The sequence below is a fragment of the Impatiens glandulifera genome, chromosome 1 (genome assembly GCF_907164915.1).
Source record: "Impatiens glandulifera chromosome 1, dImpGla2.1, whole genome shotgun sequence".
NCBI lineage: Eukaryota > Viridiplantae > Streptophyta > Magnoliopsida > Ericales > Balsaminaceae > Impatiens > Impatiens glandulifera.
This window is the reverse complement of record NC_061862.1, coordinates 123,027,358-123,099,446: the sequence shown is the minus strand read 5'-3', so window position 1 is coordinate 123,099,446 and position 72,089 is coordinate 123,027,358. Positions and strand designations below refer to the sequence as shown.

Below are 72,089 nucleotides of genomic sequence, written 5' to 3'. Positions count from 1 at the left end.
AAGAACCGCCCGGCTTATCAGATAGAGTAAACCGACCGGCTACTTGGTGCATGCACCAAATAACCGCATCGGGATGAACAACTGATAGCTGACCGGTTCGGAAGCAGGCTATCTTAGATTATTTGAATTTCAAACAGAAGTGGAATAATTATCAGTGTTTAAAGATGTCTGTTCTGAAACATTGCCTTTTCAAAGTAAAATGGTCGCACCTAAAAAGACGTGAAGATTTGATGATATCTTTCACAGTCCAGGTCTATGACCAACACCCTATACTGCAAACATACCTATTTCATGCAATACCTTTTATCCTGCAGTTAATAGATATCATTACATGTAATACCTAGACAGTAGGATATTCCCCAAACTAGTATTTTAAGTGAAGCAAACACTCACCAAAACATTCACAAGACAAAAGATCATCCTCTCACTAAGGCAAAAATGTCTCAGTTCCCCAACATCCTTCAGGTTGATTTTCAATCCTGTTCAAGCACAGAGCACTATGAGGTGTATAAGATGATCAAATCCCTGGAAGATACCGGTCTTCGGTACTTCCTGGAAGACAAGCACACCATATATCATGAATCAATACTAGAATTTTTCTATCACGCAAGGGTATTCAGGGGGACCCCCCACTTTGAAACTCACATCCAATCTAAGGTGGGAGGTATCATCTTCGACTTCACCGAGAAGGACTTTGCGCGGTGCTTTAGCCTGCCAAAGCAAGGGTTGACAGATCTCGACGTACCGGCTAACATAAAGGCCGAGGTCTCTCTCACTCTTGCCCGGTCTGACGAACCGGTTGAGGATCACGGTACAAAATCACACTTGAGAGCTGAATATCAGCTTCTCAATGATGTGATCGGTAGGAGCATCTTCGGGAGAGATGTGACAAATACCTACTATACCTCGACCTTCAACATGATGGCGGCTATAATCACCGGCACACCGGTGAACTGGTCCAGGGTGCTGTTTGACGTCCTCATCTGGATGGTCGGCATCCGATCAGTCGGCCTCATTCCCCAATTAAGCTGCCTTCTTGTGGAGCTTGGTGTTCCGACCTGTCCCGGAGAAGGTCTGAACCAAGCCCAAGTGCTGACCAAAGAGATAACCGACTCTTCTATGAGCGGTTTGAGAGGGCCTGGAGAAGGAGGAACCGCCGTAACAACACTACCGGTGTCGTCAACTCCCACGCACACTAAATCACTCCTTCCTACACCCGGTCATTTTGCTGCACGTACCGGGTGTATCTTTATCCAACATCATTATGATCACTTCGGTTTTTACCATGTTTCTCTTCGGTGTTATCTTTGTTATCTTCGGCTTTATACGCACCTTCTTCGGTTTTTATCCATGTTATTCTCGGTCTCTTTTAATTAACCTCTTTTGTGTTGGTGCATTAATGAAAAGTAATATTTAATTAATGTAGTAACCCCCAACCACCTGAATAATTACTATCCAACCAACTTGGTTACTTCTCAACTAATACCTACCTCGGGCTCCGCAATCAGACTCATCCCAATAAACCTTGGAAACATAAAGATTCCCTTTTCTAATAAAACAAAACTGATAATCAATGCTCACATCTTCCCTCCAAGACCGACCCTATATAAAGAGTCATCCTGTACTGAACTCATCACACAAAATACTCTTGAAATTTCTTGAACTCTATCTCTCTCTGTAAAATTGAAATCATGCCGAGCCGAACCTTGGGAAACTTCTTGAGTGTTGATTTCAACTCATATATAGAAGAGTGGGACGGAAATCATGGAAAGGAGTTCATGTTTCACTCACTCACTGCAACCGGTCTTCGACCCTTTCTCGAAGAAGCCGGTCCCATTCTCTTAGAGGATGTCAAGACCTTCTTTCGAAGCGCTTGCATCAGGGGAAATTACATCGTCTCTACCGTAAGAGACCACACCTTCTAGATTGATGAAGCCGAATTTGCTTCCCTATTCGACCTGCCCACGGAAGGATTTTCTGATTTTCCAACTATAGAGGGACTTGCGGAATTTGAACACGCACTATACCTCTCTGCCACCATTGATCCGGTGGAACTCTATGGGTTAAAAACCCGACTCGCCAGTCACGGTCAACTACTTCTTGAGATTGTGACTCGGTCTATCCTATGTCAGTCACCGAATCAACGGTACTCTAAAAATACTTACAACATAATGACTCACATTGTTGGCAAGACGGCCATCAACTGGTCAACGGTCATATTCCAAAACCTGAAGAACATGGTGCTGACCAAGAAAGGTCTCGGTTATGTACCACACATAAGTAAGCTGATTCTCAAGTACCGGCCAGAGTTTGGACCGGGTACACCGGCATCCCCTTTGAACATCCTTGACGTGGATGCGGTGGAAGAGAAGTTCTCCAAAATGGTTTTCACATAAGTTGTATCTTTTCATCTTATATATGTGTTCGCACCGAACTATCTTTCGGTTTCTGGCTTTCTTTCTGTAATGTTTCTTAAATACAATTCCATTTCAGTTAAAATGACCGGGTCTTCTAAATACCTTGAATTTCTATCTAAGTAACCGATCAACATTATAACCGCGTCCTTATCCGGTCACAAAGAAAATCGCTTAAAATCAAAAGATTGCAAAACTCTGCTTACTCAAAATAACCGGTTAACTTTAGAAAACCGGTGCATCAATCGGTCTCAAAAGAAGATTGCGTCATCAATGGCGAAAGCAAATTTTTGGAGGGAAATTTCCCGCCCAAAACTCCCGCCTCCTGGTTTACCGCCCACGGATTGGCGTCTTTTCATTCCCGCCCATGGTTTGCCGCCCTTTCGGCTTGGAGGGAAAATTCCCGCCAAATATTGATGGGACGGTTGGGTTTCCAAACCGCATCTATAAAAGGGTCTCTCGGCTATTTTATTTCATTCTCACGCGAAATTGATTTCTCTCTCTAAAGTATTCAAACTCTCTCAAAGCGGTTATCTCCTCTCATATTCTTCAAACTTTCTAAGATGGGGCGCGACTCGGTCTTGTTCAAACACTTGACTCAAGTGGATTTCGAGGAAATCCGACACAGAGGTACGTCTGCGGCAAAAGAGGTTATTGACCGGGTAGCCGAAGCCGGTCTGGAGTATTTTCTCGGCGGTCCTCATGTTTTATATAAAGATGCGGTTAAGGAATTTTTCAACACCGCAACCATCTCTGACGATAAGATCACCGCAACTGTATACGGTACTGAATTGGAGCTAACTGAAGAATCGGTGGCAGAAAGCCTGCGCCTTCCAACAGCCGGCCAAGATGCAACGGCGGACATAGAGATCAAAACATTTGAGGCAGCCTGCCAGATACTCTCGGCGACTAAGGAGCCGATAAAAGTATCAGGTAGCAAATCGACGTTGAAACCGGAGTATATACCGATTTGTGATATCTTCGCAAAGGCGGTTCAAGCGAGAGGAGGAAACTACAGTAGCCTAACCAAAGACAAAATTAGGATGTTAGTCGGCCTGATAGAAGGCACAAAGGTGAACTGGGCGAAGGAGGTGTTCCACAACTTGAGGGATATGGTGAAACCGGATTCCACCCGGTCATAGGGATACGCTGTCCCTCTAGGTAAAATCTTCCTTCACCGTAACCTCAAAATCGGACCTGGCGTCACCATTCCCTCTAGAAGCCTCATCAGAGCCAAACAATTCCTTGAAAGGAAGAAACCGGCCCCCGGTTCCACAGGTGGCCGAAAGAAGACATCCAGCAAGAAATCGGCCGCGGCGAAAGAAAAGGCCGAGAGCAAAGGGAAAGAGAAAATAATTTTCTCGGAACCGCCACAGCCAACAGAGGAGGAAGAGTCGGCTTCCACTTCTGAAAGAACCGAATCAGAAAAGACCGATGACGAAAGACATGAAGAGCATTCGGGCCAAAGTCCCGACAACAACAGTACGGGTGCAAATCCTGAGACCACCGAGGGTGGTGAAGAGGGTGGTGAAGAAGGTGGCGAAGAAGGTGGCGAAGAAGGCGGTAAAGAAGGCGGTGATAAAAGCGGTGAAGAAAAGGAGGAGGAGGATGAATCGGCAAAGGCTGACAGAATAGCGCTCAAAACCCTAAGAGTCATTGAACAGCGTGCCGGTAAGATTGACGAGATATACTGGGAATGGCACGAGCGCCGGTTCGGCAAACGGTATAGGCACATCCTACCGGGCTACACCGACGAAGAATGCTTCCAAAGAATGAAGGAAGTGGAGGACGTGGTCATGGATCTCACAAAATCTGATACCATTGAAGAGGCCCTAAACCGAACCTACCTCTTAAGACCGCGAGCACAGCTACGGAAGCTAACCATACGGATCCGGAAGATTACGGCAAGGTTCGAAGAGGTAACATCAGAGGACACCTTAACACCGTTGGTGTTGGAAAGGCTTGAAAAAGCAAGAAGAGAACTCATTCAAGAAATTGACTGGCTGGAGGCGATGTACGGACAAAGGGAAATACCGCAATATACAGCTCCACGGATCGATAGGAGTCCAGCTCACAGTCCAACACCTTCAAGGGCGACTTCGGCAACAGATGAATCCGATGAAAAGACGGACCCTCCTCTCACCGGGCAATCTCCTCATAAACAACCGGAAGTCTCCGAACCAGGTGTCACAAAAGAATGGGTTGAGAGCCGCTTTCAAGAGTTTGAAGACTCCGCGGTTCACCCACTGAAGGAGAAATTCAAGAGAACCGTTAGCTCGGCACTCCGGTTCGCCAACACTACAAGGCAACTTCTAATAAGAATAGAGGAACGGTTCTCAGAAATCGATGATGATCAACAGGAAGAAGCGGTTCTGTGCAGCAAACACCTTAAGCGAACCGTAATTTTGGAGGATACGACCTCCGAGATAAAAGAGAACTTTGCCCGGCTTGAAAGAGAGACCGATGAACGACTGACAGAAGTTGCTAAGGATCTGGTCGGTACAACACTTGATAGGGTCTCCGATCTTGAGAAGAAGAATGAGGGTCTCGAGGTCGAGCTCAAGGCGCTCACCGCACAAGTTGCCGAACTACTCAATGCTAAGATAAATGCGGATGCCGCGGCTGTAGAGGCTGATGCCCGAGCGGCTAAGAAGGTCCAGGATGCGCTGGACGACGAAGCAAGAAAAGAGAAGGAGACACCGCAACATACCGAAGAGGAGGAAGCCGAGCGAATTCGAAGGGCAAAGGCTAAGTTTCCAGGATTTGCAAAGAAGGCAGCCGCTCAAGCTGCGAAGGATGATGCGCGGTTAGAAAGGGAAAGTCAGAGGCTAGAAAGCTTTGCGGCCGATAACAAAAAGAAAAAGGCGGCCTCTTCCTCTTCGATACCGGCGAAGCGGAAAAGAAAATCGTCTAAGAAGGACCTAGTAACCGAGCTGCTGAACGAGGTCACTGAAACGGTCATTCAGAATCAACCAGACCCGGCTACCCACAACGAAGATGAAGTTGAAGAGCACCTGCAGCCCCGGTCTACAAGACCGCGAGTCTCCGAATCGGCCAGTCGACCGCAACCAGCGAAGAAAAAGCGGAACATATATGACTTCTCGGACTCGGAATAGGGGCTCCCTTTTCTCTTACCTATGCTTGTCTTAGTATTTCTATATGTTATTATCTAATTTTGGTTATCCATCGTATATATATATATATATATATATATATATATAAATATATAAAGTTATTTTTGAAACCGTCCATCTTTTGCATCTCTACTTGGTTTTGATAATTTTAAATAAAATAATCAAAAAGGGAGAAATTGATAAGATAAAAAGATAAGGCTTTTCCAAAAATTCCAAAATACTTCTCAAAATTTTTTCCAAATTTTTCGAAATATTCTCCCAAGTTAGTTTCAAAAATCCGGACAAACAAAACAACCGGCCTACGTTTGCATCTCTACTTGGTTTTGATAATTTTAAATAAAATAATCAAAAAGGGAGAAATTGTTAGATAAAATTAGATCGGTTCACATAAACCTAACTTAAATAAATCTTCCATGCAGGAACAAGGAACCGGACCGGACAAATAAAAGAACCTGCTAAAGAAAACTAGTCGGTCAAGTCATTAAACCGACCAGTAACACTTGGAATATAACCGCACAAAGAAAGGATCGGCCAAAGCTTAAAACCGGAAACATCAGACAGCCGACCAGCCACAAGGCAAAGGAATAACCGGAAGAAGTCCGGTTACATCACTCGTACCGGAAGCCATCCGGTTAAGTCGAATGACCGACCAGTACAAGAAGACAATTCGGGTATCTGTTGAGAATGATACCAAAGGAACAGACTGAACACTTCCATATCCATACAAGTCTGAGGAAAGTCTGCAGGCTGTAGAAGACAGTCCTACAGGATCTTTCCACTTCGGGATAGGTCAGAAAGGAGATCTTCCAAGTACAGACAACTGTCTAACAGACAGTGTCTACATTGAGTAAAAGACAAACCTAGCAGGTTTGTCTTACACACCGGAAGAACAGACTGCCAGGTCTTAGGTTGACCGTCAGGTCTGAAAAAGATGACCGCATGCTCTGAATCACTGAATCACTGAACCTCTGCACCCCTGCTCAGCCAATCAGATTCAAGGTAGTGAAATATGACCGTTGGCATATTTCACCTATAAAAGGGGCAGTTGAAGAAGAGTAAATGTGACACACAACGGGACAAGTGAGAAATTCTAAGAGCATTTAATCTACAAGTGAAAACAGTGCGTTCTATCTCTAGAGAAAGCCTGAGTGCTAGTGTGTGTATTTTACAATTCCGGTATAAATTGTAAGAGTGTTATCGAGCAGGAAATAAGTCTCGATCGGATTGTATTTGTATTCCTTAGTGAATATCCTTCTCGCGGTTTCGAGAGGAAGGGGTGACGTAGGAGTTTTATCTCCGAACATCCATAAAATCGCTTTTGTCATTTACTTTCTGTCGGTTCCATTATCTAACCGACCCGTACCGCAATAACCGACCTAACTTCACTAAAAGCCAAATCACCGAAACCGACCCATCATTTTCTGTAACCTTCATCATCCGAAACCGGTTCTACCTATTATACAAGTGTGCTGCTTCAACCTGAAATCAAACCTCTTCCGCACTTGAACCTAGTTCAAGGGTTTGTGACAGCTTGTGTAGTATTGAAACCCCGGTGTTAATCTCTAACCGGATTAACCACCACCCTTCGAGTGAGAACCGCTAACCGGTCCAACCCCGGTCCTCCAGCGGCTACCTAGATCCTAACAATTAGGAAAGCAGCTAACGGTTTCAATAATCTAAGTATCAAATGATTGATTGATTGTATAGCTTGTTCACTCAAAGTTCTGGTTGTTCGTCCGTTGTCCTTGAGATTCTTTAAATAAGGAACGGGTACCAACGGTCGAATCTTCATAATGACATGTGGCGAGCTTCCATTGGAACGCCTCCATAGTACACAGCAGACTCTGAATACAAGGATCATGGTCGTACACAATAGGTAGTGCGCCGAATATTCTTCAGAAATGTACCTGCAAAACAAGTAGTGTGAGGGATATTTGCTTATGTGGCATTGGTTGATTGGTTGCAGCTGACTGTCGTACAGATCTTCACTAGAAAGTGGAGTAGGAGTAGCGTATAGCTAGAGCACGTGGGTAGGCGGGTGTTAGCTTCAAGCAACTGCTTAAGCAAGACATTAGACGTATTTCAATTAGACGACCTCGTTTAATGAAATCAGACGTCCCCGTCTAATAACAAGATTCATTAGACCACCTGGTCTAATGGGATTAGACTTCACGTCTAATTACAATCACTTCAGACTAATCTGAAGGAGTTAGACTGCACATCCAACTTTTACCAGTTAGACTGAACGTCTAACTTTCACATTCCATTAGACTCAACGTCTAATTAAAGTTTCACTTCAGACTAGTCTGAAGGAGTTAGACTACACGTCTAACCTTCACCAGTTAGACTACACGTCTAACTCTTTCCATTAGACTGCACGTCTAACTCCACGAGTTAGACTGTACGTCTAATTACGAATCCCTTCAGACTAATCTGAAGGAGTTAGACTGCACGTCTAACTTCACGAGTTAGACTGCACTTCTAATTACGCTAGTTAGACTACACGTCTAACTTCGCTAGTTAGACTGCACGTCTAGCTTTCACTTTTCATTAGACCGTACGTCTAACTCCACGAGTTAGACTGCACGTCTAATTACACTAGTTAGATTGCACGTTTAACACCGCTTAGTTAGACTACACGTCTAACTTCGCTAGTTAGACTGCACGTCTAACTCCGTGCATCTAAAGCCAAATCGGTCTAATGATCCTAATTAGGACCAAGTCTAATTAAATCTGATTTCGATACAACTGCATCAAATACAATTAGACGCATAGATTATTCATTCATCAGTTCATCATCAAAATTCCAATAGTTAGACTATTTCAACACTTAGTCAAAATAATTTGACTCGACACATTCTTATATAAAATGTTAAAAAATATATATTATGAAATTGAAATAAATTTAATAAAACAAAATTTTAATTAAATTTTTATAGAATAAAATATAATAAAAATATTACAAATTCAATTTGTAATAGATAAAATAAAAAAAATTATCCAATCAAATAAATAATGACCTTTACTATATATATTAACATTTAAATATAATTATAACAAGATATTTGTTATTAAATATAAATAAATAAAATAATAACTGATTACCACAAAACTAATTAATTTTTATCGAAAGAATTTCATATCAAACAAATAATATATAATTAATAAAAATCATAAAATATAATTTTAAAAAATCATATAACTATTATGTAAATAATAATATTATTAGTATTTTTAAAAGATTGGAATATACTAATTTAATATTAATTATTTAAATAAAATAATTATTTATTATAAAATATAATTTGAATATAAAAAATTAATTTAAAAAATAAAAAATACTCATAAATTATAAAAATACAATACATCATATCAAACAAATACTAAATCATAACTAAAATCCAAATAAAATTTTTTTTTTCTAACCTCCCTTCTTCTTTTTTTTCTTTCTTTCTCAAACAATACTTAATAACCCTTTGCATACTCAACAGTAACACCTTCCTCTAAATTATATATATAAATTATGAATGAGCTAGTTTGGGCTTACCCAACTCAACATCAACCTCAACTCCTATTCGTCCCGATTTTAAGATATTTTTTATTTTTACAAGCCTAATTTATTGTATTTATTGAATATTTATGAGTAATTTTTACGAGATAAAAATGTAATTTAAGATTGCAATAAGTGGTGTCAGTAAAAGTTTAGAAACTCTTACATTATTATTGATTAAAATTAATTATGTATTATTAAATATTTTTTCTTTTATTATTAAATTTATAATAATAATTATTTTTAATAAAACTATAATATCTATTAACTAAAATATTAAAAGCTCGAATACTATATAAAATACAATCATAAAGTTATAATGTACATAGAGTCATGTTGTTGCATTAAAAACAGAGTAGTATTTTAATAACATAATATAATCCATCTAGGTCACACAAAATAAACACATAAAGTATTTAATTACACCGCTTTTAAAATCTCAAGGAGAGTTTTAACTAACTCCGCCAAACTATGGTTCATTGATTCTGAAAGTTAGAGTATGTAGTTAGTCTCATTTAAAAAATATTATATTATTTTCCTTATCTTTAATCTATTCCATAATCTTCTTCCATTTAAAAAATAAAATTCCTTAATCTCAACTTCTCCTATTCTTCATTCTATGGATTCTTCTACATATGTTCTAAATACAGAACACATAAAAATGCTAGATAGTCATGGATCATTGTCCACATGTGCTTCATCACAATATAACTAGTTGAATAAGCTTCATCCCATGTATACTTAGTGGGTAGAAAATTATTGTAAAAGCTTATGTAAATAGTTAAAATATTTTAGTCGTCGTAATTGAACATTATTAACCCATTAAGGTATGTAGTTTAAGTGTTAAAAATTGGAGATTAAAAGACATATATTCAATTCTCACTTAACATGTTTTAAGTTTAAGTTGAAAATTGTCATGATTATAATAACGTGGTATTGTGTAAACTTTCTAAATTCATAAAAGAAAATTGAAAATTTATCTAAAACTTTAAAACACAAACCAAGTTAAATTGACTTTTTTTTTCTGATAATTAATTAAAACTAAATAAATATTCTAAAATAATTCAAATAGACATTCAATTTTTTAGTTCAATAATTTATAAACCTAACATAATCATTCATCTTTTATTTATTTTAATATTTAAGATAATGAAAAAAATATCATAAAACCAAAGAAAATCACTTATAAAAAATAGCATAAAAAACGGTTGATCAATATTTTAAATTCCAAAATGAACAATTTTAAATTCCAAAATTTATTAAAAAAACAAAAACAAAACAAATGTATGATTAGTTTATAAATTAAGTTATTGACATAAGAATATGCAACAAATTATATTAAGGAACTTATTATTCACTATCTTACATTGATTTAATACCATATCTCTTTATTCATAAACAATAGAGATCTAACATACAATTACAATACAAATATAAGAAATTGGTAAAAATAAGATTTGCTTGAACATGATTAATTAATCCACTTTCTTGAACATGACCAAGAAAGGCTTCTCACTCAGGACCAAACGCCTCATATGGTTCTCGTCCACATATATCCCGACATCCATACATATTACCTTACAAATATCGCAGACCGAGGGACAGAACACCAACTTGTAGTAGTTGTCAAATTTCTCTATCTTGAACCAGTTTCTCAAGGTGTCTTTCCCGGGGTTCCCCTTTTGTCCGCCAGTAGCCACAAAGTAAAGGCCGGTCGCCTCGTCCTGACTTGCCAGCTGCCATAACGTCGATTGGATGCATATAGTCATTGCTTCAAATTGGATATTATGGTCGGTTGACTCACGAATGACATCCTTCTTTGGGTTCACGGGCGAGAATGTGACTGGCAGGCCATTTTCGACTTCTAACCTCTCTTGGACGACGTCAAGTGGGCAGAATGATACTTCAGAGTTGTTCACACGACCGGTGAAGTCCAAAGATAGGCCTCCGCCCATGCCACGAACAACAGGTAAGATGTAATAATGGGTTTCTGCCCGAAGCTTCTTCCCATCTATGTCCAAGACAGGGTTGGGATCTGCCGAAGCAAATGCCAAGAGGACTAAGAAGGTGAGAGTCAAGGAAAAGGATGAGGTCTTCATTGTTTTATGTTTTCTTAATTTGTTTACGTCCCAATTAATTTATAGGATTATATAGGACCTATCCATGTATGAAATCCCGCAGGTGAAGTTGAAAATTAATAGTTAAGAAAAGAGAAAGAGGCGTGCATTGTATGCCAATGACTTATAATTCATATATCTTGAAGATATTAAACATTGACTTTTATAATGAAAGATAAGAACAATGACAATTATTTTTAATAAAGAATTAAACCAACTTCTCAATTTTTTCTAATTTGATCGAAACTTGACCATTCACCAACAGCTATAGGAGAAAGATATACTTGCCTCAAATATATTTATACCCAACAATAAAACATGTTAAAACAAGTTTATTATTTTAACTACATATATGATATTTACAATATTGTCAGAAATTGGACTATTTAATACAAATTTTATTATTAACACCTAGAAAATATATAAAAGGTTTTGCATGTAATTCTTTGAACCAGATGGTTCTAATAAATTCAGTAAAAATAAAATTCTCATGTAAGAATGGTAATTAAGATCACCAGTTTGTCCGATTTTTCAAGTTGTAATATCATAAACAAAGTGATTTTCTTGACATTAATGGAAGTGATAAGTTAGGGTAAACAATATTATTGGTAGAGAGAATCTTAGACATGCTGGAAAAATAACCCATGTTAAATTAGAGCTAAAGAACATCAATAATCTTAAAAATTTATTGAGAAATATAGTACAAACTTACTTTTTTATGTTTTTTAATAATGGAAAAAAAAGGGTGATAATGAGCTCTTATTATTATTACTATTACTTTTTTAGAACAGACATTTTAATCTTTATATATTGTCAATGTGAGTTTTAGATATCAATATAATTAAATAATCTAAAATAAAATGGCAAATTGTTTAAAAAGCAAACTAGCTGTGCGTGCAATCCACTTGTTATTATAATCTATCAAATTAATTCAGTGATCCACATTAATAAGAAATGTTGAATCGTTTCACATGATCCAAATCAGAAAGCTAGCATTGTCAACAAAAAAAACTTAAAAAATGACAACCTCATTCCCATATTATAAAAATCAATCAAACAAAAGTCATATCCCTTATTAAAAAATCCAAACATTTCAAGCTTATCTATTTGACTAATAAAAATTTAAACGTGTCTTTATACGTAAACCATGAAGTAGTGTTTTATTAAATTAAAAATAAATAACTTAAATATTAAAGAAAAATTAAATTAACAAATTAAAAATATTTAAAATTTATATATTCAATATCTCAGTACTTGTTGGGATTGAAGTTATTTGAATAATTTTGTTGGAATACGGTTTTGAAATATTGAGTTATCAGTGAAAAGACTTAAATGATATTAATATTTAATATTTTAATATTTTTGTTGATAAATTTATCGATGAAGAAACATGTGAGACGAACCAAAGTTATTTATGATCAAATAACCCTCACCATACATTGATTTGAATATTTAAAACTAATATCTAAAAAAAAAAATGTCATATTTATTTATTAACTTATTTATTAATGTCAAATTTATTTATGTACTAAAATTAGATTGGCATTAAAACATAAGCCACTCTAGAATGTCATGTCTAATCCCAAGTTTCCTCACTTGTGTTTAAGTGTAATCAGTTTTACTCCACCTAATTGTGGATAATTCAGCTACAAATCAACTCCACAATAATCTTTGTCAAATGATGGATCATAGAGTCATTTGACAATAAAGATCACACCAAAACATCCAGCTTTGAGTTCTTTTCAGGACAGTTAGACTATCATAGATGTTTTCGCAAGTCTATTTCTATAGAATTTATTTTCTAAAACTTTGGATAGATTAGCTCAAGCATCACCCCCAAACAGTTGTTGTTCTGTAACACGTCTGAGAGGCACTACGTTCAATTAAGAATTGACGATTGATCTCGTCCATAACACGTCTGAGAGGCACTACGTTCATTTTTTATCTCCAAAATTGAGTTTGTAGATACTCTAAACTGAATTTTGAAATTAAATTACTTGCAAATCTATAACCCTACCAACTGTTCTGTACTGAAACGTCTAAAAGAAACTATGGATTCAAATGCAAAATGAAATGAAACTATTAGTCATCCAATTTTCTTTCCATTTTGTGAAATTAAAGCACATCCTTGTCCTTGCAAATTCAATAACCGATATATAAAAAATGGTATATTTCAAAGAAGAGAAAAAAATTAAGGTATTTAGAATAAACAAGATCCTCAGAAATTAGTGATTCATATCTAGTTTAAACCAAATATCCGACGAATTCGAATAAATCGAATTCGAATTTCATTTTCAATTTTCGAATCGAATTTCAAACAAATTCAAATTTAAATACGATTTTCAGATTGATTTTCGAGTTGGGGTTCACCTTAAAAACTAAACCGAAAACCGAATTAATTTTTTAATATTTATTTTACCATATATTGTATTATTTATTATATTTAATATATAATAATTTATGATATATAATATATATAATATATAATAATTCATCCCACATTCTTTAAACATAATTCACGTCCACACCTTATTTATATTCTCTAATCCTAATTCTCAACCGCCACACACCTAGTTTTTATTCTCTAAACCAAACCTAATTTCTCAGCCACCGCACACCTACTCCTTATTCTCTAAACTTAATTAATTAACCGCATATCTTAACTTTATTCTCTAAACATAATTCCTCACCCCCACCTCATATATATTTTCTAAACCAATCACCTCAATCTTTCATCTCATGTCTAAGCTTCGATCTATCTAATATTGATATCTGTTGGGTCAAATTATTTTGACTAAGTGTTGAAATAATTTAACCACTGAGATTTTGATGATGAAATGACTTATGAGTTTTGATGCAGGTGTATCGAAATCATACTTCATAAGACTTGGCTCTAATGAGGGCCATTATACCGATTTTGGCATTAGATGCATAGAATTAGACGTACAGTCTAACTCATCGAAGTCAGACGTGTAGTCTAATGAATGCATAGAATTAGACGTACAGTCTAACTCATCGGAGCTAGACGTGTAGTCTAATGAATGCATAGAATTAGACGTACAGTCTAACTCATCGGAGTTAGACGTGTAGTCTAATGAATGTATAGAATTTGACGTACAATCTAACTCATCGGAGTTAGACGTGTAGTCTAATGAATGCACAGAATTAGACGTACAGTCTAACTCATCGGAGTTAGACGTGTAGTCTAATGAATATATAGAATTAGACGTAAGTCTAATATACACGGAATTAGACGTAAGTCTAATGTATTCGGAATTAGACATATAGTCTAACTCAGCAGAGTTAGACGTGTAGTCTAATAGACTTGTAATTAGACGGATGGTCTAATAGATATTCGGAATTAGACGTGTAGTCTAATGAATGAATGGAATTAGACGTACAGTCTAACTCATCGGAGTTAGACAGACGTGTAGTCTAATATATTTACAATTAGACGGATAGTCTAATATGTGCGGAATTAGACGTGCAGTCTAACTCAGTAGAGTTAGACGTGCAGTCTAATAGAAAGTGAAAGTAAGACGTGAGTCTAACTCCTTCAGATAAGTCTGAGGTAGAACCGGAATTAGACGTATAGTCTAATGGTTATTGGATAATTAGACGTGTAGTCTAATTAAGTGAAAGTTAGACGTGAGTCTAACTCCTTCAGATTAGTCTGAGGTAGAACCAGAATTAGACGTCTAGTCTAACTCAGTACAGTTAGACGTACAGTCTAATGGTTATTGGATAATTAGAAGTGTAGTCTAATTAGTGAAATTTAGACGTGAGTATAACTCCTTCAGACAAGTCTGAGGTAGAACCGGAATTAGACGTGTAGTCTAACTCAGTGGAGTTAGACGTACAATCTAATGGTTATTGGATAATTAGACGTGTAGTCTAATTAGTGAAAGTTAGACGTGAGTCTAACTCCTTCAGACAAGTCTGAGGTAGAACCGGAATTAGACGTGCAGTCTAACTCAGTGGAGTTAGACGTGCAGTTTAATGGTTATTACAATTAGACGTGTAGTCTAATTCTATTAAACCAGACGGTCTAATAGACTCGGTTATTAGAAGGAGATGTTTGATTTCATTAGACTGATTTTCACAATTCGTCTAACTGAAATACGTCTAATGCTCAGCTTAAGCCGTTTGCTTGAAGCTAGCATTTCACCTACCCACGTGCTATAGTTGTACCCTACTCCTGCTCCACTTTCTAGTGAAGATTAGTACAACAGTTATATGCAACCAACCAAGGAATGCCACGTAAGAGAATTTTCCTCACATTACTTTTTTGCAGGTACATCCCTGATGGAATATTCGGCGCACTACTAGTGATGTACGGCCACGATCCTTGTGCTTAGAACCTGTTGTGTACAATGGAGGCTTTCCAATGGAAGAGTGCCACGTATCATTCTAAAAGATTCGACCGTTAGCTCCTACTTAGATTTTATCAAATCTAAAGGACAACGGACAATCTGCCTTAACAAGAAAAACTACTAACCTTACGAACTTGCCGATCTTGAGAGAATTCAAGCCTTTGAATATTCATATTATGAAGCTGCTTTCTGATTGTACTGTGTGTGAATCAAGAGAGAGCTGGAATCAAAACACCTTTAGATGAGTGATATTTTTCATCTTGTAATTGAACAAAAAGTGTTCTGTTCAATAGTGAGCTAAGTGTGTGTAAACTGTATTTGATTTGAATCATATTATAGTGAATCCTTCCGGTGGTTGGAAGAAGGGGTGATGTAGGAGAGTTTCTCCGAACATCCATAAACAAACTGCTGTATTCTTTCATTTCTGTCATCTTTTCATATTTCATCTTGTGCTTCAAACCCAAGTAAATAATTCCGCCTTGAATCTGTTTCAAGTGTTTACAAGTGTTTGCGTAGAATAGAAAGCAAATTAAATCCCTAACATGATTTCTTTCAAACAGTTTTTCATAAGCCTTCATCCTTAGTCAGACCCCCGTCTCTATCGATAAAGCCAATCCTATCAATTGGTATCAGAGCCCTGTTTCTATTCTCAAGTTTTTCCTGAAATATATCGACCATAACCAAAGATGCTAGTGCTACAGCCATTCCAACTTTCTCTCGAGAAAACTACATTGTTTGGAAGAAAAGAGTTCGTGCTCATCTCTCTTCTCTTCATGATGACATGTGGAGCGTTGTCACAGAAGGTCCTATCAAGATTGAAAAGGAGAAGGCTGACTGGACCGCTGATGAAAAGAGGCAGAACAATCTCAACAACATGGCTCTTGATGTTCTGTACAGATCTCTCGATGACAGCATGTTCAACTACATTATCGAATGCGATACTACCAAAGAAGTCTGGGACACACTCACTCAACTGTGCGAGGGCAACGAGCAAACCAAGGAAAACAAGATTATGGTTTCCAATCAACAGTTCGACACCTTCAAGATGTGTCCTGATGAAACAATGAACGATTTCAACACTAGATTCAGCAAGATCGTCTCCTCTGTCTATCCTAGGCAAAACCTATAGCAACCGGGAGCTTCCTATCAAGGTCATGCGTGCTCTTCCAAGAGAATGGGACATAAAGACAATGGCGATGAGAGAATCCAAAGATCTTAACAAGATCTCTCTCTTTGATCTCTTTGCTGACCTCAAGGCCTATGAGTTCGAGCTGAACTGTAGGATGGAGGAAGATCAACCCACATCCGTTATCATTTCCAAGGCGCTGGTGACTGCTGAAGAGCCACCAACCGCTCTGGATGTGAAGATGCACTAGTAGAAAAAGGGGTATTAGTAAGGGCTAAAACCGTTACTGAAAGCATCGAACGCCGTTACTGAAACTTATTTGTAACGGCAAATAAAACCGTTACCAATCGTTACTAAAAATTACGTTACAGAAACTTCACAGGTATCAGTAACGGCGTTCGAAAACCGTTACTGATAGTCATGAAATAACAGTAACGGTTCTAGCCGTCCAAAAACCGTCACAGAAACAACACGAGCATCTGTAACGGTTTTCGAAAACCGTTATAGATGGTAATGGAATAACAGTAACGGTTTTAGCCGGATAAAAACCGTTACTGAAAGATTGTAGCGTCTGTAACGGTTTTCGAACGCCGTTACAGATGCTCGTCTTGTTTCTGTGACGGTTTTTTATTTGTTAAACCGTTACAGTTAGATTTATAGTAACGGTTTTTGAAATTATTTAACCGTTATTAAACCCTAATAGTTTTTTTTTTCAAATTTTTACCTATTTAAAATCTCAATCATCAATAACCAATAACCAAAAACCAAAGAGCACACAATCATCAATAACTAAAAACCCAAACTACAATCATTAATTCAAAACAATAATCATCCACAAACTACAATCCATCCAAAAACTATAATCCATCCAAAAACTACAATCATATCACAAATTCACAAAAACCATTAATTAACGTATTTCAAATTACATTTCAACTAACTAGAATTGAAATGGGAAAGCGACGATCAAGTAGGAAGGGCATCATCTCGAGTGGGAGGGGCAGGTGGAAGTTGATCACGGGGAATCCTGGATAATAAGAAGTTCATCGTCGATCTCATCTCAAGCATCTCATCCCGCATTCTATCACGCTCCCTTCGAGCTTCTTCACGTTCATCTTCTCGCTACATCAATAACTCTTCGCGCACCATTTCACGCTGCCTTTGTGCTTCCTCACGCTCCATTTGACGCTCGATTAAGGCTTCTTCGCGCTCTCTCCGTGACTGAAGCTTCTCAGCTTCACGCTCCTCTCGCATCCTCTGTATCTCCTCAAGTAAAAGTGCGTTTTGTGTGTCACTGCGCTGTGTGCTAGTACCACCACGAGCATCAGGTCTAAAAGATCTAGGTGTTACACCGGAGCCCAAACCCACAACTCGCCCATGTCCCTGAGACCCGAATGCGCACTCAGCCAACTGCAATTCATTTCTATTCGGGTCTTCTTCTATAGCAGTTCGCAAGGCAGTCTACAAATACAAATTACATTTGATTACATACATACATAAAATAAATAAAAGAAATATAACTAATAAACACGACACTTTTTCTTGAATAATAGGGGGAACCTCCGGATTTGGATCTTGCAGAGTCGGTTTCTTTGTATGAGTGTGCAAAAATAATTCTGCAAAATTAGGCGACGTACCGGTAGTCTTCTCCTGTACAAATTTAATAATTAATAAAAACGTAATAACATTATAAACTTTGTTATTCAATGATAAAACGAACCATTTGCTTCTCCACTTGCGAAAATGAGATGTTGCCTGCATGATTCTTGTACACAACATGCGACCTATTTTGCGCATTCACAGCACTTGTTTTCTGCAAATAAGAAAACATTTGTGTTTAATGAATGATTAATGTAAGAGCTATTTATAAACACATTAATTTACCTTGAATTCCGGCGTGAGAAAGCGACGATCAAGTAGATAATTCCAATCACTAATTTCGATCTCGGGAGGGGGATTTGCCCTAATTGCTTGCTCGTCACCTTCACGGGCTTTAATGTACATGGTGTTCCAATGACATCTCCATCTATCCCATAATTTGTTGGTTTGAAATAAACTGTCTTCGATAGTTGTTGATGTCATCCCCCACAGCCACGAAAGGATCCTAAATAGTGAACATTAAAATACGATTATAGATTGTGTTGAATACATAATGGACTTAATAATATAAAAAGTTACCGTGATAGCCATCCATATGTGATCTAGCTGTGTGGAGCTCAGGTCCGACCAACGCAAAGTCCTATGAGGTAGTGCATTGGAGTCTCAAATGACACTCCCAATATGCCTCGACCAAGCTGTCATATTCTCGCACATTGGTTTACCATCAACAGGGTTAAATTGAAGAGTCATCTTTTGCCCCGCTTGAAATCTACCAACAGCTTTATTCTTGTTCTTGCCCCGTCTCCTTCTCGAAATAGATCCTAAAATTAAACAAAAAATTATATAGGATCACAACAACTAACTTAAGCAAAAACACAAGTACCTCCATCTTGCTCCTCAGACGGGGGCTGTGTCTCATCATCATCATCATCACCGGGGATAGTGTTGGGTACACTATCAACATTCATAACATCATCAAGGTCCAAATCAATTTCCCCGATAGAGTTACACAATTGCACGGGATCTTCTGAATGCTCCTCGGTCCTTCGTACAAGCTCGTGTAGCGCGCTGCTTAAACTCTTACCTTGCATTCTTTTAGGTGCCATGATAGCTGCAAATATTGAATGTAATGTTTATAAGACAAATTTATAAGTAACCCTTCATAGAAATTAATTCAACCTTAATTAGAATAACGGGGATTTATTGGTGTCACAATTTTCCATTCAAGCCTTGATGCCATATCTGTAGAGTAAAAGACTTGTTGTGCTTGGCTTGCCATAATGAATGGTTCATTTAATTGAGTCTGTAGAATCATGTTGATATTTATACTAACATAACCATACTTATCAACTTTAATGCCCCGATCTTTGTGATAAACATCAAACCATTTGCATTTGAAAAGAATCACTCGTCTTCCACAAAAGAATATCACTTCTATGATTTCATTGATCACTCCATAGTAGTTAATAGTCTCGGTCCCATTATTACCAACAACCAAAACCCCGCTATTTTGGGTAGTCAAGCTCTCGTCATGTTTTTCAGTGTTAAACTTGTACCCATTTATTTTGCACGAGTTATATTTCTTTGCATACAATGTAGGCCCACGTCCTAAAATCTTAAGATTCGTTGTCCTATCGGATTGATCGGTTAGTTGCTCCACCTATATATTCATTAGAAATTATTGTTAAACTAATTGTCATATACTAAAAAAGAAAATTGTTGAGACGATTACTTACTCTTTCTTGGAAATATCTAACGTATTGTTTATCCCGAGCCTCATTGGAAATATTAGGAGGGCATGATTGAACGAAATCGCTGCGCAAATGACAGATTAAATTATTACTTAAATCATAGCTCATAATGACATTAATGGACTTACTTATAATATTCTTCAGCTTCGCGACAATTTTTTAAACTTTACAAATGAGCACGCTCACGATCACCCGGTTCATATGTGTAGGATGTGCCATTAGATAAGTCTTCCATAGTGATGAAAATGGAGAATGTTATACTTGTATTTATGGATTCATCATTTGACTCTTGATCGTCCAAATATCAGGCACACATGCTCACACTCTCATTCAAAAGGTAACTCTCGCTGATTGAACCTTCTGGAAAGTTCCTGTTCCTAAGGTATTTCTTAAGTGTGCTCATATATTGTTCAACTGGATACATTCATCGATACTGAACGGGCCCTCCAAGATAAGCTTCAAAAGCTAAATGAACTGGCAAATGCACCATTATATCGAAGAAAGAAGGTGGAAAGATCTTCTCCAATTTGCAATGTGTCAAGACAATGTCGTCATGTAATGTTTCCAATTGCCCGCGTTGTAAACTTTTTTGGCAAAGCAACCGAAAGAACCTTGCTAAATTCACCACGGCATCGTACACATCATCGGGAAGTAGGCCACGTGTAGCTAGTGGAAGGAGATATTGTAATAGAATGTGACAATCGTGACTCTTCAATCCTGATATTTTTTTCTCCTCCATGTTTACACACGCCCCAATATTTGAACAAAAACCGTCGGACATTTTAATATCTTTCAAAAACTGACATAAACGTTTCTTATGTTCTGAGGACAATGCATAGGGGGCCGGCGGACACCGAAGAACACCATCAACTTCAACCGGATGTAAGGAATGTTTTATGTTCATTATGACCAAATCTTTCCTTGCTTTAATTCCATCCTTGGTCTTTTCTTTGAAATTCATTAAAGTTCCCAACAAACTATCACATATATCCTTCTCAATATGCATTACATCCAAATTATGTCTCAACATCAAAGATTTCCAGTAAGGCAATTGAAATAATATACTGAATTTGTTCCAATTATCACCTCGGGATTCATGTATAACTTTCGTTTTCTTAGGCAGGTACTTTGTCAAACAAATTTCCTTTAGATCTCGCGCTTGCAATTGAATTTCGGAACCCGATAATAGTACAGGAGGATCTCTATGCTCCGTATGCCCGTCAAACGTATCGGTCTCTTTGCGCCATCGATGATTAGACGGGAGGAATCGTCGATGATTCATGTAACACTTCGTCTGGCAATTTGTTAACCTCAAAGACGCGGTGTTCTGATTACAAGACGGACATGCCAATTTCCCCTTTGTACTCCATCCAGACAAATTTGCATAAGCCGGGAAATCATTAATAGTCCACATAAGAGCTGCCCGTAAATTAAAATATTGTTTTCTACTTGCATCGTATGTCTTCACACCGGTATTCCACAATTCCGTCAACTCTTCAATAAGTGGCTCAAGTAATACGTCAATACAATCACCGGGACTTTTTGGTCCTGGAATGAGCATTGAAAGAAGAAAATTGTTTGTATCCATACATGTGGTAGGAGAGACGTTGTAAGGGATGAGAATAACTGGCCAAATGCTGTACGATGTTTTTCTACTAGCAAAAGGTTGAAAACCATCACTAGCCAAACCAAGTCGCACATTTCGAGGTTCTGTAGAGAAATTTGGGTACAATTTATCAAAGGTCTTCCATGTCATTGAATTAGCAGGATACCTCAGCACATCATCTTCGGGATTGTTATCTTTATGCCAAGTCATGCGTGGAGCAGTTTTGGAACACATGTATAATCTTTGGAACCTCGGTTTTAATGGAAAATAGCGCAACGACTTATTGGGTATATACTTATCATTCACCTTTGTTCGAATTGCACCATTAGATTTATTGACATTCCACCTAGAAAGCCCACAAACTTTACATTGCTGCAAATCCTTATTGTCTTTACGAAAAAGCATGCAATCATTCTTACATGCGTCAATTGTTTCGTACGATAGACCCATGTCTTTAATGAATTTCTTGCACTCATAGTACGAATTCGGTAGTTGATTATGAATTGGCAGTATTTCCTCCTTCAATAAACTCAACAATAAATCAAATGACGTGTTTGTCCACTGACCTACATTCTTTAGGTGAAGAAGTTTAAGAAGAGTTGAGGCTTTGGAAATGCGAGAACCTTCATACAAAGGTAGTTTCGAATCGTCCAACAATTTGTAAAACGTAGCATCATCAACGAAAGACTCATTTTCACTCGGATGTTCATTATCATTGTTGACATTAGGGTACAAATCAGCAATAATATCTTCCATTAGATGATCCTCAGCAATAATATCTTCCATTAGATGATCCTCAGTTATTTCAACAGGTTCGTCTTCCATGATATTAGTCTCGTTATTTGGTGGTTCATTGATCGGTTCGTCTTCAATTTCATCATCTGATTCATCTTCCTCCACATTCTCGGTAACATCATTTACAAGTTGACGTCCAATTGATCTCTTTTCACCGTGAAAATACCAAAAACCATAATTTTGTCTTATTCCGTATACAATTAGATGAGATCTAACCACACTCTTATTCTCATATACTCGATTTGCACACCTTACACAAGGACATGCAATCGATGATCTACACGTAGACCTTTCAGCAAATTCTATGAATTTGTCAACCCCCTCACTATATTTAGGATCGGTACGAAGTATAGTCATCCATGTTTTGTCTGGGATTTCCATCTAACCTAACATACAAATTAATAATCCAACAACCTAACATCAATAATCAAACATACAAATCATTTATTAATCTACTAATCCAAACATGCAATAACCTAATAAACCAACAATCCAACAATCCATCAATCCATCAATAATCTAACTTAATTAATCTACCAATCCAACAACCTAATATCAATAATCAAACATACAAATCATTTATTAATCTAATAATCCAAACATGCAATAATCTAATAAACCAACAATCCATCAATAATCTAACTTAATCTACCAATCCAATAATCTAACAATCAAATAATCTAACTTAGCATTCAATATTATCTAACCTAACATACCAATTATCCACTAACCTAACATCAATAATCTACTAACAATCTAACATTGAAGAACTAACCTGGATTTTGAAGTGCAAACTACAATCCGCGACAGCAAAGACAATGGAAAATTCAAACCCCGATAGAATTAAAATGGATGCAACCTGATTCAACAGTTCAAATGCAAAAAGTGATAATGAAAACCTGATTCAACAGTTCAACATATATAAGAAGTAACATGATTGAAGACAATAATAAGTCCTTCCTACTAGTCAAACCATCTAAGTCATTCGATAAACACAGTGTTTCATTTCATTTCATTTCAATCATGGAACAATATAATCCCACTTAGAGATGTCCTATATGTAGTCTAAAACAATCATAATATATGCCTTTATAATGGGATAATAATCTCTCATCTAATCTTAATAAATTTGACTCAAAATACTGTAGTAAAATACCCAAATTAATCAAAATTACACACAAATCATAATGAAAATGATAACGTGGCTGTCTTTTCTGGTTTTGACACTTATTCCCTAAAGTTAATTTCATTCAACTTTTCAAAGAGATAATTGCGTTTAAAGGCACTAAACACCTAATTTATAATCCCAGCCAAACAAGTTCTTATTTACGGAATTTGATATCCAGAAATTTCAAAGAAATGTTCTAAAATTTCAACTTCTTTTCATATTAATAGACCAAAACAAAAGGGGTGTTTTGAAACAAAACCAACAACAGCAAATCAATAGATGCATTTCCATATGAAATCTAAATGCATTTCCAATAGTTTATACTGTCATAACCAATAATGATTTCAACTTTATCTTACCAATTGGATTTCAACTTTCAACCCTTCCTTTGAATGATTTACCATTCTTGGGTTCATTCATATAATTATGAATCAGAATACAGTCAAATGCATAAGCAATATGAATAATAATAATAACAGAAGGATAGTAATTTTTACCCTAAAAAAATTGGTCTTCAGCACATGTGAATACAGCTACGGTTGGAGGAGCAGCACCGCCGAGAAAAGAGAGAAAACCAGATTGATCGCCTGTAAACAAACAACATATATTAGGACAAAAGAATACTCTGTTTTGATTAATGAGGATATGAATAACTTACCTGATTGATCAGAAGGCAGCGACAACGGTGATCGGTGGAAGAAGAACAGACGTCGACAGAACAGAGAAGAGGGCAGAAGAAGAGAAGAGGGAAGAAGAACTTACCTGATTGCGGGCGGATGATCGGCGGAAGAAGAAGATCAACGGAAGAAGAAGAGCGTTTGATTATCGGCGGCGACTTCAGACGGAAAAGAAACGGGTGCGGAAGAAAACGGAAGAAGAGAAGAAAAGAAAGAAAGAAGAAAAAAAGAAGAAAGAAAGAAGGCGCGGGTTTTAATGGGTATCTGTAACGGTTTTCCATTAGCCGTTACAGACACTAGTAAAGAGAGATGAAAAGGCGGCTCACTTTCTGTAACGGTTATAGAGGAGACCGTTACAGATAACATATCAGTAACGGTTTATCTCAAAAACCGTTACTAATAGCCTTCATTAAATTCTTAAACTGAGCCCTTATCTGTAACGGTTTTCTATTAACCGTTACAGATGCCAGTAGAGAAAGGTGAAAAGACGGCCATTTTCTGTAACGGTTATATAGGTAACCGTTACAGATAAGATATTAGTAACGGTTTTTGAGATAAACCGTTACTACTAACCTTCATTAAATTCTTAAACTGAGCCCTTATCTGTAACGGTTTATATAACCGTTACTGATGTATTTATATTTGTAACGGTTTTAAAAAACCGTTACTGATAAGAATTATTAGTAAGGGCGTTCGAGCGCCGTTACTATGAGTCGTTACAGACAACCTATTTTCTACTAGTGATGGCAGCTCAGCAGTTGAGCAGCGATGCCATGTCTCTCTTTGTGAAAAAGTTTGGCGACTTCATTAAGAAGAACAACTCTAACTCAAACTCTTCAAATTCTAATGACAACAAAAAATCTAAAGCTAATGTTACTTTTTTTAACTGTGGTATTAAAGGTCATTATGCATCGGAATGTCGGAAGCCAAAGCGTGAAGATGCCAAGGATGATGGAAAAGAGCTGAAGGCGCTTATGGCAGGCGACGGAAAGAACAGAGGAAGCAGCCGTGGTTCCTACTTTTCATCCAGTGAAAGTGATGAAGAAGAGGTAGCTTGCTTCATGGCAAGAGAAGATGAAGAAAGAACTCAGGATACTGAGGTATTTGATTTCTCTTCCGAAAGGTTTTCAAGAGAACAACTGGTAGCTGCACTAGATGACATGGTCATCGAGTACAGAAAGCTAGCAGAATCTCTAAATGAAACTAAATCTTCATCAGATGTAAACAAACCAAGTCTGTCTAAAGCTGAAGAGTCAAATGTTCTTGAAAAGAAGATTGAAGAGATTTCATCTGAGAATGAGATGCTCAAAGAACAGATTCAAACTCCTTCATCTGAAAAAAAAAGGTTAAACTATGTTGTTTGTGCATGGACAAGGTCCGGAGATGCTGTCAAATATCATATCAGCATGTTGACACCTGATGGATCTAAATCTGGATTAGGGTTTGATAGCAATGACCCTAACTTGTCATGCAAGAAGTACAACTCATCTGACAAGCTTAAGCCAATAAGTTTTGTCAAAGGGAGTATGACTAACATTGAATCTGATCCTATTCATGAAGAAGTTGTTTTCAAAAATGAAATAGTTTATGTTCTGCCTACTGTTAGCTGGCTTAAGAATAAGCTAGAAGCAGTTAACAAGTCTGGCAATCTAAACCTGACCCTAAGTCAAGGAGTTTTAAAAGAAAATCTTCTTCAAAAGTTAAGAGATAAGTGGCTAGCAGGAAGTCATCTGCTAAGTCAAAATCCTATGCATTAATCACAACACAAAATGGGAAATCCATCAAAATAACTCAAATATGAATTCCTAAGGGACTAATTAATCGAGGACTTAATTGAGTATGGGTACCAAAATGTGTAAATAGTTTCTTTTATAGGTGATGCAGGAGGATTGCAGGAAGGAAGTTAGAAGAGTACGCTTCTGAGTACACAGTTTTGAAGATCAACAATGACATTTGCCATTCTAGTAGAATAAATGTTTTTGTTGTTAAAAATGTTTTTGGTCTTTGGACCAAAAAAATTATTTATTACAATTTTGCGCCCATATACAAAATGAGAGGGAAAATTACTTTGGAAGTACCAAAGATACTCTCTAGACGAATATTCTTAATCGGTCTAATTAGACAAGTGTGTCTAAAAGAAACAGTGTGTTCTTAGATGTATTTTTGCTCATAATCTATACATCTAAGTCTATATGTTGAGGTGTTATACCTACGCGATTAGACGGACACGTCTAATAGACGTTAGACATTTTTACGTCATGAGCAAGTGGATGTTCACATCTAATCAAACACACGTCTAACACGTGGTGTTTATGCGGAATTAGACGCACACGTCTAATAGACATTAGACAGATTTTTATAACACGGAATTAGACGTATGCGTCTAATAGACTCATCCGTCTAATAGACATTTTGTTATATGGATTTGTGGAGTAAGAAAAACGTCTAAATACGTGCTGATTAGATTGATCAAGGACATATGTCCCACGTTGAGAGCTATTTATTTTTCCCGCTCAAAATATCAAACAATCATCTCTTACCAACATGAAGACACGTGTTTTTCAAGTTTAGAGAAAATGACTGATATACACTCATTTTTAATGATGACTCCTTGAAAAGGACGTCTAACATTTATTAATGGGTCATACCCTTAAGAAAAGACGGTTATTCTGTATCTCTATTTTGTGTCCATATAAGGACATTAGTGCATGAGTTTGAAAGTTTTCAATCCCTCGAAATTCTTAAGAACCCTAGTTCTCTTTGTATTTCTCTCTCTAAATCTCTCTGAAAACCTTGTGTCGGTTCATATTCTTTCGAAAATGGTGAACAAGAAAATCACGTTGGGTCACTGTACCTTGCAGGTGGATTTTCCATCGGTGTACACTTTCGATCAACCGGAGGTGGTGGAGATGTTGAGAACCCTAGAATATTCTGGGTTAAGGAAGTATCTCAGCGGTCCGTTCATATTCTATGAGAAAGAAGTTCGCGAGTTTTTCAAATCTGCAACTATGGTGGGTGAATTCATCGTAGCAACCGTCAACGACATAGAGTTTTCCTTCGATGAAGCAGTTTATGCGGAGTTCTTTGAACTTCCAACGGAAGGGCACACGTTCAACTTGATCCTTTCACCAGAAATCATGGAGGAGATGAAGAGAACCTTTTCTGTCGATGATTCGATAATCCATGTAAATGGACTCAAGAAGGCTCTTAAACCTCATTTCAGTTTGCTGAACGACGTGGTGGCAAAGGCGCTACAAGGGAAATCTGGCTCTTTCCATCTCTATAGTCAAGACCGTTTTGACTATATGTGTGCTATTTCAAAGGGAATCCAGGTAAACTGGGCTCACACCCTTTTCCAGAACCTATGTTATTCGATTTGTCAGGCGTACAAGGAAAGCATAACGTTTGCGGCTGAACTGAGTCATTTGTTGAAGCATTTGGAGGTTCCTATTGGTGAACCTATGTAGATCAACTCTCCGAGATTTTTCACTGCCCTTACAGTGGCTAACACACTAATAAGGATGAAGAACAACCTAGAATCTGCATCTGGTGCATCTAGTCTTCAAACTGGTGGAAAGCCTTCTACCCGATCCAAGCAACCGTCTACTTCTATCATGTCAACAAGGGCAAAGAGATCGAAAACAATGAATGAATCGGAGGTTAGTTCCTCCAGTCTGAAAAGTTCAACCAAGAAGGACTCTGAATCAGTTGATTCAAGGTTAAAGCAAGGTCCAGGCGTACTTGCTGCAATTCTGATGTCCTCTCTATCTTATCCAGCAACCATTTTGAGAAAGCCTTCGAGATCCCGTGTCTCAAAGGAGAAGAAGACGAAGGCGCCCCGCGCGTCTAAATCATTAAAGGTAATTTCTTCTAAATCTTTGGCCGCTGTGCCTAAGTTTGATGTTCCTATTGTGGAACAAGCTGAATCTGTATTTTCTCCGTTGAGAGAATCTGCTGAAGGGCCCGCTGTTGAGTTAGCTGGTCCAAATGATGAAAATGTTGACAGGATTGAGTCTCCTGGTATTCAAACCGATCAAGTAGCCGCCGGTGCTACAGAGCTATCCCAACCAAAACAAGGTGATGTTCCTACCCTTGTTGCTGGTAAATCTACTGAACAAGAAGTTTCTGTTCCCGCTCCTAAAGATTCATTGGTAGCCGGGAAAGTTATTCGTGTAGAGCTCCCTGCTGAGCTATGTAAGAAACCTCCATCTGCGTTTGAATTGATGTGTTCCGCAAGACAGACAGGTGGAATCGTGATCAGTAAACCTAGACCTGCTCCAAAACCCGTAGAGGTTGTTGGAAAGGGTAAGAAAATCGCAACTCAAGTTCCTGAAAAAGTATCGGAGGCAACAACCATTGTTAACCTCATTTTAGAACAAGTTAAAGTCATTACAATTGAGAAATTGGAGATTTTTGAATCATGGTGTCTGGAGAGATTATCGTCCAAATACAATGATACTCTTACGAACTCTGCAATAACGAAAGAATGGAAGAAACCGGTAGCAAATGAAAAGAAAGTTCTTAAATGGGCCAGAACTTCAGAGGTAGTTGAGGCTCTAAAGAGAGAAGATCTCATTGAAGCTTGCTTGTATGGAAAATCCTTTTTCCCAATTCTTGAAGCCAGAAAGATTAATTTCAATCCTGTTGAGAAGGGATCTGAAGTGGAAATGAAGGTTTTGAAGAAGCTGAACGACATCATGGATGGCTACATCTCGGTAGTTTCTCGATACATTCACGGCGTCGATTGTTCTGGCGCAAAACCTCTCGATGATGATGAAATTATGGATGTTATTGATGCTAACAACGATGCAGATGAACTAGATGTTGCTCTCTTGATCGAATTCAGGAATCTTTCTGCTGAAGAGAGACGCATTCTGGATCAACCTATTCAAGTGAATCCAAATGAAGAAGAAGTTCATTTAGAAGATGTGACTTAGGAGGCCGATCAAGCTCCTCTAGAAGAAGATGTTCTGATAACCTCTGTTGTGAGAACAGAGGAAGTTCAAAAGAAAGTGGTCGAGGTAACTCAGCTAGAAAATGTTAGATCTGAGGGGGAAACCTCTAAGGATAAGAATGTTGAAGAAGAAAGTTCCTCATCTAGGGAGGAACAGGATCAACACGCAACATATAAGAAGCCTCTTCTATTTCCCGACACCATTGTGGGAAATGTTCATGAAAATATCAACATTCCTCTTCACTACTATGGAAATCTGTATGAGAGATTTCAGAGAGCTGAAGAAGAAATATTAGAAGAAGAGAAGGATGAAGCTGTTAAGAAAGCCGAGAAGAATCAACCGGAGCAATCCTTGCAGATTCACACAAACTTTGAGCCGATTCAAAGTATGGCAGCAGAGTCTCAAGAAAATTAGTCAAATGAAGAATCCTCTACTAGTGGTAATAAGATGTTAAAATCTATGTCTTGTGTGCTCTCATCTCTTCAGAAGAGCATGATAAAGTCCTTGAATAATCAGGAAAAAGAAAGAAAGGACTTCGCTAAAATTCTCAAAGTTCTCAATGAGTTGGACAACACTTTGAAGAAGAACACGTATGAGACTCATATCTCAAATATAAACTACTCAAAGTTTGAAAAGCAACTTATCAACCGTCAAACTGAATTGTTGGACATTGAAAGGAAATTCAATGATGAACGTCACAAGGAAACCTTGGAAGAATTTAGTCTGGTAAAGAATCAGATTGTGGAAATTCAGGGTTGTTTGAGCAGAAATGATAATGAACGACAGGAATTTGCGGACTCCATTGCAAGGAAATTTCAAGCAAAGGAGGACACAAAGGCGAATGCTGAAAAAGATCAATCTCGACCCGCCCAAGGCGAGTCAAGTAGAAGAAATGATGGTGTGTCAACCGACACTAGATCCAGACGAGCCACTAGCAACGATGATAATCCTAGACCAACCAAGAGAGGTGGAGGTTGAAATGGTAATGATCGTGGAGGCAGAAATAGTGGTGGAGGCCGTAGTAGGCTATCCAATGTTGATCAAGGTGGTCGTGCCAGCGGTGGTGAACGTGGTGGTAGATCAAGTGGAGGCAGTCGTAGTGGTCGCGGTTAACCTCCTTATCTCAACATGCTTCCCGGTCAAGAAATGAGTCCAACTGATCCTCGAGTTAAAAGGGAAGAACAATAATCTCTTTTCTTCAACTCTACTTAAGTCCTTCAAACAATGTTTCTTTGATGGTTTTTCGAATATTGGTTTTGGAAGTTTCATGTAAGTGAACAAGGGTTTGTTTTATTTATATGATGAATGCATATTTTGGTATATGTATGCAAGTTTCCAATTTCTTCATCAAAAAGGGGGAAATTGTTGGGTCAAATTATTTTGACTAAGTGTTGAAATATTTTAACCACTGAGATTTTGATGATGAAATGACTTATGAGTTTTGATGCAGGTGTATCGAAATCATACTTCATAAGACTTGGCTCTAATGAGGGTCATTAGAATGATTTTGGCATTAGATGCATAGAATTAGACGTATAGTCTAACTCATCGAAGTCAGACGTGTAGTCTAATGAATTCATAGAATTAGACGTACATTCTAACTCATCGGAGTTAGACGTGTAGTATAATGAATGTATAGAATTAGACGTACAGTCTAACTCATCGGAGTTAGACGTGTAGTCTAATGAATGCATAGAATTAGACGAACAGTCTAACTCATCGGAGTTAGACGTGTAGTCTAATGAATGCATACAATTAGACGTACAGTCTAACTCATTGGAGTTAGACGTGTAGTCTAATGAATGTATATAATTAGACGTAAGTCTAATATACACAGAATTAGACGTAAGTCCAATGTATTCGGAATTAGACGTACAGTCTAACTCAGCGGAGTTAGACGTGTAGTCTAATAGACTTGTAATTAGACGGATGGTCTAATAGATATTCGGAATTAGACGTGTAGTCTAATGAATGAATGGAATTAGACGTACAGTCTAACTCATCGGAGTTATACGTGTAGTATAATATATATGTGCGGAATTAGACGTGCAGTCTAACTCAGTGGAGTTAGACGTGCAGTCTAATAGAAAGTGAAAGTTAGACGTGAGTCTAACTCCTTCAGAAAAGTCTAAGGTAGAACCGAAATTAGACGTACAGTCTAATGGTTATTGGATAATTAGACGTGTAGTCTAATTAAGTGAAAGTTAGACGTGAGTCTAACTCCTTTAGATTAGTCTGAGGTAGAACCGGAATTAGACATGTAGTCTAACTTAGTGGAGTTAGACGTATAGTATAATTGTTATTGGATAATTAGACGTGTAGTCTAATTAGTGAAAGTTAGACGTGAGTCTAACTCCTTCAGACAAGTCTGAGGTAGAACCGGAATTAGACGTGTAGTCTAACTCAGTGGAGTTAGACGTACAGTTTAATGATTTTTGGATAATTATACGTGTAGTCTAATTAGTTAAAGTTAGACGTGAGTCTAACTCCTTCAGACAAGTCTGAGGTAGAATCGGAATTAGACGTGCAGTCTAACTCAGTGGAGTTAGACGTGCAGTCTAATGGTTATTACAATTAGACGTGTAGTCTAATTCTATTAAACTAGGCGGTCTAATAGACTCGGTTATTAGGAGGAGATATTTGATTTAATTACACTGATTTTCACAATTCGTCTAACTAAAATACGTCTAATGCTCAGCTTAAGCAGTTTGCTTGAAGCTAGAATTTCACCTACCCACGCGCTATAGCTGTACCCTACTCCTGCTCCACTTTCTAGTGAAGATTAGTACAACAACTATATGCAACAAACCAAGGAATGACACGTAAGATAATTTTACTCACATTTCTTGTTTTGTAGGTACATTCCTGATGGAATATTCGACGCACTACCAGTGATGTACGACCACGATCTTTGTGCTCAGAACCTGCTGTGTACAATGGAAGCTTTCCAATGGAAGAGTGCCACGTATCATTCTAAAAGATTCGACCGTTAGCTCCTGCTCAGTATTTAACAAATCTAAAGGACAACGAACAATTTGCCTTAACAAGAAGAACTACTAACCTTACGAACTTGCCGATCTTGAGAGAATTCAAGCCTTTGAATATTCATACTGTGAAGTTGCTTTTTGATTCTACTGTGTGTGAATCAAGAGAGAGCTAGAATCAAAACACCTTTAGTTGAGTGATATTCTTCATCTTGTAATTGAACAGAAAGTGTTATGTTCAATAATGAGCTAAGTGTGTGTAAACTGTATTTGATTCGAATCATATTATAGTGAATCCTTCCTGTGGTTGGAAGAAGGGGTGACGTAGGAGAGTTTCTCCGAACATCCATAAACAAACTGCTGTGTTCTTTCATTTCTGTCATCTTTTCATATTTCATCTTGTGCTTCAAACCCAAGTAAACAATTCCGCCTTGAATCTGTTTCAAGTGTTTACAAGTGTTTGCGTAGAATAGAAAGCGAATTAAATCCCTAATAGGATTTCTTTCAAACCGTTTTTCATAAGCCTTCATCCTTAGCCAGACCCCCGTCTCTATCGATAAAGCCGATCCTATCAATCTCTTATCTTCTTTTTTGTCAAGACTTTTAAATCTTGATCTATTTTCTTCGTTCAACACCTATTTCGAATTCAAGATCTATCTCCACCTGCTATTATATCTTACATATATTCTTTAAGATCGAGCTTTCCGCCGTTCAACGTCTATCTCCTCCGTTCAACATCTTAATTCAAACTTTGATTTGAATTATAATAATATGAGTTCAAGATTTAAAAATAAAAGAAAAAATAAAATGGTTCGAATTAGATTTGAATTAGAATAATTTAAAATTAAGATTTAACAATAAAATAAAAAATAAAATCGAATTCGGTTTAAATTTGAATTATTCAAAATTTGAACCGGATATCAAATTCGAATTCGGTTCGATTTTATTAGAATACGGTTTGGTTTTCAATTTTTTTTTAAAAAAATAAAAAATCAAAAAAATCAAACCGATAAACTCGAATAACCCGAAAACCAAACGATAAACACCTCATCAATAACACAATTGACTTGAGAGCGTCAATCTATGGAAGGGAAGGGAAAATTTAAAGGGAAGAAATGTTTTAATTTGTTTAAGAATCGCTTGATATAATAAAACTTAAAAAAAATACATCAATTAGACATGAAATACGAGAGTAACTTATTTTTTAATGTCTTTTTGAATTTGTATTAATTTGAATAATTATACTACATTTTCTCAAATTCTTTTGTATAAATATAAAATATTTTAAATAAATAAATAAATTTCACACATCTATCAAAATTTGAAAGTTTGTAAGTAATATGATATTCTTCCCTTAAAACAATACATTAAGATTATTATATTAATTAATAAACTTAATATATTAAATAAATATAATTTGATATATTAAATAAAAAATAATTTAAATAGAATACTAATATTTATTTTGGAAACATGCATATTAAATAATTAATTAGGTCTCCAAGTTCCAAGAAGAAAAAGAAAGAATTGTGTTATGAATGAACAAAAATGTAAAATATAATATAATTTTATTAAATTTTAAAAGATAAATTAGTGTTTTAAGTGTTTTTTTAGATTGTTTTAGTTATTTTTTCTTTTATAAAAAATTAAGTTATATACAAAAAAAAAATAAAAAATTAATAATTTACCGTCGTTATTGATGAAATACATAGAGACCGTTTAAGGCTACCCGGACGGCTTGTACTTGACTCCGCCCTTATATTAATCACTTGTTTGTTATAATAAAGCTATATTAAAAAACACATTGATTAGACATAGAATGCGAAAGCAATTTATTGTTTTACTCTTTATGAATTTATTTTGATTGAAAAATATAAATTATTTTTTCAATTTATTTTTGTATAAATAGAATATTTTAAATATATAAATAAATTTGACATTTTCATTCAAGTTCTTACAAAATATAACATTACTTTCTCTACAAAAACAAAAAATACATCAACATTATTATATCATTATATTAATTAATAAACTTATTATATAATTAAATAAATATAATTTGATATATTAAATAAAAAATAATTAAAATAATATTAAATAATTAATTTTTAATTTATAACGTAAATTAGTTATAAGAACTTGATTAGGTGTACCCAATCCTCTAAGAAGAAAAAAAGAAAAAGAACAAAGTGTGTTATGAATATGAAGAAGAAAAAGATAGTAAAACATAATTCAATTTTATTAAATTTAGAAATATAAATTAGTATTTAATGATTTTTTAAAATAATAGTGTTTTTTTAATAAATTAAATATTTTAGTTTTAGGTTTTATTATATTTCAGTTTAAATTTTAAAAAATAAAAATTTATATAAATAAATTGATAATATAATAAATTAAGTTAAAAAAAAACGTAATAATAATAAACTATACTTTTATTCTTAAATAAGAACATGGAAGAAGACTTGTTCTTGGATATCCTATATTGACCAAATACTTGATCTCTTTATTCAGGAACATTAAAGATCAAGTTACATTATTACAAGTATAAGAAATTGGTAACAGTAAGATTTGCTTTAACATTTTAATTAATCAACTTTCCTAAACATAACCTTGAATGGCTTCTCACTCAGTACTAAACGCCTCATATGATTTTCATCCACATAGATTCCGACATCCATGCATATAACCTTACAAATATCGCAGACCGACGGACAGAACACCAACTTGTAGTCGTTATCATATTTCTCTATCTTAAACCAGTTGCTCACCGTATCTTTCCCCGGATTCCCCTTTTCACCGCCAGTACCCACAAAGTTAAGACCGGTCGCCTCATCCCGACCTGTTAGTTTCCATAACGTCGATTGAATGCATATGGTGGAAGCTTCGAACTGGATATTAAGGTCTGTCGATTCACGGATGACGTCTTTCTTTGGATTCACTGGAGAGAAAGTCAACGGGAGGCCAGTTTCGAGTTCATTGCCTTTCTGGACGACATCGAGTGGGCAGAAATCGACTTCAGAGTTGTTCACTCGGCCGGTGAAGCCCAATGTTAAGCCTCCTCCCATGCCACGAAAAACAGGTAAGATGTAATATTGGGTTTCCGACCGGAGTTTCTTTCCATTTATGTCGAGGACAGCATTAGGAGCGGCAGAAGCAGCTGCGAAGATGACTTGAAGGATGAGAATTAAGGAAATTGTTGATGTCTTCATTGTTTATTGGTTTCCTGGACTTATAATGAAGTGTTTTGAGTTTGAAGATGAGGGAAGAAGAGTCTCATCCGGTTAATTTATAGGCTTGTATAGAACTTTTCCCCATGCACGGCATCTCGCACGTGAAGTTTGAAGAAGATAATATAGTTAAGATTAGAAGAAGAGATAGAGAGACGTGCCGTAGATGTGAATTGCTTAATTATTCATATCTTTAAGAGGCTAAACTATTTGACTTTCATGTTCAAAGAGAGTATCCATGAGATGTTTGACTTTCATGTTCAAAGAGATCCATGAGATGTTTCTTAAAGAAATATTATATATAATAGTTCTAATAATAATAAAATTATAGAAGTGATTCACATTAATTTTAATTTGTTATTTATTTAAGTTGTAATGAGCTGATTCTTTAATAGTTTTATTTGATTGAATTTGTGATAATTCATATCTAGATAGAATTTGTAATGATTGTTTGTTTTCGTTTAAAGCTATTGTAATATCGAAGACAATAATAGAAGAGGGGTTGCATACTGTTTTGTTTATTTTTTACTTAAATGCGATTTTAATCCTGTTAAATATAGAAAATCTATTTCTATTCTTGGACAAATCGTAACAAACTCTTGAATGGTTTTAAATGCGGAAAATGTTTGCAAGATTTGAAGCGGCAAATATAAGAGTGAATGAAGTAATGGAAAGACAACACAAGATTTTATGATGTTCGGAGATAAAAACTCCTACGTCATACCTTCTTCTATTTCTAGAAGAATTCCACTAGAAGACTTTGATTTGTACAGACGCTACACAAACCCACTCAGATCACATGTATTAACACTTGCCTGTCTGAACTTCTAGCTCTCACAATATCATGTTGAACAGACGACGATCTGTTAAACTTACAAAAGTAAGATGATTATTAATTAATACAAAAGATTATCGAGTAAACTATCTTGTGTGATCGTTGTGTATGTTAACGTCTCTCAACGTATATCGTCTCGTGTATACACTAGTAAAAAACATTGCAATAGCGACGACAAATGCCGACTGGAACAAAAACAATCGGTAGGTATCATATCAATGCCGACGAAGTCGATAGTGGTAGGTATTTAGGATATAATAGCGACCATTCACAAAGCCTTCGGTATCTGGGGCTTAATAGCGACCACTTTAAAAAGCTATCGGTATTGTAATCACTATACCGATGGTTTTGAGCCCTCATTATACTTCCTTAGTTTTAAATAAAACTATTATTATTATTATTCTTAAAAATATATATATAAGTTAGGTTTAAAAATAAATTTAAATGAGATTAATAAATAAAATAACAAAGTATAATTAGAGCTTCTTTGACTTGGTATGATTTTGTTTTTAATAAACTAGTAACTATTTTAATTATTAACGTTAATTTTAGAAAATAAATTGAATCCAAATCATTTTTTTTTCAATTATTAATTCAAACTCAGATCTTCTATCCAAATGGTATGTCTTGAGATGTAAACCAAATTATACCAAGAGTCTTGAAATCAAAACTATGAGATGTTTTAATTTTAGTGGTAGAAACTTGACACCTAATTTCATGTAATGACATGTCAAGAGGAGAAGACATCCACTTCATCATCATGACATTTCAAAGAAGGCATTCAACATCAATGAAACGTACAAAAGAAGTGGTTGTCACTTTCGAATTCAAAATGGCTAACAAACTCCCCCCTGACTTGTTAAGGTAGTAAGAATGGGCCTTGCGCCCTTAACCTCCTATTATAAAAGTCAACATAGACCATCATGCCAAGCAACTTCTTTTTTATTCACTTTTCCCCTAGGCTCCCACATAAAGTACCGACTTTTTACATTATTCATGCCCCTAGGCTGCCCTAGTCAGGGCCAGGGCCGGCCCCGAGAGTTGGGAGGCCCCATGCAAAATCAAATTTTGTGGCCCCATAAAATTAAAATAAATTTAATAATTGTGCATTTTATAAAAAATAAAATTTAATATATAACAATATTAACTAGTGTAAAAAAAATTTTCAAAATATATATCAAAAATATTAATATAATAAGTTGTAAATAAAAAATATACCATAATAATTTATTAATTAACTAGTATTTGATTCAACAAAAATACTTCTCTTTGCATTTTTGATGCAAAAATTTTCAATTAAGTCATTATACTCTAAACACTATTTTTTAGTTAATATCATAACTAATTCATTCGTGATATATTGTGTATGATGTCTCTATAATGAAAAAAATATAATATATATTTTAAAATGAGAAGAGATTATGAAGATAAACATAAAAATAAGAACAAATAAAAAAAAATAATTTAAGAGTATTAAAATGTAACCTCAAAATGATTTGCACAATTAAGGTTAGATTTATGATAAAAAAAAATGTAAATTATTAAAGAAGGAAAGCAGCTAAAATATAAATAATATAAGTATGGTTAGTGATATAAAAGTGATCGATACAATAAGAATAAATAGGAAATGAGCCTAATATTAAAAGATAAAAAATAATAAAACGAGGAAAAATTAATATATTACATATGAGAGAAAAAAAATTATTATATTAGATATAATATGGAGAGAGAAAAAATTATTATATTATATATATAATAGAGAGAAATAAGTAATATATATTATTATATAATATAGAGATAGAAAAAAATATATTATTATATATAATATGGAGATAAAAAGTTAGCGTATTATAAGGAAATAAATATAAAAGAAATAAATAAATATAAAGGAACATGATATTACGATAAAAATATTTTATAATATATAATTAATAATAAATATAATAATATTATATATTCTAAAAATTTGGAAAATTTGGGGCTCCTAAAAATGGGGGTCCCTATGCAAGTGCATTGGTTGCATTGCCCTTTGGCCTGCCCTAGTGCTCGTATCTCCAACCCTAAGCAAGAAAACTCACCTAGTGTGTTTTGTCAAAAGCTTCTTGCCGAGGGCATTTTCATTGATTTTGTATAAGCTCTTTATCCCCCTTTTAGTTTTTGTGTCTTTGCATATTTCAATGTAATAAAAGTATGATTTGTCTATTCTATTCAAGATTGTTTACATGATCTTTATTTTTCTTTGGATTAATTTTATGCACTTTAATAATGTAACATAGGTAGAATAACGCATAGCATGTAAATAAATAAATAGAAAACTAAATAAAACCTAAGGTCATTTGACCTAAATATATTTTTAAAAACCCAAAATCGGTCTTAAAAGTTACCATTTGATCATGATCGGTCATTATCCTCAAGTTTATATTCAAATTAAAAATATTTTGGGTTTAAAATGCTTAATTCATTTTTTGAAAATTTGAGCCAAGAAAGATTTGGATTCAATGATGAATAAGGGTTGATCGACCGAGAAAGATCTAGAAAAAAAATCAAAAATAGTCAAAGAGTTGACTACATTGATGATGATCTGTCAATGACTTCAAATTCAGTTTTGAATTTGGAATTTTTTAGGTTTAAAGTGTTTAATTCATACTTTGAACATTTAACTCAAGAAAGTTTCTGATTTAATAATATGGAAATGGTGAATGACCGAGAATTATAAAAAATAATCTAAAAAGTTGGTTAAAAAAATAGTTTATGCCTTGTTCTTCGTTTTATTAATTTTAATTCGGTCATTATGATGATTTCATGCCATATTATTGTTATATTGTGGGGTGCAAGTATATGTGGATTTGGAGCCATTTAGGCTACCAATTAGTTAGTTTTCGGATCTCTCAGTCAAGAACAGCCAATAAATTGCTGTAGCGTCTCTCCTTCAAGGTGTTCTGGCGCTTCTTCAAGGGTTCTTGGTGCCTGTAACGACGATTTCCCCGATTCCTTCTACCGCGCGTGCGTCCGACCGAAAAAACGAACTAGGCCTCTTGCCTGGCTAATTTGTCGACACTTCTTACCGAAAAAGCTTCTTGTTGGACGCTGCATTTCACACGATGACCCCCTTTGATGTTGGCCATTGATCCCGACGCTTGCGACCTTAATTCTTAGCTATTTTTCCCTTTTCCCGACCGAGAGACATGTTGCTACTTGTAGTTCCTCATCCGCTAGAAAATGATACAATGCTGGTTCGTTTTCCTGGCACTTACGACCAATGGCCACGCTGATGCTCGCCAATGTTGTGTCTGACTTGTTGGAATTTAGACTATGTAGATTATTTCCATTATATGAATGGAAATGAGAATTCAAAAACAATTCTGAGAATGGGTGAGTCCCAAGAATAAAATCGAGTTAGTGGATTTGTCCACATTGGAAAAATAGCAAAATGTAGCATTTTTCCATTAATCCAAGTGGGGTTTAATTTATTTGCATAATGCATTTTATTGCATAAAAATAAATAATATATTTGGATTAAATATTAATTGATTGATTCAGTTAAATGGGTATTAATATCAATGTGCAAATGAGAAATTTTCAATCAAATGCAATGATAAATGCATACGTTTGAAACCTTTCACATGCAATTGATGAAAATGCAATTGATTGCATTAATTGATTTTATTCCTACGTTAAAAAATTAGTCATTATGTTGATTGGCTATAACAATTGCAGAATTACATAGTTTATATCTTTCAATCACCTTAAATGAATTTTAATTGTTTTTATTTTCAACATCACAAGAAGCTAGCTACTTCTTAGTTTTTTTCAGAAAAAACCTTCCATTGATCATTTTAATTGTGGCTTCACACAATTCTTCTTTGATCCCAGTGATAGTTCAGGTACGTTGGTCAAGTTCGTTGTGTAGTGATTCTGGTGCTGAATCACTACTAGATTCGTTGTACCCTGGGAGACAGCCATCTACGATAATCTCCAGCACAAACAGGAGACGATAGAACTGTTTTAAGGGAAATGTGCTAAGCACATGCCTCAAATCAACATCTCAATCGGTGATTTCGTTTTTTATATATCTTATTTATTTTTATTTATTTGTAACACCATTATATATATATTTTCTGTTATTTCAAGACAAGAATACTAACAATCTTAAAACAGGTTTGTGTGCTAAGTTATTTAGTAACTTTTGCCGTCGAAAATCTTTATCTTTGATGTTTCAGAAATACGAGTCGCGGTGTTGCGAAAGAGATGATGTTCATTTCGAAAAAATGAAAAAGATCCATCTTAAGAAATCAACAAATAAAGATAAGTCTTTATTGCATATAAATATGTTTGACTATTAACACATATGTTCTTATGCTTTTAAAGCTTAGTTTTATAAGCTAATATATTTTGATACGAAAATTTTCTTAAGAAACATTAATTTGTATATTCATTATACAAATGTTATACAGAAAATAAATTAGAACACAATAATTTAATTTGTTCTAGTCTTATTTAAAGATTTGTTTGGTTATTAAAATTATTAATAATAATGAATGAAAATAAGAAAGTAACTAATATGTTAGCTTTGAATTTTTATAAAATTTATGGTGTTAAAATTAATTATAATTGAAACTTATGGTTTCAGTTTTAAAATAATTAATTATAATATATATAATTAATAAGAATATGGTAGGATGATTTAATAAATAAAGAGAGATGATATCTTTATTTATACATTGTTTTATATATTACATATTTTATTATGGTAATAAGTCATCGTTTTAAATGTGTATATATTCATTGGTTGACAGAGTCTAGTCAAATATGAAGTATAAGTTGTCTCTAGAAAGAAGACAAAAGGTCATAAAAGCGGTACAACAATGAATTGGCGCATTGGTGCAATGGTTCTAAGTTCAGATGCAATGGTGCGTGATGGAAGGGAGGTCCCCTGTTCAAATCCAGCTGATAAGATGATTTCTTTTGTAGAAATCAGACGTGATAAATGACATTAGTCATTTACGTTGATTTCTTTTATAGAAATCGGACGTGATAAAATGACACTAGTCATTTATGGTGGAACCATTCAAATTTCTTGTATAGAAATTATTAGATAAATGGAGCCAATGATTTCTTTCATAGAAATCTGATGTGTTATAAAATGACACTAGTCATTTGTGTTGAAACCATTCCAATTTTTTTTGTATAAATTATGAGTTGAATGGGGGTAGTCAGTGATTTCTTTATAGAAATCAGATTTGTTAAAATGACTCTAGTCATTGATATTAAAACCATTTCAATTTCTTGTGTAAAAATTATGATTTTAATGTATAGTCAATGATTTCTTGGTAGAAATCAGACTCGTTAAAATGACTCTATCCATTAATGTTGGAGATGAATGAGGTAGTTAATGATTTCTTTATAGAAATCAGACTTGAGTCATTGATGTGAAAATCATTATAATTTCTTATATAAAAATTATTAAATGAAATAAAATGGGGCACTATAGAAATTATGTGATTCATAATGACAGAAAATGAAGGTCATATGTATAATGAGATTAAATAAGTTATTTGTTTTAGAACTTATTCTAATCATGCATTTAAAGAGACACGACTATGTTAGTCGAAATTGTGTTCGCAAAAATTGTCTCGGTGAGAACAATCTACTCAGATTTATTTTGAGCATGCATAGTCGTTTCACATTGATTATTGTTCAAAACATGGCAATATAAGTGCTTCGATTAAGATATGAAATATATTTGGAGTTATATTTAATTTGATTATGTGTTAATTGATTATTAATATAAATCATGCATATTAGCTAACAATACGATGATTCATGTTATTCATAATAAGTATGATTATCTAGAAATTTATATATATATATATATATATATAAATTAAGATTTATTTTCTATCTATTTTTATTTTAATAGATAATTTTGAAATTTGTCACAAATCTTGTGTTCTTTGATTGACAAAGATTTGCTCTAGAATGTTAAAGGTCATCTAATTAATTAAGAAACGAATAATTGATGACATGAATATTTATTTATATAATTAGTTAGTTTTATATTTGATTAAAGATAAAATGATTAACATTCTAATTAAGTGTAATAATTAATATTCTAATTAATTATCATGTATTTTTTAAACGGTATTTTTAATGATAAATGAAGTTGTATATATATTTTTTAATAGTATATATTACATATCATTTATCTGATTATGTTTCTATGTTATTGACTATATATATTATAGTTGTTTTGTCATTGTGGTGACTAAAATGATAGAAGCAATAATATATAATATCATATATCGTTTAATATAATATATTTGATATACATTGTTCAATGTATCATTAAGACTTACTTAATTTGATAATTTTGAAATCAAATAATTACAAGGAAAGTCTAGTTTGATTTGAGAATAATGTGGCAAACGTGCCGATATTGCGGGATGCAAACGTGCAACCGAAAATAAATGTTTAAGCAGATTCGACCAAAGATGCTTGAAACATTATGATTTATTTTGTAGAAATCATGTGATATGGTGAATATTTATTTGATTAAATATTCTAATTTCTTTTATAGAAATTAAGTGTTGAAATAAATATTTTAATTTCTTATGTAGAGATTATGTGAAAAATGATTTATATATGAATAAACATTATAATCTCTTGTATAGAAATTATATTTTATTCAATTAAATATTTATGATATAGTTATATTATTCATTGTATGATAAGTATAACAAAAGAAATTTGTAAAAGAATTGTGTGACAATTTCTTGATTAGAAAATCATTGATTTAAATCATATAAGTGTGTGATTTAAAAAAAGGTACCAACACGAATGTGGGGGCAAATATTTTTATTGATTATAACACAAAAATAATTGTGTATATTATGATAAATAAAAAGATAACTTATTTTTAGAGAAATATGTTTTCTATAAAAGATAAAGTTGCGCAACTTTACAAAAGAAAGAAAATAACAAGAAAATGTCTTGTTTATATTTGCTGAGTTGGTGCTCAAATCGATATTTAAAATTTGAGAATTTTAAAATCAAGAAACATGTCATATTTTGACATTACTTTCATAAATTTTTTGAAGAATCAATGTCTTCAAAAATATTTTATGAAATAAATGAAAATGAAAATTTATAAAGTCTTGATATGACTTATAAATTTTTTTATAATAATGATATGAAAATTTGATCAAAGTAGATGTGACAATTATATATATCATGAAGACAATGAAAATGCTTTCATTACGTGTCTTTTGTATGATATTTTTATCGTTGAAAATTACGATAAAAATGATTGAATCCATTAAGAATTTGAATTGCACTACACGAAATATTATGTTGTTATCAAATGATATATTGATATTATTAAATGAAAGACTTTACGTCTTAAAGTGAATATGTTTATACTTAGAAGTGCAATCTACGTATGAAAATCTTCTAAGAAACTTATGATGGATAAATTAAACGTTATAATCTATATTTTTGACTTATGTCGAAAAATAAATTTTTTTTATGTAAAATATATAATCGTTTACACGAAGGCAAAATAGTTCAAAGACATTTTGTCTACTAGTTAGCCAAGTAAACAATATTTTCATAAAAAATTAAATGATAAGCATATACGGATGACTATGCTTCTTATTAGAAGATGTTCCAAGGTTAACTAAAAATATACCAACATAAATTTCTAATTACTGTGATAGTAATTTGAAATTAGACAAGATTAGAGTCAATGACAAGTCTAGACATGCACGTCTTAGACATAATGTCATTAGACTATACTCTCTAATGGAGTTATCAAACTTGACTATGTAAGTCAAATATAATATTGTGGATCCACTAATTAGATTATTGAATAGAGAGTTAGTTTGAATTCTTTTGAGACATTAGCCTACTATAAGTCGGTATGAAGGAAAACCCAACCTATGCAGACTGGAGATCCCAAGAACGAGGTTCAATGGGACAACCTAATTGTACTGACTTGGAAAATTATTGTTAAGGATTAATCCTATAACGAAACAATACATATTTTGACGAGGATAAGCATAACGCTTTTAATGATTCTTTGTGAGCAGAGAGATCACCTATGTGAGGGAGAAGTGGGGCCGCTTCGAAAGAATTGCACGGCTCAATTCTAGATACTCTCACAGAACCAGGCGCGTGTTCCATGGCCAAAACGGACACAACCATGAGAGCTTGACATGTATCAGGGAGAATTCTATGTGAAAGTGTGTAATCGTTTACACAAAATGCAGAATAGTTCAAGGACATCGAGTCTACTAATCAGCTAGTAAAGTTATATGCTTTCACAAGGGATGGTTCAAAGGGTTACACCTACCTATCCTATGTAGAATTCAACTATTGAACCTTCACCGGGTTAATCTTTCAATTTCCATTCATGTGGGGGATTGGGTTATTTCCATTATATGAATGAGAATTCAAAAACAATTCTGAGAATGGGTGAGTCCCAAGAATAAAATCGAGTTAGTGGATTTGTCCACATTGGAAAAATAGCAAAATGTAGCATTTTTCCATTAATCCAAGTGGGGTTTAATTTATTTGCATAATGCATTTTATTGCATAAAAATAAATAATATATTTGGATTAAATATTAATTGAATGAGTCAGTTAAATGGGTATTAATATCAATGTGCAAATGAGAAATTTTCAAACAAATGCAATGATAAATGCATACGTTTGAAACCTTTCACATGCAATTGATGAAAATGCAATTGATTGCATTAATTGATTTTATTCCTACGTTAAAAAATTAGTCATTATGTTGAATGGCTAATTTATCTTTATATATCTCAATTGATCACACATTGTGAAGAAGTTATATAACAATTGCAGAATTACATAGTTTATATATTTCAATCATCCTAAATGAATTTTAATTGGTTTTATTTTCAACATCACAAGAAGCTAGCTACTTCTTAGTTTTTTCAGAAAAAACCTTCCATTGATCATTTTAATTGTGGCTTCACACAATTCTGCTTTGATCCCGGTAATAGTTCAGGTACGTTGGTCAAGTTCGTTGTGTAGTGATTCTGGTACTGAATCAATACTAGATTCGTTGTACCCTGGGAGACAGCCATCTACGATAAGCTCCAGCACAAATAGGAGACGGTGGAACTGTTTTAAGGGAAATGTGCTAAGCACATGGCTTGAATCAACATCTCAATCGATGATTTCGTTCTTTGTATATCTTATTTATTTTTATTTATTTGTAACACCATTTTATATATATTTTCTGTTATTTCAAGACAAGAATACTAACATGACTGAGGATCCTCCTTGTTGTTCGCTGCCATGTCTGCCCAACCGAAGAATGTCATCAGACTCGGACCAACCCAGAAGACAAGTTTGTATATACAACCAAATGATGTTTCCTCAATGCTGCACCTGACCGAGGAATGGCACGTTACTTGAATGATGTTGCATCCGACTAATGGATGAAGACGTTGCCCACCTACTATTTACATCCAACTGAGGAATGAAGACTTGTTGTTGGATGCTCACCCGTTTCTGCACACGACTGAGAGGAGGACGATGCTTTGTTCACTACTACGTCCCACCCAGGGACGGACTCAGGATTTCGAACTGAGGTGGGCTTGAAAAAAATTTAAGGTAAGCTTAAAATAATAACGAGAAAATTTTGAAAAAAACAAATATATAAAAGTAAAATTTTACCATTTTTTTAATAATTAGATAAAAAAACAATGAATTATATTAATTTTTTTAAAAAAATTAAGGGTAATGTCAAATTTCTACCGTAAAAAAAATTTTTTTTTTTCGGGGTGGGCTTTAAGCCCACCCGAGCCCCTACATAGATTCGTCCCTGATCCCACTCAGAATACACATCACATTCGACCGCTACACGCCTACAACTACACCCAACCGTAGATGGGACCACGCCTGCCTACTACTAGACCGAGGAATGACATAATACATGATCGTTGTTGCACCCAACCAAAGAAAGTAACCCACGAGCGAAGACGTTGGCTGCTGCTACACTTCTACACGCACCCGCCCGAGAAACATCGATCAAGACCGAGAAAAAGCACACGATCCAAACTACGATAGAGAGATGGCACCCTTCGTCGACCAAGATTTTAATTTCTTCAATTTCTTTTCTTACGTTTTCTTTGCTTAGACTTAGGTTTTTTTTTTAAATTTGGAAGTTTGTGTCTTATGCGATCATAAATTAAAAATTAAAAATTAAACATAACTTAAAATTGAACCAACATTAAACCACAAAATCAACTACAAAAATATAAAATCACAAAATTCAAAATATATAATCATAAAACTTCCAAAAATAAAAACTTCAACAAAACTACAAATACTCACATATATATATAATTCTAAAAACAAGGAGACTTAGAATAACACTAACATGGAAATATTCTAAACTCTTAATCTCTTGACTTCTAAAATAACTATTATGTTTGAATTTATTTTCTAGGCTCTAGGTTGCTTTTTATTATTGTAATCACAAGTGTTCACATCAAAAGTAAACAAATAAATCACTATTATTCGTAGGGTATAAAAATTCAAAAAACTTAAAAGTAAAGCGTAATATATTTTTTAAAAAGGTGAAAATCAAATTAATAAATACTCAAGGAGTGTTGTGGCACGTCATTCATTTGGCTTTTTCCTACACAACTAAACGCTGAACTCGTTATGAATTTCTTAACGTGGCGTGCATATGCTTGATTTATTTTTCTAATTAAAAAAAAATAGGTGGTGACTTTATAGTTGTATGGTTATTTAAAATCGAAAAAAATTAAATAGGTCTATGATTGACTTTTCATTAAATATCTCAATGTCTCTTAGATGCAACGGAATGATAAGTTATGTATTTATTTATAAAATCTTGTTTTCTAAAACTTAAATTTTTGATAATGTAAAATTGATTCCCCTCAAAATTTCTTTCTAAATAAAACATGAATAGATAAAAATAATAATTTCAAACATTAGTCGCGATCATTTTCATGCATCAAATGGTGGGTTGTGAAAATTTAGGATTTGTTATTTTAGGCAGATTCTGTCTACGTCGCGTCGCTGGGAAGACGGAGCCTCAAAGAAGACGACCGTAGTACCGCTTTCAGGACACATTTTGTCAATCTCCGACGTTTTGTCATCGATCTGGGAGTCAGTCAGCCATTCCGTCTTCAACCTTTCCTCTCTGTTTGATCATCATTTGTTGGAATTTTTAGGGTCACTTGTATAATAAATAATTGTGCATATATCATATTTAATATAAGCAAAATAATGTGATCTAATGGAAAATTAAGTTTATGGTTTATGGGTGTATTTGTCATAAATATAAAGTGAGGATACCTAAGTGACATTTCTAATTTTATGAAGGGCTAAATTAGAAATTGCCAAACCATAATAACTAACTTATTGTTGGTTATATGTAACGGTAATGGTCCCCATTTGATGTAATGTCAATTCTCCTTTGCGTCTCCATCAACAGAGAGAGAAATCTATTGACTTACTTATCAAATGAAAGAACCATTCCACATAAAGAAAGTCTAAAGAAATAGATTAAAGACTTTTTCTATTACAAAGAAATTGGAGATTCATGCGATTAATTAAGGTACGCTTCCGCCGCATTCAAATTTAAATTTCTCACACATTAAACTAGGATCTAATTAGGATAATTCTAACATCATTGACTTACGTTGAGGCTCCGGATTTACCCATGAGTCTCAACTCTCAACGAACGTTGGATGGTGGGATTCCTTCATCTCCTTTGGATGTACTTAGTTGATCCAAGGATCCTTGGTGCTACTAACATTTTCTTCACTTCTACCGGCTACACCTGGTTATTTTTCATTGTGTTCATTAGATCTTTTTGATCCGATGATTGTTAGCTTTCTTCTATATTTCCGGCCATACCCCTTTTTCAGCATGGTCTTATTTGTTTATTCCTTTCCTTATGCATTTTTACTTTTATTTTTCATTTTCCTAAAAAAAAAAAATTATTAAACATTAGGGCCTTGTTTTCTTTGGGTTATTTAAAAAACTTTTACAAAATTCATTTTTCAATCAATAACTTCTCACCAATCACATCCCTCATATCATTAACCAAAATACAAATATACCCTCTATTTTAAATTATTATTTTTTATTTTATTTATATATATCAATACCCTTTAAGTCTTTTTATCAAAAATAATCATTAATTTTTCAAAATCATCACCCATTATACAATTTTCTCTATCTTCGTTTTTTAAAAAACCCACAACCGAACAAGGCCCAAATCCATACAAACATATATTTTTATTAATTTATTCATCAATTTATATTTATTTATTTTGTGTCAGACATTTAATTAATTCAAATGGTACAAAAATACATGTGTAGCATATTTAAATGTTTTTGTCTAAATAATTTAGAATATATACTATATTAATAAGTTTTAAGATAAATAGGGTATATTACACTAGAAAACAAGTTTATTTTTACAATATCTTTTTATTGATTATTTAAACATAAGTGTCTTATTCTCCTTTGTACAAGATCTCCTTATTTAGAAACATTGGAGATGAAACAATACAAGTATCATTAGAAATTGGTTGATTTTTACAATCATGATTAATTAATTAATCTGCCTTCTTGAACATCACCTTGAAAGGCACATCACTGAGGACCAATCGCCTCCTTTCGTTCTGGTCAATATATATTCCAATTTCCCTACAAATAACCCTACATGTATCACACACCGAGGGACAAAACACCAACTTATAGTCATCCTCGTATTTCTCAATCTTGAACCAATTACTCACCGTCTCTCTCCCATAATTCCCCTTTTCCCCTCCTGTCGAAACGAAGTTCAGTCCTGTCGCCTCGTCCTGGTCCGTCAGCTCCCAAACCGTCGACTGAACGCATGTTGTCGCAGCTGCAAACTCGATATTCTGGTCTGTCCACTCCCGGATGATGCCTTTCTTTGGGTTCATCGGCGAGAATGTGACTGGTAGTCCGTTGTCGATTTCTTGCACGGCCTGGACGACATCGAGTGGGCAGAACGAGACAGTGGTGTTCACTCGGCCGGTGAAGGATAAAGTTAAGCCGCCGCCCATGCCACGGATGACGGGCAAGATGTAATACTCGGTATTGGCTCGGAGCTTATTTCCATCGGTGTCGACAACGGCACTGCGATCGGTCGTAGCGGATGCCAAGATGAAGAGGAGTGAGAGTATAAAAAAGATTGAAGTTTTCATTGTTTTTTTATTATTATGAGATCAAACTACTGTGGAGATTGAGTTTGGAGATTAGGCGCAATTAATTTATAGGCTTCTTCTTGTACGGAATATCGATCGTGAAGTTGACAATACTGAATGGATAATCTTATACTTTGAATTTATGTAACCATTTTATTAGAATAAAGATTTTTTTTGCTTATTAATTAAGAAAAGACGTGTAAAAGTTGTCAAAGTTTGACTTTTATTATATGTTTACACATAGAAATTTTCTATGAAAATTGTTCCACAGATCTATAAACTTTTTTAGCTAGTTTTCTTGGTCAATAATATATTTAATTTATACAATGCAAGTACCCATGATGATAGAATATTTGATTCATATCATCATCTATATGTAATAAGTTGAATTTGCAGATTTTTTGGGTTAACAGTATATTAATATTTATTAATTAATTGGAAAATTGAATAAAATGAAGTTGAGTACTACAAAAAAAAAAAACTAAATAGAATAAACATTGTTATCTAATCCATCCATTCCAATACAACACACATGTAATAAGAAACTTCTGAATCATTTCACATTACATACCAATGATCATTCAACATAAGACTTCAAAACAAAAATGACAACCACAATATTAGGGTATGATAAAAGTTAAACTAACTAAAGTCTTTGCACTTATTTAAAATTCAATTATAGATAATTAATTATATGCCATTTAGGTGTCAATGATATTTTTACAAAAGATGCAACCATGCATATTTATGTAAGTTTTCTGAATAATGCAGGAGAAGCGAGCCTGATATTTTAACTAATATAAGATCACCAAGAAATCGTTTTGTACTACTTATGATGTGTATATAAGTACACAAACAATCCAACATCTCAAAAATACATTTAAAAAAAAAAGAAAATATCCATACTTCAATAATATAGTTGGTAATTCAGATTACCACTAAAGTAGTTAAATGAAAAGAATAGTTTCTAACCGTTCAAATGTTATTGGGTGTCATACTAATATTTTAAATTCAAACTAAAAAATAGTAATTAATGTAGAATGTAGTTATCATCTAAAACTCATTAAAGAAACTCATAATCAAACTTCTAGTTTTCAAAAACAACTCATTTGTTTGAATGTGTTTTGTTCATTCAAAAAAATTCTTTGTCCCAACAGAAATAATCTTCTTATCATTATGATCAAAACTTTTTCTAATAACTTATGATTTAAACTAATTTCATTAATTTAATATAATGAAAATAAAATTTTAATTAAAATGAAATTCACATCAAATTTAAATTTTATAGTGAAATTTAATTCAAATAAAATTTATACCAAATTCAAATATAAATTAATCCAAATAAAAATTAATTTGTTAATTATTATAATTAACATTAATGATTTGAATGATATAATTAACAAATATTGTTAATTGATATTGTAACTACGTACAAAATACTTATTACTATAACTTATGAAATTTGTATTCTTCTAATGAAGAAAAATTGTCATTATAATGAAAAGGCAAACAAGTCTAACTATTGGATGGATGAATTAGTGAACGTGCTGCCTTCTTTGACCTTTGAGCTCTAAGAATCCCAAGCCGGAATCAGTAGTAGCTCCCAATGGACCAATCTACTATTGTATGGTAAGGTAAGCATTGCTCTTCCTTAACCTTCTATAACCTTCTATCCGGCCTCTGTAACCAGTAGTGGAGTCGCTTGCAACTTTCAATCATCAAAGGAAGATTGAGCAAGGCAAAGGAGAAAGAGGTCAGATTTTGGCCTTTCATTACTAACCAGAGGAAAGAGCGAATTCTCTGCGGTCCCGGCCACCGCCAAGCAAGATTCCAATTGTATGCCCTGCTTGGTCCCCCGGCACGGTGGAGGTTTCGTAGCGCGTCATGAGCACCGAGGAAAGTCTTTTCGTAATGGATGACCCTCGAAACCATAATCTGTTGATATACGGCGTAGTAAGCATATCGAGGCGCAGGTACGAAGCACATCTGGCCGAAATCCATTTTTCTTTTTCGGACGTTTTCTAGGATCAGAAGGAAGCGCTATAATTACCACTCCAGAATTCTTTTTTCTTGTCTTCGTCTTTTTAGTGAGTTTAATTCTTGTTTTTATCATTCAAATCGTATCGTAGTAGCCGAACCGAAGGTTATTGAGAAGTTTCCGATGGTGTGAAGTGAATCGATAATGAGTTCCACAGTTGAATGAGATTATTCATTTTTTACCCTATGTTTAGGAAAACCGAATTCTTTCTGGTTAAAGAAAACTGATTAATAGTTTTATGGTTCAATTTTTAACTATATATATCCCTTCACTATAATTAATTTATACACATTATCTTATCATTTTTCATTCCAGAATTTCAAAAGTTCTTTCATTATCCTTGTGAGTGTTCTTTATGAGCGTTCTTTGAGTTATTGACTTATTGACTTGATTATTTCACTTTAAACCCCGTGATTGTGATTCACTTATTTTTGTCTAGTTTGTTATTGTTGTGATTTTTCTTTGTTAAACCATTGCATATTTCATTGTACCCTGGGAAGTAACCACCGATGAAACTCTCCAACACAAACGACGGTGAAACAGTTTTAAAGAAACTATAATTTTCATAGGCCTCAAAACAAACGTGAATATTTTTCTTCGCTTTATTTAATAATCGATTGTATATTTCTATTAAACTTTTGTTGTATTAATATAATATTTATGTTTAGTTGTTACGAGATAAAACTACCAACAATCTTAAAACAATTATAATATTACTTATTTCGTATATTTAGACGTGTCTAGTTTGTTTCAGAAATGACTACCGAAACACCCGCTTCAAACATGAGGATGTTTGTTCCAGCTAACCATTTGTATAAGCCGGAAAAGTCTGACGGCACGACTTTAAGTTTCGCACGATTCCTCACGGAGGATCCTCCCACTCATAAGTTTGATGAGACAAATGTGGCTTCATCATCGGATTCAAATGTACATCCAAAATTTGATGTGTAAACGACTTTGCTCATTTATGCTTGGAACCATTCAGATTTATTATGTAGAAATTACTTATTGAATGGGTTGTCAGATTCATTCTACAATGTGTATAGTGAAAAGAGTACATCCAAAGAACTATGACAATCTCTTGAATGCAAATACAAAACCGAGGATGTGTGTGCAAAAAAATTATATTCGGTCGAATTTTGGACTACAAAATGGTATATTCAAGACCAGTCATTAAGAAAGTTCAAGAGATTCTAGTTTTTTTTTTTATGGAAAAACGACTTAGCGTCATTTCATTAAAAATTACCAAAAACGGGAAAAAAAAACTACGAGTTTAAGAGATCATTCTAGATAGGCCTAGAATGATTTTGAAGTTGTAACATTCTGAATAAAAACTAAAAAGTTAAAAACGTAAATGAATTATTTGTTTAAGAGATTCAAGTTATTTTGCACGAAATTCATGCGGAGGGTTTAATTTGGGAGAAACATTCCAAGTGGAAGTTATTATTGAGAAATTTTTACCATCTTGGAACGATTTCAAGAACTACCTTAAGCACAAGTAAAAGGAGATGAACATAGAAGAATTTGTGGTTCGTCTACGCATTGAGAAGGAAAATAAAAACGCCTCAAAGAAATACTTTAGTCAAGATATGGATAAAGCAAAATATAGTGGAACATGGTAAAGATAAGAAGAAACATAATTCTTTTGTCAAAAACCTAAACTGTCGTCCTAAAGGCAGAATATCTAAGAAGTTTACCGGAAAGTATTTTAATTACAATGGCATGCGCCATAGATCTTCCAATTGCAAGAAGCCGAGATGAGTTCGAGAGGCTAACTTAACTCAAGGATTGTCGGATAGGGATCTATGTACAGAGATATCTGAGGTTAACTTGGTGGGGTCTAATCCATTAGAATAGTGGATTGACATAGAAGCTACAAAATATATTTTCTATAACAAAGAAGTATTAAAAGGCTCGAAGAAGTGAAAAATGGTAAAACGTTGTTCATGGGGAATTTTGTCACTTTAAACATACGAGGTGAAGGAAAAGTGGTAGTAAGGTTGTCTTCAGGAAAAATATAACTTTGATTAATGTGTTTTATGTTCCTAAGAACCGGAAAATTTTGATATTCGGCTCTTTTAAGCATGATTTTAGAATTGTGATTGAGGTGAATAATATTTTTGTATGCAAGGGTGTAATGTTTGTGGGTAGAGGTTATGATATTGATAGGCTCTTTAAGCTCAATGTAATGGCAATTAAGACAAATATGAATGAAAGAGTAACTATTATATTAACTTGTTGGAGTCTTTCATTTTATGACGTAGTAGGCTAGGTCATATATATTAATTATGATTCGATTCATCGATTAATAAAACTAAAGAGTATACCTATTTTCGAATAAATAAGAAACACAAGTGTGAAAATTTGTGTTGAAACAAAATTGATGAGATCATCCTTTCGAAACATTGAAATAAATAATACACCACTTGATTTAATTCATATAAACATATGTGATTTAAAAGGAACACCAATACATGGTGGAGGAAAATAATTTTTTATTTTTTATTAATTATAACAAAAATTATTGTTATATGTATATTCTTAAAGGTAATGATGAGTTATATAGAAATTCACTCTATAAAAAATGAAGTTGAAAACTAACTTGGTAAAAATTCAATGTGATAAGAAGTGATAGAGGAGGTGATTATGAATCACCTCTTGTCGAGCTATGTGCTCAACATAGTATAATCAATGAGATAATATTACCTTATTCTTTTCAACAAAATAGTACCGTTGAGAGGGAAAATAGAACATTAAAAGAAATAATGAATTTACTTCTATTAAGTTCTGGTCTACCACATAACATGTGAGGAGAAACTATTTTCACGACTAATTACCTTTTAAATAAGGTTCCATGAAAGAAGTTAGATCATAGTTCATATGAGTCATGGTATAAAAAAAACTATCATATTAATACTTACGAATATGGGGGTGTCTAGCTAAGGTAGTCGTACAATTACTTAAAAGGTAAATGTTGGACAAAAAATTGTTGATTGTATATTTATTGGATATGAACATAACAATAGTGATTATTGTTTTCTTGTGTTTAAATTGGACATTTCGAATATTCACAAAAATACGATAATAGAATCGAGAAATGCATTGTTCTATGAACATGTATTTCCATATAAGTCTAATGAAGAACCGCGTTCTCTCAAAATAATTCTTGAACTAGATGAACAAAAAAAGGAAAATAAAGTTGAGGTTGAACTTAGATGTAAATGAGCTAGAATAGAAAAATAATTTGGTCGAGATTTTATTAATTTTATGATGGAAAGTGAACCTCAAACATATAATGAGGCAATTACCTCATATGAAGGAGCTCAATGAAAATAGGCAATTAATAGTGAGATATAATATATCTTGCAAAATCATATGTGGGAAGTAGTGGATCTACCTCCGGGAAATTATCTATTAATTGTTGCCGATGATTTTTAAAAGAAAAATGAAAGTTGATGTATCAATGTATAAATATAAGGCAAGACGGGTGGTAAAAGTATATTGTTAACTAGAAGTTCTTCATTATTTTGATACATATTCTCCAGTTACGAGAATAACTTATATTCGATTGATTCTTACGATTGTTTCTTTGTGAAATATAGAAGTTAATCAAATGGACGTAAAAATATATTTCTTATATGGAAACTTGGAAGAAGTAATTTACGTAGATATTCAACCTCAAAGGTTTTTTGCTCAAGGTCAATAAAATAGAGTTTGTAAATTGGTGAAGTCTTTGTATGCTTAAAATAAGTTCCAAAAAATGGCATGAGAAATTTGATCATGATATGATCTAAGTGGATTCAAAATTAATGAATGTGATAAATGCATTTATATTAAAGATACAAAAATGGTTATGTCATTTTATGTCTTTATGTAGATGACACTCATCATTGGAAGTAATGATAAAACGGTTAAATCCACTAAAAATATGTTAAACTCAAATTTTGACATGAAAATTATGGGATTGGCTTACGTGATTAATAGAATCAAAGTGATTAAAACATCGGAATGGATAGTTCTTAGTGAATCACATTATGTGGATTAAGATTCTTGAAAATATTAATAAAGATGATTATGTATTGTCTAAGACTCCAATAGATACGAGTCCACATCTATCTAAAAATTAAGGAGAAAATGTTTCTCAATTAGAATATTCTCGAATAATTAGGAGTCTAATGTACTTAATGAGTTGTACAAGACTAGAAATATCCTATGTAGTAAGAAAACTAGATACACGAGTAATCTGGATAATAAATATTGTAAAGCCATGCTACGTTTATTTAGGTATTTGAGAAATACTCATGAGTATGGTCTGCACTACATGAGACATCCTATTGTTATCGAATGATACACTAATACTAATTAGATTTCAGATATGAAAGACTCTAAGTAAACAAGTTGATATGTATTTACAATTGGAGGTGGAACTATATAATGGAAATCTTTTAATCAAAATTTTATTGTTAGATTCGTGATGGAATCTGAATTTATATCTCTTGATAAGTGTGGTGAAGAAGCTGAATTGGTACGTTTATTCTTAGAAGATATTCCCATGTGGTCTAAGCCCATACTGACAATTTTTATTCGCTGTGATAGTAATTTGCGATCGAACGAGCTAAGAGTCATATGTATAATAGACATATACTTCATAGACACAATACAATTTGACATTTACTTTCTACTTGAATTATTTCAATTGATTACATAAAATTAAAAGATAATATTATAGATCTTCTAACCAATAGGTTAAATAGAGAGTTGATGTTAAATTCCTCATAAAGACTGGGACTTAAGCCTTCAATAAGTTATTATGAAGGGAAACACAACATGTGATGATTAGAAATCTCAAAACTATATTCAATGGGACAACCTAATTGTATTAAACATGGTAGATTGTTATGGGTGAAAAATCCTACGATAAAATAGCATTTCGGGAAAGTATAATCACGTAGGATTTTAATAGTTTTTTATGAACAAAGAGATTCACTTATGTGAGAAAGAACTAAGGTCGCTTCGAAAGTATTGCACGAATCAATTTTATATCCTCTCACTAAACCAGGCGAGTGTTCATGGTCAAAATGAACACAATCATAAGAACTGACATGTATCAAGAAGAATTCTATGTGAAATTATGTAATCATTTACACAAAAGAATAATAGTTCAAGGACGTCGAGTTTACTAATCGGCTATTAAAGTTATATACTTTCATAAGTGAATGTTCAAAGGGTTACACATACATATCATATGTAGAATTCAAATGTTGAAACATTCACCAAGTTAAATCTTTCAAATTCCATTAATGCTATGTATTGTTGGAATTAAACTAATTCCATTATTTAATGGAAAATAAGAATTTAATCCAAATGAAATTCACGCCAAAATTCAAATATGAATTAATGGTGAAATTAATCTAAATAAATTCACACCAAATTCAAATGTGAATTAAGGTGAAATTTAATCCAATTAAAAATTAATTTGTTAATTTTTATAAATAAAGTTAATGCCATTAATGATGCAATTAAACATTTTATAGTTGTTATTGTAACTACTATTGCTATAACCTATGTAACTTACATTCTCCCAATGAAGATGAAATGTCAATGTAAAGAAGAGGCAAGAAAGGCTAACCATTGGATGGATTAATTTGTGGTCGTTGGATTAAAGAATTGATGAATGGTTCTCGAGTTTAATTTTCAGTTATATATATATATATACATATACTATAATGATTTCTACACATTATCTTCCATTTCAACCTCTAGAATTCCAAAAATCTTTCATTATCATTGGGAGTATTTTTTGTGAGAGATTTTTGAGTTTTTGACTTAACTATTTCTCTTGAAATCTGGTAATTGTGATTTAGATAATTTTGTATAATTCGTTGTTGTAATGATTTTTATGTGTTAAATCATTATAGGTTACATTATATTCTAAGAAACAGTCACTAACAAAACTCTCTAGCACAAATGGGAGATGGTGAAACTGTTTTAAGTAGAGACGAATCCAAGAATTATAGTTAGTTAGGGTGGGCTTGAAAAAATTAAAATGGATTTAAATTTTCTTTTGGGTGAGGTTGAATAAAATAATGAAAAAATTAGAGATTTAACAAGTGAAAACGTGAGTTTAGACTTTTTTAGATTTATAAAAGAAAATAATGAAAAAAAATGAAAAACAAAATAATAAATAAGGAACCATTTCCCTTTAATACCATAATTTTTTTTAAAGCATTTCTCTGCCCTAACTTCGATCGGAGTCAATCTTATATATAATATTAAAAAATATTTATTATAAAATTGAAATAAATTTAATAAACAAAATTTTAATTAAATTTATATACATTAAATATAATAAAAATATTTTAAATTCAATTTGTAACAGTTAAATAATAATAATAAAATCTGTCCAATTAAATAAATAATCACCTTTACTACGTACTAACATTTAAATATAATTATAGCAAGCTATTTATTATTAAATATAAATGAATAAAATAATAATTAATTATCACAAAAATAATTAATTTTTATTGAAAGACTCTCGTAAACGTCGGGTTCATATATGTCATCGTTAGAGCGAACTTATAGAAAAATAAAAATTAATATTTGGGATTAACTCCAAAATAAATTAAAAACATAAATAATATATAATTGAAAAAAATCATAAGATATAATTAAAAAAAAGAAGTCAAATAGCTATTATATAAATAATAATAATATTAGTATTTTAAAAAAATTGGAATATACATAATTAATATTAATTATTTAAATAAAATAATTATTTATTATGAAATTTGATTTAAATATAAAGAAAGTAAATTAATTTAAAAAATAAAAAATACTCATAAATTATAAAAATACTAAAAATCATATCAAACAAATACAAAAACATAACTAAAATCCAAATAATTATTCAAATATAAAATATTTAAAAAAAAAATATTTAACCTCTCTTATTTCTTTCCTTCTCTCAAACAATACTTAACAACAATTTTCTAGAGGAAAAGGACGCAGGAAGATTGGGGATCAGGTACACTAAGGAGCAGGGGTGGCTTAAAACAATCAACTCGGCACCAAGTGCAACTTATGGAGTTGCTCGTAATGTAAAGATCAACTTGGGGGAGTGGACTAGCCTTTTGGATTTCTCCATTATTGACATGGATGACTACAAAATGATTCTCGACATAGAGTTCCTAGACAAGGTAAATGCCTTCCTACTCCCTTCTACCAATACGATTTACATTCTAGAGCAAGGCAATACTGCACAATACCTTTAATAAAAGAGGGTAAGAGAGAAACCATGCATCTATTTGCCATGCAACTCTCAAAAGGTGCGGAGAAGACTCACCCATCATCTTTGTCACCGTGAAAGAAGATGAGAAAATTGCGTCCAAAGAGAAGATACCTCCAAAAGTTATAATTGTCCTAGAGAAAGGTCATGATGTAATGCCCGCTGGATTATCAGAGAAACCCCACCATAAGAGAGAGGTGAATCACAGAGAAGAGTTAGTCAAATGTACTAAACCATCGGCGACAGTTCTTTATCGCATGAAACCTCCCAAATTGGAGGAATTGAAGAGGCAACCAGAGGAGTTTCCTTTCAAGAAAGAGAAGTGGGAAATAGCCAAGACCGCCAAAAGAATGAAAAAATGGGAGGACAAGAACAGAAGACACTTGGAGTTCAGAGGAAACTGAGTGGTAGCAAAACATCTCCTCCATCAAGGGAGACGATTTTCCAAAGTTCACAAGGGGATTGTGAGGCAATACGAAGGCCCTTTCTTAGAGAAGAAACGGGTTAGAAAGCTAGCATGTCGCTCAAAACTTCTATCATATGTGGAGACATCATCCAGGCCTACAAGGAGGACGCGAAGAGGACTTCGCCAGATTGAGTGGGGGAGAATGTCACGGATCAATCTTCCTGGATCAAGAAGAGGAGGAGGCTTAAGGAGAATATCACGGTCCAATCTTCCTGGCCCAAGAAGAGGAGGAGGTTTAAGCCCTCTTAAATCCAACGCAAGGAATGTTCTAGCTATAAGGAAGGTGCTAGATTAGTGCATCATTAATTAATAGTTAAAAGGCATGTCCTTGATTAACGCATCACTAATTGATAGCTAAAAGGAATGTACTTGATTAGTGCATCACTCATTGACAATTAGAAGGAATCCCTAAATTAGTGTATCACTAATTGACACTTATAAGGAATACCCTAAATTAGTGTGTCATTAATGTAATAGCTAGAATTAGTCTTATACATGTAAGGTATTACATTGTAAATCACCAAGTATTCAAATGATATAATATTATTTTTTGTAAGAGTTTACTCTCTCTCTAGAATTTTTGTATCAATTCTATTAAACGTTACTAGTTATTCGTTTTCAAAGATCGTAACTAGTGTCGCACGGATCGTTGTTGAAAAGACTGAGCCCGTGATAATCCTGAACAGTAACATCTTCCTCTAAATTATTTATTTATATATATATATATATATATATATATATATATATATAAATAAATTATTAATGAGCTAGGGGTAAGTCCACCTCAACATCAACCCCTATTCGTCCCGGTTTTAAGATAACTTTGATTTTCTTTCCCATAGCCTAATTTGTTGTATTTATTAAATATTTATGTGTGGTGTAAGTAAAAGTTTAACTCACTTACATTATTATTGATTAAAATTAATTATGTGTCATTAAATATATTTTATTTTATTATTAAATTTATAGTAATTATTTTTAATAAAACTAATATCTATTAAACCAAAATATAAAAAGCCGAATACTATATCAAATACATTAATCATAGAGTTATAATGTACATAGTGTCATGTTGTTATCCACCAATGTTTGTATTAAAAACAGAATAGTAATTTAATAACATAATATAATCCATCTAGGTCACACAAAATAAACACATAAAGTATTTAATTACACCACTTTTAAAATCTCAAGGAGAGTTTTAACTAACTCCTCCAAACTATTGTTCATTGATTCTGAAAGTTAGAGTATGTAATTAGTCTCATTTAAAAAATATTATATTATTTCCTCATCTTTAATCTATTCCATATTTATCTTCTTCCATTTAAAAAATAAAATTCCTTAATCTCAACTTCTCCTATTCTTCATTCTATGGATTCTTCTACATATTTTCTAAATACATAACACATTAAAATGCTAGATAGTCATGGATCATTGTCCATATGTGCTTCATCACAATATAACTAGTTGAATAAGTTTCATCCCATGTATACTTAATTAGTTGGTAGAAAATTGCCGTAAAAACATATGTAAATAGTTAAAATATTTTACTCGTCGTACGTAGTTTAAGTGTTAAAAATTGGAGATTAAAAGATTAAAGAACATATATTCAATTCTCACTTAACATGTTTTAAGTTGAAAATTGTCATGATTATAGTAACATGGTATTGTGTAAACTTTCTAAATTCATAAAAGAAAATTGAAAATTTATCTAAAACTCTAAAACACAAACCAAGTTAAATTGACTTTTTTTTTCCCATAATTAATTAAAACTAACTAAATATTCTAAAATAATTCAAATAGACACATTCAATTTTTTAGTTCAATAATTTATAAACCTAACATAATCATTCATCTTTTATTTTTTTAATATTTAAGATAATGAGAAAAATATCATAATACCAAAGAAAATCACTTATAAAAAATAGCATAAAAAACGGTTGATCAATATTTTAAATTCCAAATTGAACAATTTTAAATTACAAAATTTATAAATAAAAAAAAAACAAATGTATGATTAGTTTATAAATTAAGTTATTGACATAAGAACATGCAACAAATTATATTAAGGAACTTATTATTCACTATCTTACATTGATTTAATACCATATCTCTTTATTCATAAACAATAGAGATCTAACATACAATTACAATGCAAATATAAGAAGTTGGTAAAAGTAAGATTTGCTTGAACATGATTAATTAATCCACTTTCTTGAACATGACCAAGAAAGGCTTCTCACTCTGAGGCAGAATGATACTTCAGAGTTGTTCACACGACCGGTGAAGTCCAAAGATAGGCCTCCGCCCATGCCACGAACAACAGGTAAGATGTAATAATGGGTTTCTGCCCGAAGCTTCTTCCCATCTATGTCCAAGACAGGGTTGGGATCTGCCGAAGCAACTGCCAAGAGGACTAAGAAGTTGAGAGTCAAGGAAAAGGATGAGGTCTTCATTGTTTTATGTTTTCTTAATTTGTTTACGTCCAAATTAATTTATAGGATTATATAGGACTTATCCATGTACGAAATCCCGCAGGTGAAGTTGAAATTTAATAGTTAAGAAAAGAGAAAGAGGCGTTCATTGGATGCCAATGACTTATAATTCATATATCTTGAAGATATTAAACATTGACTTTTATAATGAAAGATAAGAACAATGACAATTATTTTTAATAAAGAATTAAACCAACTTCTCAATTTTTTCTAATTTGATCGAAACTTGACCATTCACCAACAGCTATACGAGAAAGATATACTTGCCTCAAATATATTTATACCCAACAATAAAACATGTTAAAACAAGTTTATTATTTTAACTACATATATGATTTACGATATTGTCAGAAATTGGACTATTTAATACAAATTTTATTATTAACACCTAGAAAATATATAAAAGGTTTTGCATGTAATTCTTTGAACCAGATGGTTGTAATAATTTCAGTAAAAATAAAATTCTCATGTAAGAATAGTAATTAAGATCACCAGTTTGTCCGATTTTTCAAGTTGTAATATCATAAACAAAGTGATTTTCTTGACATTAATGGAAGTGATAAGTTAGGGTAAACAATATTATTGGTAGAGAGAATCTTAGACATGCTGGAAAGATAATCCATGTTAAATTAGAGCTAAAGAACATTAATAATCAGATTTACACATTGAGAAATATAGTACAAACTTACTTTTTATGTTTTTTAAAAATGGAAAGAAAAAAAAGGTGATAATGAGCTCTTATTATTATTATTACTTTTTTAGAACAGACATTTTAATCTTTATATATCGTCAATGTGAGTTTTAGATATCAATATAATTAAATAAACTAAAATAAAATGGCAAATTGTTTTAAAAGCAAACGAGCTGTGCGTGCAATCCACTTGTTATTATAATCTATCAAATTAATTCATTGATCCACATTAATAATAAATGATGAATCGTTTCACATGATCCAAATCAGAAAGCTAGCATTGTCAACAAAAAAAAAAAAAAACTTCAAAAAAAAAATGACAACCTCATTCCCATATTATAAAAATCAATCAAACAAAAGTCATATCCCTTATTAAAAAATCCAAACATGTCAAGCTTATCTATTTGACTAATAAAAATTTAAACGTGTCTTTATACATAAACCATGAATTAGTGTTTTATAAAATTAAAATTAAAATTAAATAACTTAAAAATTAAAGAAAAATTAAATTAACCAATTAAAAATATTTAAAATTTAAATATTCAATATCTTAGCACTTGTTGGGATTGAAGTTATTTGAATAATTTGGTTGGAATATGGTTTTGAAAAGTTGAGTTATCAATGAAAAGACTTAAATGATATTAATATTTAATATATTAATATTTTTGTTGATAAATTTATCGACGAAAAACATGTGAGACGAACCTAAGTTATTTATGGTCAAATAACCCTCATTTGAATATTTAAAACTAATATCTAAAAAAATAAAAAAAAATAAAATGTCATATTTATTTATTAACTTGTTTATTAATGTGAAATTTATTTATGTACTAAAATTTGAATGGCATTAAAACATAAGCCACTCTAGAATGTCATGTCTCTAATCCCAAGTTTCCTCACTCTTGAGTTTAAGTGTAATCAGTTTTACTCCACCTAATTGTGGATAATTCAGCTACAAATCAACTCCACAATAATCTTTGTCAAATGATGGATCATAGAGTCAATTGACAATAAAGATCACACCAAAACTTCCAACTTTGGGTTCTTTTCAGGACCGTCAGACTATCATAGATGTTTTCCTTTAGCAAGTTTATTTCTATAGAATTTATTTACTAAAACTTTGGATAGATCAGCTCAAGCATCACCCCCAAACAGTTGTTGTTCTGTAACACGTCCGAGAGGTACTACGTTCAATTAAGAATTGGCGATTGATCTCGTCCATAACTTTATTTTGGTTCATTTTTTATTTCCAAAATTGAGTTTGTAGATACTTTAAACTGAATTTTGAAATTAAATTACTTGCAAATCTATAATCCTACCAACTGTTCTGTACTGAAATGTCTAAAAGAAACTATGGATTCAAATGCAAAATGAAATGAAACTATTAGGCATCCAATTTTCTTTCCATTTTGTGAAATTAAAGCATATCCTTGTCCTTGCGAAATCAATAACTGATATATACAAAATGATATATTTCAAAGTAGAGAAAAAAATGAAGGTATTTAGAATAAACAAGATCCTCATAAATCAATGAGTCATATTTATAAATCCAAAATTCATTTTCAATTTTCGATTTTCGAATCAAATTTAAAACCAAATCGAATTTAAATACGATTTTCAGATTGATTTTCGAGTTGGGTTCAACTTAAAAACTAAACCGAAAACCGAATTCATTTTTTAATATTTATTTTACTATATATTATATTATTTATTATATTTAATATATAATAATTTATGATATATAATATATATATAATATATAATAATTCATCTCTTATTCTTTAAACATAATTCACCTCCACCTCATTTATACCGCACACCTACTCTTTATTCTCTAAACTTAATTCATTAACCGCATATCTTATCTTTATTCTCTAAACATAATTATCACCCGCCCACCTCATATATATTTTCTAAACCAATTATCTCCATCTTTCATCTCTATTCTCATATGAAACTACATGTCTGAGCTTCGATCTATCTAATATTGATATCTCTTAAATTCTTTTTTGTCAAGACTTTTAAATCTTGATCTATTTTCGTCATTCAACACCTATTTTCGAATTCAATATTTATCTCCACCTGCTTTTATATCTTACATATATTCTTTAAGATCGAGCTCTCCGTCGTTCAAAATCTATCTCCTCCATTCAACATCTTAATTCAAACTTTGTTTTGAATTATAATAATCTGAGTTCAAGATTTAAAAATAAAAGAAAAATTAAAATGGTTCGAATTCGAATTAGTTTTGAATTAGAATAATTTAAAATTAAAATTTAACAATAAAATAAAAAATAAAATCGAATCCGGTTTAAATTCGAATTATTTAAAATTTGAACCGAATATCAAATTCGAATTCAGTTCGATTTTATTAGAATCCAGTTTGGTTTTCAAATTTGTTAAAAAAATATAAAAAATCAAAAAAACCGATGAACTCGAATAACCCGAAACCAAACGACACGATGGACTTGAGAGCGTCAATCTGGGGAAGGGAAGGAAAATTGAAAAGGCGAGAAATGTTTTAATTTGTTTAAGAATTCGTTTGATATAATAAAACTTAAAAAAACACATCAATTAGACATGGAATACGAGAGTAACTTATTTTTTAAGGTCTTTTTGAATTTGTATTAATTTGAATAATTATACTACATTTTCTCAAATTCTTTTGTATAAATAAAATATTTTAAATAAATAAATAAATTTCACACATCTATCAAAATTTGAAAATTTGTAATTAATATGATATTCTTCCATTAAAACAATACATTAAGATTATTATATTAATTAATAAACCTAATATATTAAATAAATATAATTTGATATATTAAATAAAAAATAATTTAAATATAATACTAATATTTATTTTGGAAACATGCATATTAAATAATTAATTAGGTCTCCAAGCTCCAAGAAGAAAAAGAAAGAAATGTGTTATGAATGAAAAAAAAATGTAAAATATAATATAATTTTATTAAATTTTAAAAGATAAATTAGTGTTTTAGTGTTTTTAAGATCGTTTTAGTTATTTTTATTTCATAATAAAATGAAGTTATATAAAAAAAAAAAGTTAATAATAGTAAACTATACTTTTATTCTTACATAAGAACATGTAACAAATAATTTTAATCACTTGTTTGTTATAACAATGCTATATTAGAAAACACATTGATTAGACATAGAATGCGAAAGCAATTTATTGTTTCACTCTTTATGAATTTATTTTGATTGAATAAATATAAAATATTTTTTCAATTTTTTTTTTTTATAAATAAAATAATTTAAATACATAAATAAATTTGACACTTTCATTCAAGTTCTTACAAAATATAGTATAATTGTTCCGCGATATGCCGATAATATATTCGCGGCCGTAATCGTCGTTGAAGAAACCCTCGGTCGCAGTCGTAAAGAAATCACACACCGTTCGTTGTCGTGCGAACTGTGTCATCTGTGCGATTTGTGCGATCCGTGTCCCGTGTGCGTCGTGATTTCATCTCTCTGTCGGAAGGGTCGTCTTTTCGTAGAAATCTACTAAATCTACTCATCGATCTCTCGGTCAAAACTAGAGTACATTAGGAAATCAATTTCAAACCTATGTGTACTGTAAAGTTGTTAAAAGCTTCGCTGACACGAATCCTTCAGTGTCGGCCACTTTAAATATGAATTTGAAAACATCGTAACTTAAGCAGTACGAATAATTCCCTCTTTGTCAACAGTTGGTACAAGCCCGGCCAACTCTCTTAATCGGGCAATGGGTGAATCCAACACATGCTCCCCTAATCCTAAGACAGAAAATTCGAATGCAACTAACCTCCACATAGGCTCAGGAGAGAATCACACAAATATCATCTTTGAAAATCATGGGTCTCCAAAGCCATGAGGAAATGGTGGAAATCTGACTGACGTGAGCAAGAGCAATAATAAAGATTTTGCAGTCAACACGCCAGATATGTTTTCTACTAATCCCAATAACACTCATGAAATGAATGCAAATAATAATAGAACTGTTAGTGGAATACATGCTGATAGCCTAGATTGTGATAGTCTAGGACATGCTCTAAGAAAAGATAGAGTAGTTCTGGAAAATAGTCTAGGAAATAAAAATGCACATGTCATTAACTCGGATTCCAATGGGAATCAAATTCAACTTGAGACTATTGAGATATCTGACTCAGACGAAGAAATAGAGAAAGTAATCCAGAAATAATTGGAAAGAGAAAGAATTAATGCAGAAAATCTGGGTGAAACAGGAAAAACACAAAGAATGGCAGCGAAAGCATTGGGTAAAGAAACAAACCCAAGGAAATGGAGGGTTTGTTTTAATGAAAGGGCCAATCTGAAAGGGCTTAGAAATCAGATAACGAAATTATTGTTATTGGGAAAGAAAGGCCAAATTGTTTTAAGCAAAGAGAAAAGCCAAAAGTACACAGAGCAGCTCAACCTACATTACCTACAAGACTGGAATCTCCTAAAAAAGAGGAGTACGACTATTGTGAGCCGGTCTGTTGAAACTTTGAGAGAGCTCTCTAAATGCCCCAAAACTAGAGTCTACTTCATCAAGAATAAAACAAAACTCAAGGAAAGGATCAGAAAATAGGGCAAAACTAGAGTAACGAGCAAAATGAAAAACATAAACAGAATGCAGGGCAGAAGAACAAAGGGGAAACAAAAGCTGACAATTCAGTTCAAGAGAGGAGAAATATTTTCCTTGGAACATTTAAGCCAAAAGTTGAAATTATCGGTTTCCCGTTTGAATTCAAACTACCCCAAAAAGTTGAGGAAAACTGCGTAAAGTCATGAAAGAATGTCATAGTGGGCAACTTCATTGGAAGAAATAAGGTGCCATTTCTAGTAACCAAAAAAACCCTAATGGAACAATTGGGGGAAAATGGTCTAGAAAAAGTAACATCAAACATTAATGACTTGTACTTTCTCAAATTCAAAGAAGGATCAGATCTCGAAAGTATTCTGATCAACGAGCACACATTTATTGGGAAAAACTACATAAAACTTGAAAAATGGACAGAAAGTATGAACCTCTTTAGCAAGCCCAAAAAAACTACGCAAATCTGGTTCCAATTGCGCAACATCCCTCCCCACATGTATAACCCTGAAGCATTAAGTCACTTTGTGAGCCTATTGGGGATTCCACTCTACATGGACCCAACTACAGAAAAAGGTGAGCATATGACTTATGCTAGGATGTGCATTGAGATACACTCGAGATCAAATCTTCCATACTAGATGACGGTAACGGATAGAAAAGGCGAACCCACAATTATGAGAATCTCATATGAGTGGAGGCCGAATAGATTCTTTGACTATAATACATTCGAACATGTCTATTAAAAGTGCCCGAAAATAATTGAAGAAGAAAGGAAAAAGAAGATCGAGAAAGAGACAAAGACAGAAAAGAAACAGAAAGAAGAACAAGAAAGGTTGGAAAAGGAAAAAGTTAAGAATGAAAGGCAGAAAGAGGTTACTAAAGAATCCGTATTGAGTAAACAGAAGGATCAAGATAAGAAAGGAAATTCAGAACATGGTTTTAAAGAACAGGGGAAGGAAGATAGAGTGGTAAGAGATTCAGAATCAAAGGCTGAGAATGAAGAGGTAACAAAGAAACTTGAACTAGAAGCAAGAATCAATACCGAAGAAGTTGTGGAAAGAGAAAGCGTGAGAAAAAGCAAGAAAGGGGAAGTGGGTAAAGGAAATGGGAAAGATAAAGAAGAGACAGTTGAATCGGTTGAAACTGTACAATCTCCAATTCAAAAGAAAGTTGACCAGAGAAACACCAAAATTCCAAAACAGCAAGGTAAGCAAATTAAGGAAAATACAATTCCTTATAGCCCTACTATATGAGAAAAATAGAAAAGAAGAAAAAGTAAAGGAAGGGGAAGTAAAGCTGTAATATCTTCTTTTCATTAATAAACTTAATGAAATGGAATATTAGAGGGTTAAATGACCCTATAAAAGGAAGAGAGGTTAGAAGAATAGCATAAAAAAATGAAATCACAATATTTGGAATTATTGAAACAAAAGTCAGACAAAGTCAAATAGAGAATGTTGCCCAGGGTTGCTTCAAAAAAGAATGAGAATTTATTCATAACTCTGATGGGGTTAAAAGTAGAATTTGAGTAGGATGGGATAAAATAAGGGTTGAAATCAAGAATTTTTTTGAAAGGAAGCAAGTTATTTTGACAGAGGTTATCAATCTGGTGACAAGGGTAAAAATATTCTTTGCTATAGTTTATGCAAGCAACTCTGGGACAGAGAGGAAGACACTTTGGAATGATTTGAGAATAAGCATTATGGACGAAGAACCGTGGGTTATTATGAGAGATTTTAACGTTACAAAATTCAGAAATGAAAGAGAGCCTGAGACAGACGTAACACAAGACATGCAGAATTTCAATTAATGCATTCGAGACATAAGCTGCATTGAACCGTCTTCCTCATGTAATCTATTTTCATGGTCAACTACAAGAGGGGCGGACAACATGAGAAAGAGAAGAATTGATAAAGGCCTAGTGAATGAAAAATGGGTGGAGTTTTACCCAAGAAGCCAAATCCAGGTTTTTGCAACCAGGTATCTCTGATCACTGCCCTTTGAAATTCTTTTGGAAGAAGGAGAAAAAACAGAAAAGACCCTTTAAGTTCTTCAACTTCTGGATGAAAGATGAAGAATTTAATGAAATCCTTAATGAAACTTGGAACATCAGAATTAATGGAACAAAGATGTTCAGAGTTTTTGAAAAACTAGGATTACTGAAAGGGAAGCTGAATAAGTTAGACTGGAAAAAATATAGTGGGATTTCTAAAAGAGTAAAGAAAGCCAGAACAAAACTGTAGGAAATACAAAGCAAGGCACTAAGAGCCCCAAATCTACCTTATAACAGAGAAGAGGAAAAAAAGGCTCTTACGTGATTCAGAGACCTCTGTACTAAAGAGGAAAGTTTTGCTAAGCAAAAATCTATAAAAAATTGACTTTCATTAGGAGACAAGAATACTTCTTTCTTTTATAAAAAATGTTCATCAATGAATTTTAGAAATCAGGTTCTAAGGCTCGCAAACTCAAATGAAGATGTTTTACAGGGACAAAAGGCAGTTCAAAAAGAAGCAATAAGTTTCTGCAAAGAACTGATTGGAAAAGAAACGAGCACAATAATAGAGGACAACCAAATATTGCTTCAAAAGATTGTACAAAGAAAAATCAGTGAAGAAAGTGGTAACCAATTGATACAAGAGTCAGTATGGAAGAAGTCAGAAAAACTATGTTTTCGATGAAAGGGGATAAAAGCCCAGGGCCAGATGGTTTCAACGCGAACTTCTTCAAAGAAAACTGGGAAATAGTAGGTAAAGATGTAAGCGAAGGGGTTTTAGAATTTTTCCAAAACAGGAAAATGTTAAAGCAATGGAACGTCACAATGTTGAATTTGATTCCTAAGAATTCAATTCCGGAAAAAATTCAGGACTTTCGTCCTATTTCATGCTGCAATGTTATTTACAAAATTATTTCAAAAATTATTTCACAACGTTTGAAAACAGTTATTGATAAGCTTGTAGGATTAGGACAATCAACATTTATTCCTAAACGCTCTATTTCCCATAACATCCTACTCATGCAGAGCTTATTGAATGGATATGGCAAGAAAAACATATCGCCACGTGTGACTTTCAAAATTGACATTAAAAAAGCTTTTTGACTCGCTCAGATGGGGATCAATCCACGAATTCCTCCTTACTACATGTTTTCCAATTATTTTTATTGATTGGATTATGCAATGTGTTTCCACTCCTCACTTTTTTGTGAGCGTGAATGGTATTCATGGATGCTTTTTCAAGGGTGAAAGGGGAGTAAGGCAAGGAGACCCTATATCTCCTTACCTATTCGTCTTAATAATGGAAATTCTGGACTGCATTTTAAAATTGCTTTTGAGAAGTCATCATTTCAAATTTCACCCGTACTGTAAAGAATAAGCAATAATCCATATATGTTTTGCAGATGATCTATTTTTTGTGGCTTATACGGATGTTGAATCTGTTAGTATAATCAAAGAAGCTTTAACAATCTTTTCGAGTATTATAGGTCTATACATTAATAAGGATAAAAGTCAGGCTTTCTATGGAGGGGTTAATGAAGAAAGGAAAGAAAACATATTCAATATTATGGAAATCAAGGAAGGTGAACTACCGGTGAAATACCTTTGAGTACCCCTATCATCAAAACAACTCTGATACAATCACTTCAGACAACTAGTAGACAATGTTAGAAGTTCTGTCTTGGGTTGGGTTACAAAAAAACTGTCTTATGCAGGTAGAATCGAGCTCGTTAAAAGAGTCATCTTTGGAATTATTGGCTATTGGGCACAACAGATAGTTATCCCAAAGAAAGTAATGGCTGAACTCAATAGAATCATGAGAGACTACATCTGGGGAACACAAGGAAGATGAGGAAAAAAAAGTCAAATGGGAGGATGTTTGCACTCCCATAGAAGAAGGCAGACTAGGAATAAAAAGTTGTGTTGAATGGAACAAAGCCCTCACCATCAAGAGCTTATGGGAGTTAGAGCAAAAAGCGGACTCCCTATGGGTCAAATGAGTACATACAATATTTATGAAAGAGGAGCAGAGTATCTGGAAACGAAGCATCAATGAAAGAATGACATGGTCATTGAAGAAAATCCTAAGAACAAGAAAAGATGCCTTTCAAATGGTGAAAACCACAATTGGAAATGGAAGAGGGGTACTATTCTGGCATGATCCTTGGCTAGATAATATTCCTATTATATTCAAAGAAGAAATGCAAGGAAACAGAGTTAGAAGAGAATACATCAAGTACTCATTTAGAGACGTCTTTGAAGGTAAATGTGATTCACTTTTGAGGCGTATTCTAGAAGGTGATAGAATCCTAAACCTAATGAGGCAGAAACAACTCAATGAAAGTAATGATGAAATATGCTGGAAAACAGAAAACAATGAGAAATTTATTACAGGAAAGGCATGAGAAATGGTTAGAACAATAGGACAGGAGGTAGATTGGCATAATGTGGTATGGTCTCCAAAGATTATTCCTCGTCATCAATTTATTCTTTGGATGGTATACAGGAAAATATTGACAACAAAAGACAGAATTCGAAAAGACATAAACATTTCTGATATCAACTGTGTTCTATGTTCGGGAGTTGAGAAAAGCATAAACCATGTATTTGGGGAATGCTCTTTTGTAATACAAATCTGGAGGATGTATGCTGCAAAAATGAACATCATCAACTTTCCAGGAATATGGGAAGAAATCCAAGAGTGGATGAAGAATAAAGCAAAAAGGAAGATCTTTCTATGTAAGTATGTTGAAATGCTACTTTGGAACAGTAATGTACAATATCTGGAAATAAATAAATTCAAGAACTCACAGTGGAAGAAGTAGAACCGCTGAAGATATTTGGAGAGATATAACTTCATATGGAAATGCACTCATTCAATCTTGGAGAGGAATCGAAAGGAATGGAGATAATAGAAAGCTCTGTCAGATATGGGATATTTCGTTTGAGAAGGT

At 33.3% G+C, this 72,089-nt stretch overlaps 4 protein-coding genes across 4 annotated transcripts; 1 reads left to right on the top strand and 3 right to left on the bottom strand.

Moving 5' to 3' along the window:
* Positions 1-2,977: 2,977 nt before the first annotated feature.
* On the top strand, positions 2,978-5,530 carry LOC124941945 (neurofilament heavy polypeptide-like). Its single transcript, XM_047482341.1, has 2 exons — positions 2,978-3,505; positions 3,557-5,530. Exons 1-2 carry the CDS (start codon positions 2,978-2,980, stop codon positions 5,528-5,530), a joined length of 2,502 nt encoding a protein of 833 aa, XP_047338297.1.
* A 4,892-nt stretch (positions 5,531-10,422) lies between these two features.
* Positions 10,423-11,215, bottom strand: LOC124923060 (miraculin-like). The gene has a single exon (XM_047463544.1). The coding sequence runs from the start codon at positions 11,195-11,197 to the stop codon at positions 10,574-10,576; it is 624 nt and encodes a 207-aa protein (XP_047319500.1). The 5' UTR covers positions 11,198-11,215; the 3' UTR covers positions 10,423-10,573.
* A 23,604-nt stretch (positions 11,216-34,819) lies between these two features.
* Positions 34,820-35,473, bottom strand: LOC124923027 (miraculin-like). The gene has a single exon (XM_047463543.1). The coding sequence runs from the start codon at positions 35,456-35,458 to the stop codon at positions 34,835-34,837; it is 624 nt and encodes a 207-aa protein (XP_047319499.1). The 5' UTR covers positions 35,459-35,473; the 3' UTR covers positions 34,820-34,834.
* A 13,307-nt stretch (positions 35,474-48,780) lies between these two features.
* Positions 48,781-49,582, bottom strand: LOC124922979 (miraculin-like). Its single transcript, XM_047463540.1, has one exon. The coding sequence runs from the start codon at positions 49,556-49,558 to the stop codon at positions 48,941-48,943; it is 618 nt and encodes a 205-aa protein (XP_047319496.1). The 5' UTR covers positions 49,559-49,582; the 3' UTR covers positions 48,781-48,940.
* Between the last annotated feature and the right edge of the window lie 22,507 nt (positions 49,583-72,089).

Bases quoted from the DNA above. Each gene is read 5' to 3' on its own strand.
- LOC124941945 (XM_047482341.1), top strand. From the start codon at position 2,978: ATGGGGCGCGACTCGGTCTTGTTCAAACACTTGACTCAAGTGGATTTC. The intron at 3,506-3,556 runs GTGTTCCACAAC...ACCCGGTCATAG, and splicing joins AGGTGAACTGGGCGAAGGAG to GGATACGCTGTCCCTCTAGG.
- LOC124923060 (XM_047463544.1), bottom strand. From the start codon at position 11,197: ATGAAGACCTCATCCTTTTCCTTGACTCTCACCTTCTTAGTCCTCTTG.
- LOC124923027 (XM_047463543.1), bottom strand. From the start codon at position 35,458: ATGAAGACATCAACAATTTCCTTAATTCTCATCCTTCAAGTCATCTTC.
- LOC124922979 (XM_047463540.1), bottom strand. From the start codon at position 49,558: ATGAAAACTTCAATCTTTTTTATACTCTCACTCCTCTTCATCTTGGCA.